Here is a 60,948-nt window from a genome sequence, read left to right as displayed (position 1 = left end):
GTCTGAAAAGTTTTGAATTTTGAAACATTTTTTACTTTGAAATTTGTGTATGAGATAAATACAATATAAAACTTTATATTCATGCAAATATTTAGTTGTATACTTTGAACATAATCAAGTATGCAATTTTCTTGGTTTTGATGTCTGTACCATTATACATTGTACTTAAACCATTGTGAAATGTCAGGTATAGGCCTATGCACATGTCACACTACACTGTTATGAAACTATATACACATAGATGTACATTGTATTACAATTACATGCCAATGTTTACACTGCAACACCAGACCATATCTCGGGTGAAATGCCATGTGGACCACTTCTATCACACAATGCACATAGTAACATATATATTCAAACAATTTGTTCTCCCAAACATGCTGAATATAATGGTATCTTACATGAAAATCATAATGGGGAGTATTATCATCATATTCAATGCCAATGACAACTTAAAGGCATTTGATGGAATGGAAATATGCATACAATAGGAATATATGACACTCTGGAAGAGCAATTACACCTGTACAAATGATACAAGCTGAGAAATATACATACAGCAGTAAACAGGATTTTAGAAAAAAAGGCAAAGACAAAACACAAACTTGCAATAACAATGCAATGTTCATACCCAACTGTTTCTATATGAAACTCTGACAAGTCTACAGCAATACTGTATTAGCACCAGCATTCTAAATGACAGGGTAACTTATCCTTCACGAAACTCGCAAGAACAAAAGGAACAAAATGTGTGTGTGTGTGTGGGGGGGGGGGGGGGGGGGGGGGGAAGGCTGCTCATGGCTGAACAATCATAAGCAAAATTCATACTTGAGAATGATTGGTGCAAACAGTGCACTCTAACTCGGATTGTAAATCTATTACTTTCTTTGTTAACTTATTCATGTCCTTATGATCATTATCTTAAATATTTCACTTTCAATTTGAAGGACATAGGAATTCTTACGGGTACTCTTGTCATCACAAATTATCAACTCTGAGTAAGCAAAATTCATATTTCGAAGGTAGATGAGTGACTTCATAATTCTCACCTTATACAATAGACAGATAAATTTGGTTGTTGATTTTACAGTATGTTTTATGCGATCAGAAAGAAGTGAAGTTGCATAAAACATGTTAAGATGCACTTCAAATTGTTGTTGATAAATTCAATTGTGTAAAAGCAGTAAAACATATTGCAGCTGGAATCATAAATCTCTTCCACATTAGTCTTCCAATATACACAATAACGATCACAAACAGACTAGTTGTAACATTTAGTACAGTGTACTCCCGTTATAACAAACATGGTCATAACAATATTCTTGTTACGATGAAATAAAAATTCAGGTCCCAAATGTATATCTCTTTGTATACCTAACTCTTCGGTTATGACGAAATTTTGATATAACGAAAGAAAAAAGTGCCGGTCTCGGGGACTTTGTTACAACAGAAAATTTGTATATAACACAAGGAAACTGCTGGTCCTGAGGACTTTGTTATAATGGGAGTACACTGTGTACCAAATCATATCATACCAAGTATTTAACAAATCAAAATTCATCGTTTCATAGTACTGGTTCTTTTTTATATACAAATAATGTATTTGAAACTTCTTCACTATAAATGCCTTCAGTGCACTTTCAGACAGTATACATGAAACAAGTAAAATAAAAGATATAAACTTAAACTCTACCCGAAACAAGCGCCGTGGTTGCAGCTATGTGTATCATCAGCAACATGTCAGTCATTTCGTTTTAAGACACCGATTGAAGGATACTGGCATCTCTGGTAAGTTTAACTCAGAGCAAATGGTTTCCTCTTCTCCCATATGAGAGTGGTATATCAAGATTTCATTATGATGAGCCACCACCTCAAAATCACTGGAACCCATTAGAAAGAGGATCCTTAAATGGGAAGACAACCTCATGCTATGATCGACACAATTTGAAAGAGATTGATTTCAAATTGGCAATAACTGAACAGATACCATCACGACAATTTACACGACTATCAAGGAAGATTAAGAGTGTAAAAAACATGATGAAAGCAGTACTAGTATAGTACAAGCACATGGAGTATTAAGACTTTAATACTCAACATTTCATTACGGCTGAATATTTTCTTGAGCCTCCACAATATGAGCTTCATGTTTTCACTATGTACAGCTAAGTATGTAATCCAGGACGTATGAACACATGAAAAGCATGCTATATCACACAGCAATCTGTCTGAATTTAAGCAAAAAAGAATTTCATGGTGAGATTTCCTACTCTACTTGAGAGTCGCAAGCAAAATATTGAAGATGAGGTGATAAAACTGAGTACAACTCCTTTACATACTCAATGACAGAGCAGTGTGCTCTAGTAGACGGCTTGCTCTTGGCACTGGCGTTCATGTGCTAGATTTAATTCCTTCAGAGACTGGTTGACCGAAATCAAAGTCGTATCTTCCTTGTCTGTGGAGCATGATAGAAAAAGAAAAAGACGGCAGTCAAAGAACTTGTTTTCAACTATACCCTTGGATGTATCAACAGCATTCAATATCGCCTTTACTATGGAATGAATATGATTACAATATCAGTGAAGATGATGGTGATGACCGTGATAATTTGGTGGTTGCAGTTTTATAATCATCCTCATTCATTCTGATGTCATATCATAGTTGCTATTGCTTTCAGGAACATATATACATGCTTTCATTGGCAGCAGGAAAAACTGGCCATAGAACACTTCTGTAATGTATTCAAATTCTATTGATGCTTTCTTCACAATTGTCCTTACAAACACAAAGCTTGCCAGAGGTTTGTCCTGCTCAACATAAACTGATAACTGCTAAGTGAATACCTGCCTAAGAAACTTAACTGGATGGAGTATTAAAGTGGACAAGGAAAAGTAGAAATTACGCATTGCGTAATATATGTCCCCGCCGGAAGTAGCATTTTGTAGCAAAATGTGCAATATAGGTAAAAAATCAAGGTCAAAGGTCAAAATTCTGTGTAAAAGTTTTGAAGCCCTCACCTAGTGCCATCACATAAAGCAAACGGAATTGAAATCGGGTTAGAAATGGCGAAGGAGTAGCATTTTATAGCCAATGTACAATACAGGTCAAAAATCAAGGTCAAAGGTCAAAGAAGGCAAAGGTCAAAATTCTGTGTAAAGTTTTGAAGCCCTCACCTAGTGCCATCACATAAAGCAAACGGAATCGAAATCGGGTTAGAAATGGCGAAGGAGTAGCATTTTGTAGCCAATGTACAATACAGGTCAAAAATCAAGGTCAAAGGTCAAAGAAGGCAAAGGTCAAAATTCTGTGTAGAAGTTTTGAAGCCCTCACCTAGTGCCATCACATAAAGCAAACGGAATCGAAATCGGGTTAGAAATGGCGAAGGAGTAGCATTTTGTAGCAAAATGTACAATATAGGTCAAAAATCAAGGTCAAAGGTCAAAGAAGGCAAAGGTCAAAATTCTGTGTACAAGTTTTGAAGCCCTCACCTAGTGCCATCACATAAAGCAAACGGAATCGAAATCGGGTTAGAAATGGCGAAGGAGTAGCATTTTGTAGCAAAATGTACAATATAGGTCAAAAATCAAGGTCAAAGGTCAAAGAAGGCAAAGGTCAAAATTCTGTGTACAAGTTTTGAAGCCCTCACCTAGTGCCATCACATAAAGCAACTGGAATCGAAATCGGGTTAGAAATGGCGAAGGAGTAGCATTTTGTAGCAAAATGTACAATATAGGTCAAAAATCAAGGTCAAAGGTCAAAGAAGTCAAAGGTCAAAATTCTGTGTAAAAGTTTTGAAGCCCTCACCTAGTGCCATCATATAAAGCAAACGGAATCGAAATCGGGTTAGAAATGGCGAAGGAGTAGCATTTTGTAGCAAAATGTACAATATAGGTCAAAGGTCAAGGTCAAAGGTCACGACTGAAATTCTGTGTAGAAGTTTCAAAGCTCCCATGTAGTGCTATCATATAAAGCAAACAGAATCAAAATTGGCTCATAAATGACAGAGAAGTAGCAAATTGAAGATTTTGATCACACACGGACGCACACACGGACACACGGACACACACACGTACGGAGCCCGTTTCATAGTCCCCTGCTCGAACTCGTTCGGCGGGGACAATAACATGGTTTATTACTAGGCTATATGTTAAAAAAAAAATCCACGAACTTGAATGCATCACAGAAATGGTTTATTCCTCAAGCAATCACAATACACTGCTTTAATGCATATAAAGTTACATAGAATGAAGACATGTTATAAAACAGCCAAGGCTTGGATACAAAACTAAAAAGCAGGCATTAAATCCTTACCCTGCAGCTGCCAGCTCAGAGATTTGTCCAGGACAGCCACGGCACTGTGATGCTCCATAGACACTAGGACTGCTCTCAGCTCTTCCACAGTCCCGTCAATCGCCTGCCATAAGTAAACATCAAAGTAATATTGACCAGATGATGACGGAAATGGGAGGGACCATATAAGATGATACATTCAAAGGATTTGAAATGCTATTGTGGGACAAGCAAAAAGGGAACTGAAAGCTGAACATACGAATGGAAATTGTAGCAGGCATTTTGTTTGCATACTTGGTGATTGTTTGCACAGGCCTCCTGATCTGTGAAATCTTTCCAGTTGAAGGCAACTATGTTTTAAAATATTTTCTTGAAACAGCACATATCTACTCATTTAAGAGCTTGCTGACAATTTGAAAACAAAACTCATAGGCCCGAATTCACGAAGGTGGTACAAATGAAACCATGGTTTAAACCATGGACAAAAACCATGGAGCGCCAAGTGTCGCACGGAATTTTTCGTTACAAAATTGGTCATTTCATCAACAAAATTACCGTTTCGTTACCGAAATTATCATTTCGTGGACGAAATGTTTATTTAGTTACAAAATGTTGTCATTTTGTTACAAAATAATCATTCATAGACAAAATGACTAATTTCGTAACAAAATATTCCATGCGACACTTGGCGCTCCATGGTTTTTGTATTTCATTTGTACCACCTTGTGAATTCGGGCCATAATGTTCTATTGTCGTAATAGTATATGAAGGGACTAAAATACTATGTTATTCATTGGAATCACAGAATTCCACAACATAACATAATTGCAAGACCCCTTCTTGAACTGTCTCCCACCTTAAAGGGTGTGTACAGTTCTGGTCGAGGTGAGGATTTAGCTTTTAACATTTTGCAAGATATTCAGAAACCACTCTATGAGATGTCAAAGAGCATGCAGTTCTAAGGGGGTATCAAAAGTTTATTCGTTGAAAATCGGTTTTGAAATGGCTGAGATATCCAAAAACAAGGTGAAACAAAGAGATCCTAATAAAGTTGTGGCATGTCGCCTTTTATTACTAGCACTTTTTGTGATATCTCAGCCATTTGAAAACCAATTTTCATCAAATAAACGTTGAATCCTTCTTAAAATTACATGCTCTTTCATATTTCATAAGAGGCTTTTCATTATCTCACTTAGGAATGTTCAAAACATGAATCCCCACCTCAACCAGTACTGTACAGTCCCTTTAAAAGGCAAAATCAGCATCTATATTTCAGGTTAAATCATTCAATGGTTGAAATTGACACTTTTAAAAAAAAATTTCATCGCATACCTTATATTGGAGATACAAAGTTGTAGGTGGAACTATTTAGATTAATCAAATCTGCAAAAATCAGAAAATCTTACAAAGATTAGGCAGTTTGAAACAGAATTATAAGCTGTAATCTTCTAAGATGATTTGCCAATTGAAGGATCAGTAATAAATTTTAGCAAGAAAAAGGTTTTGATCACTACAGTGGACTCACATTATAACAAAGTCCTTGGGACTGGCAGTTTTCTTTCATTACGTCGAAATATCATAATAACCGAACAAATGAACAATAAAAATACATAGAGTGGATAGTATTGCGGCCTGAATTTTTACTTCGTTGTGACCGGAATTTCGTTATAACCGTGTTCGTTATAACGGGAGTGCACTGTATCTAGAGCAACACAAGCAGCAGCTAAGCAGATCAGTACTGCTAATCAAGAGAAAGATCACTCAAACAAACACACAGCAGTACCTGATATTGGCTGAGAATAACTCGGGTGGGGTTGGGAACATGCTTGAGGAATCGCAGCATGTTGTCGAGCCCCAGTCGGTTGGCCAGGGTGAACCAGCTGAGAGTGACAGGGTATTCCTTGTCTAGCAGGGCAGACAGCTCATCGACGGTGGACTCTGGGAGCTGATCAATATTACCTGAAAAAATACAATGGTCACATCGATTACCAAGACTTCACTACAATCATTCTGTTTACATTTAACATAATCTAGATTTTACAGCAATGACCACGTTTGGCAACATGTTTCTATGAGTTACAATCTCTACATGCTGATCAGCAGTGTAAAGCATGTGAAGAAAATCCAGTTTGCCTGTGCCATCATTAAGCACAGACAAATATACATGAGCCAGTATGCAGTCATACTGAATAGAGTGAGTGCATATGAAGAACAGAAATATGTACACTTCTTTAATTTCATTTTTTTTTTGTCACACTATCTTTTTTGTTTGGAGTCACAAAACATTTCTTATGTTGTCTTCCTTTCAGAAAGCATTTGGGATAGGTTGCTTAGAATGATACACTTCCTGGAAAAAAGAAACATCACTACTTCTCAAAAAACAAACAAACAAACAGACAGGGACCCCAGAAAATATGAGCTAGCTTGCTATGCCAAAGCAGTATGATAACAGAGTAGGCATTACAGCCAGTGACATGAACTGGACACAAACTACGCTCATCCGCAGTGTGTGGAAGACAGATAAAGCACACGTGTTAATCTGAACCATGCAAAGTAGAGAATTTACAGCAGGTTTAGGTTTTTGCTCTAAAAACCCTTTTTTTTTGGGGGGGGGGGGGGCGGGGGAGGGTGTTGTTACCTTTTGCTGTGACCAGAGAGGATCCCAGTGCGCTGTAACCCTTGGGATGGACGGCAAGGACACCTTTCCTTGCACTCTTAGTGGATGGAAAGTATTTCTGGTCCTTGCCAACGTCTTCGTCACTGCACAACCTGATGGAGCTTGCTGTGCTCTCCATCTCAAAACTCTCTATCTCTCGGGATCTGAGGCTCTGTGACAATACCGTAGACCTTCCCCTTAGAATCTCCTTCATCTGCGATTGAAAACACAAAAGGAAAGAGCGAGAGAGTAGTCACTTGCAATTGTTACAAAGTAATGGGTGGCTATCTCTTAATTTCGAACAATATCAATATTGATCATCTGAAAATGTCACTGATGCACTTGTCTCTATACATTTCAGGATGTGTTTAGAGGGGTTATGCTCTCACAAATGGAACATTAGTATAATGTGAACAAGCCTATAAACAGGGCTCGACACTAACGGTGGCCCGGTGGCCCGGGACCACCAAAACACACGTCGGGCCACCAAAATTTCAGAAATGATGAATTTGGTGGCCTAATCGGGCCACCAAAAAAGGTAGGATGTTTGCCTTTGGGCCACCAAAAATAAGTTAGTGTGGAGCCCTGCTATAAAGCATGTGCATTACCAAAGATCAGCATGCACACACAAGTACTGTCAACACCTAATAGACAAACTTTCCACATTTCATTAAGAATCAACTCACAAAGTTTTTACTTTTCTCGACCGTGGCAGGAAGTGCAAGGACAGTAATCTCTACCTACAGATGATGGTAAAACACAGCATGCTTAGTTTTGTCTTACCTTGTCACTCCTGGCCAGTTGGTATGGTGTCTTTCCACGTCTCTCTATTTCAGAAGATTCCTTGGTTTCCTCCTCCTCCTCCTCTTCCCTGATACCATCATCTTCGCTGTCACTCTCCGCATCGGAGGCAGACTCCACATCACCATTCTCCTGCTTGGGGTCGGCACCGGCAGCGATGAGCAGGGCTGCGATGGCCCTCAAGTCTAGGCTGCTCGCAATGTGGAGAGGTGTGTTGCCTTCAAACGTTGCCGCCTGGACGTCAGCCTCTGCCTCAATCAGAAGGTAGCCAAGTATCGGATAGTCCTCCATCTCAATGGCATAGTGGAGAGGCGATCGCCCTATCTTACCGTCCTGTCAGGGACAAGCAAAACATCATGGGAAGGCAACATCAGACTAAGTGTTTGTACATGAATCTGTGCGCACACACACAGAGGTTGATGCAACATACATTGGTATGAACTACACAAAGCTTGCAATTTCAGAGTAAATGATCAAGACAAAAGTTTGACAAATTTCTTTTTTTAAATAGTCTTGCAGTCAATAGCAAATGGATTGCAACACAGGAGAAATTGGAAGTGTCTTTAAAAGATAGAATCTCTCGAAAAGACAGGGAATAACTGACAAAAAGGTAAAGGAAACTTACAGGAAGACTGGCATCAGCTCCAGCAGAAACAAGAGTCCGAAGGATGTGGAGGTTCCTGGACAAGACAGCCAAATGGACAGGAGCCAGTCCTGAGGATATCAAGCATGAGATAAGAGAAGCTGCAATACACTCTGTCACATGACTTTATTTCATTTCATTAATTCCTCTTCTTTTTCTTCTTCTCCTTTGTAGGGCTTGCAATGGCAAAGGATTCATCACATTTTGATGAAATTATTTAACAATCTTACCTATCAAAAAAATAAACAATAAATGCAAATATACTTCCAATCACTACATAGAGATCTCCCAAAATGACCCAATAAAGGGTTCAACTCTTTAAAAAACAAAAACAAAATATACATAATAAACAGTCATTCACTTATACAATGAGCTACAAGCAAACAAAGAAAATAAAGATCAAAACCTGAATGTTTAAAGTACAACACAGAATTTTAAACTTTTAGCAGCTGCAGACAGTTGGTTTCATGACCTTTGCTCTTGCGACAATTGCTCCCATGAAATATCTGCACGCTAAGCCAAACATAAATTCTACCGCAGACTGTTGGCTTCATGACCTTTGCTCTTGCGACAATTGCTCCCTCGAAATATCGGCATGCTAAGCCAAACATAAATTCTACCACACAACACAAAGTGTTACCCTAACCCTAGTCCTAATACTCACATAAAACTTAACCTATAACCCTATCACAACCCTACAAACCCTAACCCTATAAATCCTTGGAGAAAATAAGACCGAAGCAATTGTTGCAGGAACAAATGTCGCGTCACTGCAGCAGACAGTCAGTGTGCACACTCACCAGCATAGTTTCTTAGGTTCAGGTCAGCTTTGGGTGGGATGATGGCAGCTTTGGCCTTGGGACCACAAACCAGGAATGTCATGCCATCATCCACACCATGCTTGGCTGCCAGATGGACCGGTGTGTTTCCCTCCTGGTCACTGACATTGGGCGTGGCACCACAGCGCAGCAGCACCTCAACCATCCTGGACTGTTTGGTGAGGACAGCCAGGTGCAGCGGGGTCTGGTGGTGCCAAACAATATCATAGAAATTTATCGATGACAAAATTTGACATCAAACTTGCTGTCAAACAATTTGTCTTTGATGACTACATACAGGTACATGTAGACTCTGTGCTTGTAAGTGCTGTTCGAGTGTGTTCATGCTACTGTGTGATGTAAAGGCCTTGCAGATGTCTCTGACTTAATGTACGGTAAACGGATGACTAATTTTTTGACTTCTTCTAACATGAGGGATTGATGACAGGTATAACTCTGCCAAGTAGTCCATATTAAGTGGAGGCAACTGTACTTTTTTTTTTTCAACTTTTGGCTCTCTTTGGATAACAAATGTAATTATCCAATCTCCTTTTGGCTCTGTTTGGATGACAAATGTAATCATCCAATCTTGCTGTAACCTTTCTCCCTTCACTTTGCTACCCTTCCCCCAAATGACCAACCACATTTGGCAGTAGCAGGTATCGTCTACACTGCTGTGAGAAACGTAAGTTGGGGTTTATCGAGGAATTCAGGCAACAGTAAGCATTAGCACACATGCAAGAACTTCCTTCATTTTTTCTTTGGTGACCATTCAAATCTATACATTTGAAATTTTAGTGGCTCAAAATGAATGGAAACTAAGGAATCCATTTTGCACCAAAAGACATGACCTTACTGAAAATAATTTGGGGGCCTGATATCAATTTTTAATGATCCTGGACCACCCATTAATTTATGTCAAGATCTGTGATATCAAAATTCTAAACATTTAAATCTCTCAATTATCTGTACCTGCTTCAGATGGTTGACTTGGTTGACGATGCCTTGGTTTGGGATCTTGATGACAGCTGACAGAAGGGCGTGGAGCACATCATACTTCTTGTGAATAACAGCAGCATGGAGTGGCCTAGAGTCAGACGCAATGTGCAACGCAGTGTTCAAGCATTTGCTTAACTTGCATACTTTCATAATACTGCTCTTTGGAGCTTAACATTAGAATGTGACATTACAAACACAGCATATCAATCATTCTTAAAGAAGTATCTGAACTTAAAGATAAGCATCACCACTGTACAAGTTTAAGGTCTACTTTGATACTTATAAATGTTCTTCAAAGCTATCAACCATGTGGAACAGATTAAGATATCTCCCATACAATACATAGCGCATCCAACTATGATTCAGTTAACAATACTTTTCTTTTTATTTGTTCATGGACAGAAGGCTGCATTGGGAATCAAAAGTCACACTGAAATGAAAAGAAATAGAATCAAAAATTTAAAACACCATAGGGAAGTTTGAAGTCAGTTTTCAATTCATTGCACATTATGACATTCACAAAGGAATTGATAGGAAACATGATGCGGCCCTTACGTGTCTCCGTTATCATCTTCAACTGCGATGAGATGCCTCTGTACAGTGAGAATGTTTTTGACATCACCCGTTGCTGCATAGTCATGAAGAGCATTGGCAGTCACTTCTGCTACACGCCACGCCATGGAATTGATGTCTATGGGAATGTCATCTGTAGGACATGATCATTCAATCACACCATGATTAAGCGAGTCAAGGGAATGCTAATCAGAATGTGTTAAATAATAAAAGGTCACATTACCACCTTCACAACGTGGATACAGTATAATAGTCTTGTACATCCCATCAATAATATTGCCATAATGTCATCCATTTTACCAACAATGCTAAGAATGCAGTGCCTACACATCATCAAATGATCTGACTAGAACAACTATGCACATGTTTTCAGCATCTTTCCATCAAAGTCGACTTATTTCAAGAATAAATATATGCTGCAGTTCTCTGAGAATACACGAAGCAGATAGGAAATCAAAATTAATCTCATCAGAACTCAATTCAAGGAGCAGCCCAAGAGGGGCATAAGGAAACACTTCCATTGCTTTGTTTTGTTTCATTTTCAGGTTTTGTTTTCTGCTCCATCCTCTACTTCTAGAAGTAAAACATCATGCCAGTGGCTGTGCAGAAAAGAGTGCTGTGACCTTTGGAGATATAAATTCTCTTCACACGTCAAAAGGGTCCCTACCAGTGTCATATGCAAATACTACAGTACATGTCACAGACATCGGATGCTCACATACTTTCAGGTATGGAACATGCTGTATGTGATGGCTGAGAACCATACTTAAGTCTCGTATCTGGTGTCATCATTTGCATTATTCATAGACAGATTTGTTGCTTGAAGAACTACACTTCATATGGCAGACACAATCGTCATAATTCTGGATATCAAACAAAGTTACTGGAAATTATAATAAAGAAGTGACACATATGTATGATGATGCTACATCTGCAAGAAAACAAAATAAAACAAATGTGGACTTTAGGCTTATGCAACCTTCTATCTCCCATATCACACTAATTTGGTCAAGGCAACATAATTACCACAACATAGTATAAATGCATGACAAAGGATCATTCAATACACACTGGTATTACACCTTTTATCTTTACAGAGAGCATTGAACTGTAAGTAAAAGAGCAAGACGGAAAAGGGAGCAGACAGTATCAACTCCTTACCAGTCTGAATTGTCTTTTCCTCAGTGTCTTTCGACCTTTGCACTCCGACCCCTTTTGGAATGAGGTCGGATATGTTGATGGGTTCAGATCCACAGTCTCGCTGTACATCAGTGCTCAGCTGGAAAGGAACTGGGTGGCGAAAAGTATGGAGCAAAGCTTGGTCAATTCTGAAAAGCTTTACTTACGAATTCTCCCGCCAATGTAATTTACCTATCACCTATCAAACTTAACAAATTAATCAAATGTATCACACTTGACTGTTATTATGTTTCTCAATGCTGAGATCCAAATCGATGACAACTGCACTCACCTAACACAGCAGAATTTACATACAGTAATTAAATAAAGCAGCTGAGTTGATACTTGAAGTGCTAATACTGTTAATGCAGGTCTCTTTTATGAGTGTTGTTTTTGAAGATTTCAAACATGATGATAACTGCCTTTCATCATTCAAAGGGCAGGGGGTCTTGACTCTGTGTATCTCCTACCACTCCTTCTCTCTTGGTTCTAAATTCCACAAGGCTGGAGTGGAGCTCCGACACTTGGGAATTTTACAGAGATTGCAGCAGCATGTGTTGCAATGTAAATAGAGATAGCCTAGTCAAATTGTCAGTTCCTAGTTCACTCTTCCAAATACTGATAAGAAATAATAAAAGATGCACAAGTTTTAAAGTCCTCCTCACACTCAGTTCAAAGACACTCAACCTACCTGTTTCTAAGTTGCAGTACTGGGTGTTGTTGTTTTCCCCTTCGACTTTGATCTGGCTCTCGGGCATCCTAATCGACGCACCGGATTGAAATGTCGGTATCTGGAAGGACATGTCAACCTGCATCTGTGGCGGTTGCTGTTGCTGGTGTTGCTGCAACTGCTGCTGGTTCTGTTGCAACTGGAACTGCTGCTGTTGGGCCCTCTGTTTTGTGGTCAGTGTTGAGATACTGGGAAGAGGCTGACTGTTGGATGTTGTCTTCGTGAAAACCGTTTGTAGACCGGTATTGCTTCTGGCAACTGCATTTGGCTGGGTATGCATTTGCTGTGGTGCTGCAAAACAACACAGAAACAAACTCTTGATAAAATCTATAATTTTTTCTCCCATTGATCATACTGAACAAATACATTATTAGCAAATGAATGAGAATGTTTTGATTGACATAAGCTCTTATATAGATATATTTTACCTTGCTGAGTGATGGCCTGGTTTCTTACTGCTGTGGACATTTGATTGTTGAAACCTTGAGAGAATCCCATATTTGAGGTGAAGTTATATCCTCCTCCTGAATGTGTGAGAACAAGAAAAGAAATTAACTGATAACATTAAAGCACATTACTGAGCAATGACAACATGAAAACAAGATTGTATCTAAAATGTTAACACCTGCAAAATTTCTTACTCTTGCATTGCACAGCATACATAGCACACAGCATTTTTCTGCACCTTCTTTTCTTTTGAAAAGAGTTTAACAAAAGAATTGCATAACAATACGTACTAGTAGTAACATTATCTGCTGAAGGGAGAAATTCAGCCCCACATGTGCATAACTGACAACCTCTATTAGTCACTAGGCAAATCCTCATGAAGTTTACCATTGGCATTTTTGTTAATTCAATACTTTCCACACCATGAGCTGCATTAAAGTGACAGGCACAAGACTACAATATTTGTTTTCTGAATTGCTAAAGGTCACTCTCCCAGCATTCCCTATAAAAGCTGACCAAAAAACAAAAAAATGAAGAGGAGTTACAGAGTGTATGCAAGTCTTTTCACATTCCATCATGACTTGCTATTGAGTCCAACGTCAAGGTGGTTAAAATGCATTCTAATTCAGACAGATTAGTTGGTACTCATTATTTCTCTGTCTCAAGGAATATTACATTTACAGTGCATGCTCAAATTGACTTTGAGAATGCAAAATCAGGTGAACAGAACAATGTTTCCACAAAATGAGACACAAATGATAATGCGATAGAATTCTCAAGTTTCACATGCTTTCACCGTATCAGGGCAATTATCCCCCGAGGACTATTACTCCCTGGCTAATTACTGGTTAGTGATAAGGTTACAGTAAAGATTAGGGTTATGGTTAGATTTAGGGTTGGAGTTTGGGTTAGGGTTAGGATTAGGTTTAGGATTAGGATTAGGGTTAAGGCCAGGGGAAGGGTCTGGGGCAATCGTCCAGGGGGTAATTGCCCTAGACCCGCTTTCCCTGCATACCAGTAGTAGAAGACGATGATGGTCTGTTACACCCACCTGATCCACCACCACCTCCAATACTTCCACTTCCTCCCCCCATCGATCCCTGGTATGAGCTGCTGTATTCGTTGAAGTGAGCGAGGTGCTTCTTCCTCTTCCGCAAGATGCCTTCCCGATCTGCAGCAGGTTTGATGTGCAGAGAAAGGATTGAGCATGACACAGTTGACAATCCATATCACAAGTGTAGCTGTAATATCACATACTGCATTTCAGTTTGGCTTCATTTTCCTTCAAATTTTCCAGTACTTTTCTACGACCACCTGGAGGTAATTTCTTTCTAGAGTGTTTTTGTTCACTAATTTATTTGGGTGCACTTCCATCATATATATTCATCTTCGATGCAAGAATGACCTCAAGATAATTAATCATAACACTCCTTGTAACACTATTGCTATCAAAAGATTACCATCTCTATACAATCTTAAAAACAACAGTACACACAACACATTAATCTTCAAATCAAACTTGACAGATCTGATCAGCATTTCTCTCAGCATAAACAATGTATATTCGTGAAATCCGTATGAGTAACTCTGTTCAGACATTAACCGAATTCATTGATAGATCATACAGGGAGATATATTTCTTTCTTTTTTTTTTCAAAAAAAAATCATGTATTCACCTGGCACTTGCGGATGGTAGGTGAAAGGCTTGGGGTCACTAGTTTCGTTATCTGACTTTCGCTTCAGCTGCACATGTACGTAGACGGGACGGTCAATGTTTGTGTCCCTGTAGGCAGGGGTCTTGAAGACGATGGCATACTGCAGTATTGGATGCATCAACGTGAAAAATTTATGATTATTTCATCTCACCAATCACAAGTTTGACAATTTAGCCATGATTAATCTTTATCCCACCACACTGATTACTAATATTCTTTCCTGCCATGTGCTCTTTTCAAAAGGATTTGTGCTCTGCTTTTTCTTACTTTCTTTCATTATTTTCAAGCAGCCTAAACACTTATAAATGAATAGAAAGTCAAAAAGATATATATTTTCAAATTCACAACTGCTCAACCATCTCCCAAATGAAAACGCTTAAGTATAAATCTGAAGTGCATGTTTACAGAAAAATTCTTGGGGTTTAATCACAAATGAGTAGAGCTTTGCACAGATTTGTACATTACGTTTACATTCATGCAAACAATTATGATGGAAAACAAAGGATCAAAATTTATGCTGAACACAAACAAAGCATCATTTCTGCCCAAGAAGTGGGTGCCTTGTGGAACAATGATCCTGAACATCAACTCACTTATGTGTAGTTCTTGCATATCAAATTCTGTTGAAATGCTCTTCTGAGTTTTTTCTCAAGTTATATGACTAAGATAATCATGTAACCATCCAGCGCATACTGTGCCAAAAACATGATATATTCGCGGATTGGAATTTTTGTGAATTGGAGTCGACAGCCTTTTTTTGTGGCATGAAAGTTTCACGAGTTGCCTCTAACATTCAGTGCATATAGTGTAGACAAGAATTTTTGTGTGCATTTTAATTTTGCAAATTTTTGCTCTCGCAAAATTTGCAAAATTAAAATGCATGCGAACATTCCTTGTTTTACAGTATCACCCTCACAAAAAAAAAAAAGGACGAAATGACCAAAATGAAATACATCCTCCACTCGCTTGTGATCACAGTCACCCTTACCTGTCTATGGACATCAGTTGGTCCAAACTCAGCAAATTCCTGCCAGGTGATTTGCCCATCCGTAGAAAGCTCAAAGAAACGCACCTGAATGTCTTCTTTCTGGACCTTATCACACAGGAGGTAGACCTCCTCCCCACCGGTGCAGCAACCAGCACTCTTGTCCATCCGGCATATCTTCAGCGTGGTGGCATTGGGCGCCTCTGTGGGTGGTCAGAAAACGAAGGGTGTGCAACTTTGATCTATCTACGTGGCACAGAGATGAAAACGCTAGATATGGAATATCCAACCAAGTTGATAGCCCAATCATGCTATCTTCTGACAGTTTCGAGCATATGTAGTAAATGATAATAATTCACTATCACAGTCACTTTGCATGTAGTATGATGATAAAGTGGGAGCTAGTTTGGACAAGCCTCAGGTAATTATATGGCAAGGGTTAACATGGTCATAAATGAATTACACAGGGAATGTTTCTGTTAGATTAGAATTCATCAGACAACATATTACTTGACAAGGACACTCCAAATATTGAAAATAGCCTGGTGGTAACTTGGGAATACGGTCCACACAATTGACGAAATACATTGTATTTCCACTTCTCTTATTATACTGTATATTGGGAAGTAATTTGAGTAAGGTCACATGACATGATACTATTCAAAAAATACTACAACAAGGAAAACTAGAAATGTCGCTATGGCGACTGGTATGCCTCCGCCATGATGCATGATTCTCCTTATAGGTCTAGATAGTACATGTGGACAATGTGTGATTACATTTTCACAAAATTGGCTAAATATCAAAATGACAAGTTTGTCACAAATGTGTTGAATGTTCACCTTCCTTGACCTAGGTTGAATTGGATGAATAGGAGAGCATGTATGATTTTGGATTTAAGGACTTTAACTGACTTTGACCAATTCATACATTTATGCATTGAGTAATTTCCAAGGTATGGAGAAAAAGTGCAATTTCTGTATTGAATAGTAAATTGTTACCATTTTCATCTGGCCTTTGACCCTAAATAAAATTCATAAGATTATCACTGTCAGGCAGAACATGCATAATATGTAGAAAGTTTAAAGATAACTTGAGCCACTTCCGAGATATGAAGGAAAAAACTTAGTTCAGTACTTTCACTTGATCTTTGACCTTTTGACCTTCGAGGTAAAAAAAAAAAAAAAAATTTCCAGAGAATCTCTATTAGGTTATACATGCATATACCAAGTGTAAAAAAAAATAATCCTGCTGGCATTGCATAAACATGAGGGAAATTGTAAAATTTTGAAGTGTTGCCCTTGACCTTTGACCCCTGACCTTTGACCCCATGAACCCTAAATTGTCTAGATAATCACTGCCAGTCAGTACATGTATGTTCCATGAAGATACCTCGAACAATTTCCAAGGTACAGAGAAAAAAGTGAAGTTTTAATATTTTCACTTGACCTTTTGACTTTTGACCTTTGACCTCATGACCCCAAACTTTCACCAGAGAATCTTAATTGGGTAATACATGAATACACTAAGTTTCAAGAAAATATCTTCAGGCATTGCAGAGATATGGTGGAAATAGTTAATTTTATGTATATGACCTTGACCTTTTGACCTTTGACCTTGAGCATGTGCACCCAAAAGTTGATAGGCACAACTTCACCCCCTAATACACATACATGCCAAGTTTCATTAGGATACCTCAAAAGGTTATTTAGTTACGCTTGCCACAAAATTCATTACGGACGGATGGAAGGACGGACGGACGGAAGGACAGACGGACGGATAACCCGAAAACATAATGCCTCTGGCACCACTTTGTGGCGGAGGCATAAAAATTGCTGTTGCAGTGTTGGGATCAGTAGAGGAAAGATATCATCAGGGAGGAGAATGGCAAATAGAGGACTTTAGGGTGACTTACTGCTGTCGAAGACAGGTACTGAAATGACCGGGTCCAAGGGCTGCGTGAAGTGACCGTTGCTGTCCGGTAGGTAGGTCTGAAAGCAGAGTCTGACCACACTAAGGTCCATGTCTTTTGCCATCTCGCGTGCCTTCTTCTCAACCTCTGCATCTGAGGGATCCACTACAGATGCTGGCATACCCTGCCCGTCCCTCATCAGAGAGTTGTAGAGTCGGTGCTGGTCCAGAATACGTCGCTTCAGCGTCGGCACCACATCTTTCCGTGTCACGTGCAAGATACCAAGGTTCGGGAAACTGCAAAAATTGCAGATACATAACATTTTAGTTGTATGTTATCACTTTGGGTGAACTTACCAATTGTACTCTGACAATCAGAAAAATTATTTATGTGTACTTCTTTATTCTACTCCCGGTAAACCCTGTTCTCAAAGAGAACAAAAGAATGCAATCTAACAGGACTGTGAAACCATACAACAGGGAAACATGGCTGCAAATGAAGGGAATAGACTATAAAGAGTGTACCAATTTCATTTGAGCTCTGTGGCAGTTCTTGATTACAGTTGAGGACTCCCAAAACACTAGCACATCATAATATGCATTATATACCTCATTTCTAGAATCCTCTCATCTGATTGGTTAAAAGGGGAGTCATGAAAATAGCTGTGCCCTATTTTTTAGTTACTGAGACCGGGGCCCGGGCACAGTTAGTAAATAGGTTTTAGAGACAGTAGCGACACCGTACACATAGATCGCTCATATGTACGCACGAATGATACGCCCGCCGCGCATTCGATCAGCGTGCTGTAAAAGAGATTAGCGGACTGGTTTGGAGACAGTCGCAACTCGCAACGTCACTACATACACTGTGTAGACATAGATGATCACATTGTCATGTATGCACCAATGATACATGTACGTACGACCGCCGCGCTGTCGATCAGCATTGATTACAACTTACAAGTGCTGTAAAAGAGACTAGAATCTATATTTTCGGTATCTATATTTCGGAATCTATATTTTCGGTATATAAAACAAATAATGACTGTTTGATATTCGGGGCACAGATAAAATTATGTAGGCCCTCGGTGATGTGAAAACCATAACCATGCCCTCAGCTTCGCTTCGGGCATGGTTACGGTTTTCACATCACCTCGGGCCCATAATTTTAACTCTGCCCCTCATAGCAGTCATTATTTGTATACTATTGAACAGATGCATGCTGACACCAGTTAAATGTTACTGCCTCCTTCCCTGTCTGTTACATGTAAGTGTGAGTTGTAAGTTCATGTTGTAAAAGCTACATGTATGCATACGTAAAATGTTAGTATTATACAGTATAAACAAAATCACAGAGGTAGTGACACAGTATGTAGGTATATATGACAGATAGCTCACCTGGCAGTCATGTCTTTTGGGCCAACTTGTACTGTGCACAGCCCATCCCTACAGTGTTTACCAACCAGAGAGTGTGCATGGGGCCGAGGGGTGTCCTCATTAGTAACCAGAGAGACGACAATTCGAGCGGACCCCTTGTAGTTACATATCTGTCAAGGAAAACAAATTTATGAGAAAACGAAAGAAATTTATGCATTTATACTCAGCTGATTACAGGTGTATCCAACTGTATACATGTATCTTTATGTATTATATTTCTCAGGTTTGACTTACCTGTTTTGATGGACATGGGATCAGTCATTACAATCCTACAGTCACATCCCAACTTATGTCTGACTGCAACTCATATTTCCACAATCTTAATTTCAATTCAGTATGACAAATTCAGAGAGGCCACTGTATTTATTATCAATTCACAGTATTTTTCTTTGTTGCAGTATTGTATGTAAATGTTGTGTGTTGGAAATTAAATGAAATTCAATGAAATGAACTGGTAATACAGCATTTTCAATTACTTTTGCAATGTTCTAGGACACTATTACCCACAATGACATATCCAACTGGTAGAGGCAGGTAAAGGCTAGTAAAAGCAAAGTTACTTATTTTCATGTGAATGGAAAAGATAGCTAGATTCACACTTCTGCACCCAGTTGATTGGGATGCTTCCACTTCTCATACAATCACTATAAGTACAATGTACATTTGCTGTAAGCATGTACATGACTCTTGACTTTTATTTTGATGTAGCTTATCAATATTAACCACTGACTAACAATTAACCTTTGAATATCCAGTCTGCATAATGAAAAAAAAAAATCTTAATTCATTTTATCCATCACACCAAACTTGATAATACTACTATTAGACATTGCAAGCTGAAGTTACGGCTTAAAAAAAAAGAAGAAATTTCTAAATAAAGAATAGTGATCTTCAACCAAAAGCTTTTTCCATTGGTTGTGATTTTCATGCAAATGATTGTCAATTCATTTCAACCCTGTTCACAAACTTACTTGTAAATCACCAATGGATCTTATTCCTCAGTGAAAGAATGGCTGGTATGTATCATTCAGATATAGCTTTTTTTGCCAACCTCAACCTTTTACCTTTTAACAATATCGTTTAATAGTTCTAAATAATTGTGTGTGTACATGCTTGTCTATTTCTACCCTACCATCACATTATACAGCTGTATTACCTCCTGACATTCCTAGAAGTTACAGTACAGCAGAAAATGCAATATCAAGCCAAACTTACAATGTAAGTGAACTTTGACCTCAATGGATCTTGCCCCTAATCTAATCAGTGCATCTACCCCTCATGAGGCCAATGGCCAGGCAACAAGCGAACCCATGGAACCTTATTTTCTTAAAATGTAAAACAAATTGTGGGACGGATGTAGAGACGGATGGATAAACTGATAGACAGACAGACAGACTTGTAAGCAACCCAAACAAAGTGTACAATGTATGTATGCCAGTGTATTCCAGATACTTCCGGCACCCTTCCGCGCGGGGGCACGAAGACGTTGTTATCACATGATAAGTTTTGATTCAGTACAATCAAACCCCCAAAATAGAAATCCACCTCATTTGGTTGTGATTTCTGTACTTGCATGTAACACATCTATGGTATACGTAAGAGGACGCTGACACACATCTGCGGCTCTACTATTACACACTGTAAATTGATAGCAGGGCATGCAAAGGTTCTTTGTCTTTTCTTTAATCTTCCTCTAAAATCCTACACTTCCTCTTCACCTTCTACTGCTTTGTTTTTCTTTTTGATCACTTTGAACACAAGCAGCAAGATATGCATTTTACTAATGAATGTATTATCCTCATTACCCCAGTGTATAGTTGATCTAAAAACATTCAGGAATCTGTGGTACAAAGTAGTTATATATTCACATTTTATACTGAAAAGTAAGCATGACTGCACAACAGTCAAGAACAAAGTTACATTGTGAGCAGACCATGGCATTTGCAGGAAAAGGCATTTTCAAGATTCCTCTCTCTTATCAACATTCTGGTCTTTTGCAATAATCTTCAACATCACAGTTCAAGTGTTTATACAGCGAGGCAGTTTCTCCAGTGTTCTCTCAATGAATTATCATCTAAAAGTGGAAGTACTGTACTTGACCATGACTCTAAGTAACTTTAATTTGAGTTTTAGCAATAGTGTGAAATGTGTGATCTTAGAGTACTACAGTGTACATATTTAGCATCCCCCACAAGAACATCACGAGAACATTTGCTGTACAAGCAGAATGTGTACATGTGCGTCATTTTGACAGCGAGCTGGATTGCACGCAATAGCGATTAAACACATGTTCATTCATAAACCCGAAAAGTTTCAGTTTCATTATTTTCCATCACGCTAACAAAAACTACAGTTTATAACTTCCTTGTGCATAAATCATTTACATACTGAGTGTACATGTAAGACAATGTATTAATTAGAAAATACAACTTGTAGATGCAATTGTACAAGAAAAAAGAAGGAGCAAACGAATCACTTAACATCTTTCATGGCACACATGCATCTGAGATGCAATGATACTACATCATATGTATTGTTCATGTTTTAATAAGGCAATTGTAAATTTGTAACATTTCCTATTAATGGATACTACGGAGTGGTGCAAACTACAAGTACTTGTACATGTAACAGCATTGATGAAGGCAAAAAGCAAAGGAAGATCTTTCTACACTTTGTAAGGCCTTTAAACCAAGTCTGCTCCACAGAATTTTTAAAAAACAAACGTTACAGACTGTTTTGAGTGTTACATGTACATGTATGTACAAAATAAGGTGTTTCTCCTCCTCCTCCTCCTTCTTTTTTTTTTTTTTTTTTTTTGCTTAATAATAATGTTCAAGATACAGGCTGTACGTGTACAGTGTATCTACATGAAAAAGCATTTATGCGTATTACTGAGAAGTTATTTTGAAAGTACATCTATTGTGAATCTAAATAAACCCTGCTCTACTGTCCCAATGGGAACTGTGTGTATGTACAATGTACCTTCAAAATACTGCTGAAATGATAATGCTAAAATAATTCCCTATTATTGAAAAGCCACCATGACAGTTAGGTATGCCAACTGGAGGAAAACACAAACAAAGCACTCTTTCAGAGGTAAGGGAAAATCAATGTGACATTTCAAGGGTTGATGCAGGGTTCTCCCCGGGAATTTCCTACCGCTCAATAGGGATGAATATAGAAAGTAAATATCTCCGTGTTTGCACGCTGGGGGTGGGTACGGAAACGTGGAAGACTTTGTAATGCTCAATACCTCACAGATAAATCTTCGCTAAAATGCTACTAAAAGAGATGATTCACTGAGGTGTAATGAGCCATGTGAGAGGCATATTCTCACAAATACCACGCAGAAACTCCAAACTTTAGAATCTTTACCCAGCAGTTTGTAAATAATAATGGTCATATTGCATAGGAGTACTGTATTCTCATTGTTAGAGGGTAGGGATAGCACCCATTTGTATGAGTAGATAGCCAGTACCTTGAGAAGTAGGATGATAGATTACTGTTAAAGTGGATATTTTCGCATGCCTAATTTTTCACGCTCAGCTGGGCAAGAAGAGTTTCACATGTTTTTAATTCCACGGAATCAAAACATCAACTACTGGAACATGTAGCAGGCAAAAATATTTGCGTGCTTTTATTTTTGAGCTAGTTTCTGGATGCACGAAATGCACGAAAATTTCAACACTGTGAAAATGTCCACTTTTACAGTATTATGTGGTTTTTGGAATTACTAGGAATTGCTTTCAAGATGAATGTGGAATGGTGTTGGAGTTTGGGTGAGTTGCTTTGAAAGTATGGTGGGTCAGCAGCACTCAGTGAAAAACAGACTTTTCAGATTGTCGTACTCGTAACAGTATTATCGCAGAGGTCCAAATGCTGTAGTTTCAACATCTTTGCAGGCATACATTGTCAATCTTGAGCACAATGACGTAATGATAGAGAGAAGCAAAGGAGATCACAACCTGTCACACTTATGGCTGGTTAAGACGTCCTCTTTAATCTTGAAACTGATCCAGCATGAGGAAGACTCTTTCAGTCTGACGCATACAATGCAGACAATCTTGCTACGACCTATGGTATGATGAGAAATTGCGGGCGAGTTACTTACCTCTACTGATGGGAAGGACTTCTTTCCTCTCTGGCTGTTACTACCGGGTAATCCTCCATGAGATGGACCTTCACATCCATACCTGAATCGGAATCCTCGCTATGAAGTCAAATTAAGATAAATGATAACCGCATCAAACACAAATAGCAATCAATTTAAAGATTTGAAGGACAAGCTCACCTTCATAATGAGAATTGAGAAAATGCAGCAATATCAATAGAGCACATCCGTGAAAGTTTGAGGAAAATTGGGCAATCCGTTCAAAAGCTACTGTATGAATTTTCAAAGTTTCAGTGCTACTATCGCACGATGAGAAGACTTCTATGACAGCTTGAGACGTCACATATGTGTAGAATGATAAAAATAAGAAAATTAAGCGTATTTTCACTCTCCTTGCATAGTAAAAGAACACGTGACTTGCCTCTTTCAGAAGGCAGGGGAAATGATACTAAAAAGCCACCTGCTGCATGTGGCTAAAAAAAAATGCCCCCCCCCCCCACCAGAGAAAAGCAATGTTTAAGACCCTGTGCAGAGGATCTACAAGTGTACCTGTCTAAACCAGTCAGCAGCTACCATATTTCATACCTTGTGGTAGATTTTCAACTGTATACAGCAACCACAGACCAATGCGGAGCCGCAGCCAGCCAATAATGCAGATTTATCTTTTTTTTTTAATTTTTTATTTTTTTACTGATTGCAGTCATGCTGGTCATGCATGGCGAACAGTTCTTGATCAGCATCACTGCATTCACCCACCATTCAGGCATAATAATGCATTTGTGAAAAGATTGCCTCTTGTAAGCATGTTAATATGCAATGAAACAATCAATAAGGGCATTGTTCATTCCTACAAAACATTGCTATTATAAACTCAGTCCTATCATAAGTACACATCATTACTTATGTCATACAATTTTGTTGGAGAACCTGGCCACTCTTTTCATTTCCCATGGGTGACCGAGCTTATAAAGACAGGTTTGACTGTACTTGCCAACCATGGTAGAACTACAAGCTGTACATCGTACATGTAGAACAGCATGGGTGAGGCTTTGAACTGACATAGGTTTAGTGTGACCAAATAATAATTAATGTTGTAAACTTTCAACTGCTTGCAACTAACTGAATCACAATATCATAGATCCTCTTTGCAGTCTTACAGACAGTTGGGCTGCTGGTCAAATTTTAATAAGTTCAATCTAAATATAATTTTCTGACTGAGTATCATATCTCTTCCAAGGTCAAACTTTCTCCATACAGAAAACAAGCACTTAATGATTTGTGCAAGATATACTTGGTGTAACATGTTGTATAGTACCCATGTGCTTTCATTGCAATATAATATGAAGAATTAAAGTACACACATCAGTAATTAGATCATAAGCCTAATCACTAGAACTTTTTGTGTGCGACAGTTATGGGTAAACAGTTTGTATTTTAGCAGAAGGTTAACACATACATGTGTACCAATCAGTATAATGTAGAATGATAGTTTTGGCATATTTCATGAAATGAATTTTGCATTTTATACAATTGTTAGAAGCCAGAGAACTGATAATTTGTAATGCATACAGAATATTTTCTACACTGTAAGGTACAAAAATTGGAGCCACATAAAATGTATGAATGAAATCCCAATGCTATAGCTATTTGTTTTTTGGTTTTTTTTATTCCTGCAGAGTAACTAGAGTTTACATGAAAAGCTGAAGGTAGCTGCACTAAAATTACTTTGATGAACCCACACAATATTACAAATGCTACAAATATTACACATGCTGTATTGACAAAGGATATCAGTTCCCACACACACTTGTGTAGATATGTATGCAAGGCACATTTCAATGACAGGGTAGTGAAACTAAAAGATCATCTTAGGAATCTAAAGTACTGTGTGATATCACTCCACATCTATCAATGAATTTGGAGGTGGCTTTATTATTTTTCTTCCAAGAAAAGGTACCTGCCACATCTCATATCTCATCTGTCTCGTGTTGTCTACCACGTACATGTACAAAAGCCTTCTATCACAATGTGCTGGACAGAAATCCTTCTTTTTTTCTCCTTATGTATCACTGATTGATTTGCAAGGTAAACTCTGCAGCATGTTATAAACTGGAATGACAAAATTCTGTCCAAATATAAAGGGTGATGTTCATATTCTAGCAGTTTAAAGCACGGCAGATTCACTTTCAGTTATGATTTGTGATTGAAAAGAAAAAAATAATGCATTGTTGTAACTACGAGAAGACCTCTGCAATTTCCCCATGTTGCTAAAAAGGATGTTATGCGATGGAGAGTTTATGAATGATGTGAAAGTAGAAATCTTCCGGTCACATTTTCGTACACTGTACAATGCTCAAACAAACTTTTCTGGAAACTTTCCTGCTGTAAGAATTGTCGTCAAAACTTCCCCTACAGGATGTTTAGAGAGTGAACACATAGTTTTGTTACATTGGATTGCTGATTTCTGTTTGTTTGTGTGTTTGTCATTGTTATTTGTTGTTACTGTTGTTGGTTTTTTTTTTAGGGGGCAGGGGAGATGAAGTGTCTCTCCTTCAAAGCACATGTGCCAGTATGAAAAAAACAAAAACAAAAAAAAACTGCAGAAGCAAACTTGGGAGTGGGGTATTGCCCATACCAAGACATTCTAGTAATTGCTTTATTTTACTTTGGTGTTTTGTTTTGTTTTTTGTTGTTGTTGATATCTCTGCCATTTCAAAACTGATTTTCACCAAATAAACTTTGAGTTCCTCTAGAATTGTATGCTCTATAACGTTATTATAAAGTGGTTTGTAAGTACAGCGTATGTATCTTGCGAAAGGTTTTAAGCTGAATCCTCACCTCAACCAATACTATACCATCCCTCTGAGAATCACAGTCTCAAATTGCATCTAAGATAGGTAATTTTGTGACAACACTCGGCTGTAGTGAGCAAAAATATTTGCCCACAAAACAAAGAGCATGGCAATGCTCTATCAGTATGATAAGCAAAATATCTTTCTGTGCAAACATTTCAAGGAACACTGCAGTGCTCCCATTGTTCTACACACAAGGAATACTGTAGTTGCACCTTGCATTCTTTGCTTCTCTGTTCAAGCTACTGCATTGTGTTGAGAGAGTTCTGTGCTCTGGTAGAATCACATACTAGAATACAAATACACAGTTCTTCTATGACACCACTTTCTTCTCTCTCTAATTCTAAAGACATAATGTGCATGTCAGAATGTTGCTTATCTTATGCTATACAGCAGCTTGCTAAACCTTTTTAAACCTTTTTAAAGCACACAGCATTGTGGTTCGGTACATGTTATGATGGAGAGAGAAGGCATCAAGAAGTGCCTCTTTTATCACTAAAAATATGGCTATATGATATGAATCAAAACAGAAACACAGGCTATAACACATCCCCAGCTATTGTATGGGAAGTACAGCAGAGTGATGCAGCAATAACACATGATTTATGTATTATATTATACAGTGCATATCAAAAAAAGGTAATCCAACTTTGGAGGGCTACTAACTCATAATTGTCAGCTATGGAGAGTGCAATGTTAGTTGTGAGGAAAGGGGAACTCTTCCTCTTTCCACAGGTACCTAATGATGTTGACAAATGTCATGCTTGAGTGAACTCCTGAACTTTAAAAACATCAATGACAAATTGCACTTTTTCCAAGTTTGCATGTTATTGTGAAGGAACAATGCATTCTCACTGCATGGATGAGATCTGTCAATGAAAGTTTCAAAATAGGCCAGCCTGTACGAATGCAAGTTTGTGTTTAGGGTTTGTGTTTAACCCGTTGATGACAGTTTGATTTTGCTACAACACGCATTTCCCATAGACGCTTGCCTGAGTATACTCGGGACTCGTCCTCAACGGGTTAAGATTTCCCCTAACATTTTATGGTCCCCTTTCCTCACAATTAACATGGCCACCTGTCCGATAATTCGGTCACTCCCACAGAGGACAACCCACACACTCCATTTTCCTCTGTTCATGTTCAACACATAGCTCGCGACAAACCATGTCGTAAACATGAAGAGAGAAAATGGATAATGGTTTAGCCTTTGCGGGAAGGACCAAGTTATCGATGACGTGGCAATGTTGAAGGTTACATGTATGAACCTTAAATGGTTACAAGAAACCCTAAACACTAACCTGCAGTCATGCACGCTGGCTGATGATTCAACCAACTTCATTGACAGATCTCATCCATGCAGTGAGACATGCACTGTTCCTTCACAATAACACGCAATCTTGGAAAATGTGCAATTTGTCATTGTTGTCTCTAAAGTTCATGTGCTCAGTCATGCATAACGTTTGTCAACATAATTAGGTATCAATGGAAAGAGGAAGAGTTCCCCTTTCCTCACAACTAACATTTCGCTCCCCATAGCCGACAATTACAAAATAGTAGCCCTCCAAAGTTGGATTACCTTTTTTTGGATACGCACTGTACAGATGATGTAGTGTATGTAATCCCATATGTGCATTGTACTTGGATATTAGTTGTAGTGAGGAAAATCTTCTCATCACAACCACTCTCTTTATAGCAAGTTCCATCTACACTGTACAACGCAACATCTACAATTACTGTATAAGAGCCTCTGTTATTTTCGCGAACGACGAGGTCACAAACATTTTCGCGAAATGTTGTTTTCACGAATTGACACCGACGATATCATAAACATGCACTATTAACCTAGTGCATGGCTACATTTTCGCGTGTTGATAAATTCACGATCCAACTGCAATTTGCGAAATTCGCAAAAATTAAACCCTCGCGAAAATAACAGCTTATACAGTATTGATTTCATCCCAACTGCTTTGTCTCCTTCCCGAAAGTATTTACCTGCCGTGGTTGTTCGAGAATCTTGAGATGCTGTTTTGTTTCTTGATCCTGGAGACCTTGCGATACAGTGAGCTGCATAAGTTCCGGGCTATCATATTCTTCAGGCATGGATATCCCACCATTCTGCAGCAAATTGTACATGTCACTGGGAATTTCCACTGACTGGACCGAGTCTGATGACTTCTCTTCCATCTTGCAATGCTTCCAAGGTCCAAATATGATTCAGTACACCTGCTGCCCAGGTTACACAGCACTTGATGTTTGACTCTAGAAAGAGTCGATGCTGTCTATAAGGAGAAAAAGAGAGACCATTGGTTTGACATGTTGATTGTGATTACTTTGAACATAGTATTGTAACCTTCACTGATTTTGGGCACAACTTTCAAGGGTCAGTTCTAAGCACAATACACAGCCTCCATCTATTATACAAACATTAAAGGAGGATATGCATTCTGAGTACATCACATCTAAAGCTTTAAAATTGTTTGGAATATAAAAACCTAGAGCACAGTGAAATTGAGTCAATACTTACAAAGAAACATATCAGTATCATACCTCACAATCGAACTAATTCCACAATGACATCACCTTTATCTAATTTAGTGACTGTGACCAATCGCACCGATTGCAGAAAACATGTAATGAGCCATATCCACTTATTTCCTTTTCTATTGTGATTTTGGAATGAAACTTTCACAGCCTTTTGACATGTCTCTTTCCATGAAATTATCTCAACACAACATAGTGGAGTTCCCCTTTAATTTCCTCAGTTGATAATGACTAATGTTAAGTGTAGTCCAGCCAGATAACCCACCTACATGTACATTGTAACTAATTTCATAAGGAAAGTTTGACATTAATAAAGTGTCATGTCCAAAACTGAGAACCCGCTGACACGAAGAAACTTGTAAATGAGTCTAAAAGTATCCACAACCCTCCAAAACTTTCCAGTTAAAGATTTTTGTCTTTGGAATTTAGCTCATTAAATGTGATCAAGTTTTGAAAAACAAGGCGAAGCTGGCATCCGAGAACATCAAGAGAACCCTTTTAAGCTCAGGCCCTTTATTGACAGGTTCTTCTAGACCTTGTAGTACGTACAATGTGCATGTTCATGAAATACATGTATGTTCAGGCACTTATTATAGAAATTTTATGTATTTCTACAATATAGGGATATTTTTCCCCACAGGACATTGCAACATGCCTACAGTAAGTTAAAGTTGGTCTCACGTTTCAGACCAACCTGTGAGTGTGAAGCAAGGTCAAGGTACACAAAATCTGACAAACGTCCTTCCCTAGATTAATGTATTGCAATGCCTGGAGGGTTGTGAAATCTGGCATCACAAACCCCTCTGTATTTTGTAGTCAAAGAACAAGACTTGTTGGCATATTCAAATCCCTTGAAGAAACATACTGAAGCTTTTGGACTATTTAAGCTAAGGACCCTTGTGCTCTATGATAGGCATCATAGATCTAAATTTGGCACTTGCACTTTAATAAGTATAAGTGCAAAAAATATCCACCCTGGTATTACCTTGTCAGTCCTTGTTCCACATGCAATACCTCTCTGACTCAATAATGCTTGCCCATAAACTGCAACTTCAGGTCTGACTGAGGATTGGAGCATATTTAAATAACGGTAACACTACTACTACCCTGGTACCGTAAAAGTGGAAATTTTGGCAGTGTTGCTGTTGATGTTGCAATTTTCGCGCATTTCGCCCAACGAGAAACTAATGTGTAACAGTTGTTAGCACGAAAATAAAAGCACGCAAATATTTTTGCTTGCCATATATGTTCCAGTAGTTGATGTCTTGATTATGCGGAAATAAAAACACGCTAAATTCCATGGCCGAGCACGAAAAATTAATCGCACAAAAATATCCACTTTTACAGTAACTAGTTAGAAACCCATACGCCATAGTAAGAATAAGAATAAGATAGTGTGACTCTTATCTCGAGCAATACAATTAATAATAGTCTAGATCATCTGATCTGGTCAGGTGTCTGAAGGTTAGAATGTCCTCGTTTTTGTGGCTAGACGCTCGTTTAGAATGCAACAGTAAATAAATGCTTGTTGTTGAAGGCATGCTTTTTTAGCATCGAACCACTGTCTGTCCATGACCATTCATGTGGTCCACATGCCCAGGTAACACTGTGTAAATTTTAGTCTGTACTGTACTCAGCTCTCACACGTTGCGTTGCACGCTCTCTGTCAACTATTGCAAAGTTCAATTGATATAAACACGTAGAATACGGAAAACCACTGCCGCAACAGATACATCTACACTACAGAATCTAATTATAATAACTGGTTGGAATTTTCGACGGAAAGCTCCAGATAGAGCTAAACGCTGCTGGCTGGAACAGCAACGAATGGCAATACAACAGGAAATATCTCACCTCACCAACACCACACGAGCAAGTCCTCTGCGATTGGGCCGAACGAAAATCTAAAAAATTGTCGTACACTTTGTGTATCACACACGAAGATTGCTTGGGTAGAAAAGATCAACGACCAGCCAGTTATCAATTTATCTATCAAGTTCCAAGCACGATGCATGTAGCGATGTCTAAAACTGATGATTGTGACGCCTGTGGCTATATTATGTCGGGGAAAATTCCCTTCTTTGAAGCTCAGTTTGAGGATCTAGTTAGCAAGAATCTATATATAGCCCTGAAAATTACGACATGCGACGCGTACTCACTCATCCAGTAATTTCGGGACTTTTTACATGTGCTGAAATTAACATACAAATATTGATAGGGTAGCGCTCAATACCAAAAGACGAAAGGAAAATCAGGCGGGGGAAAAAAACACTGAAAGAAGAAAAGGCGTGTTAAATACAAAAAATGTCGACATCGCAATCGTACAATCGATCTACGTGAAGATGGAGGTGTGTCATTTTTAAGTGAATTCAAGGTATAGATTCAAGGCAAGGTAATTATAGCTGTCAATCGCATGAGGCACGGAACGTATGTGTATGTTTTTACTAGTACACTCCATGTATCAACGAAAATGAGAAAATCCTCCTCCTGGTATAGATAGACGGGTAAAACAATCTTATTTTCCAATGTTTATGGGAGACACAAAGTTTATGTGTATTTTTTAATTTTTTAAATGCTAGAAATTTTAGGGAAAATAGTTGAATAGCTATGTGCATGTGCCCGGCGTGAACAACATAGTAATGTATGCAAATGATAGCTATTCATATAATCTCTCCCTCCCCCCCCCCCCCCCATTTTCTCTATTTCTCTCTCCGTGTACACACAGCATATGTTAAGTTTATAAACTCCTTCATTTGCCTACAAAAAGTGTCGTGTTATGCCGTGGTTGGGAAAGCGCGCGGAGACCAGCCAGGAGTTTCGCTCCATCCCTTACAATATTGTGCGATTTATTCAGTCCAAAAGACTACTAGACTTATTTGAGTATTTGATAGCATTCCTCCCAAAATACATGCACGTAAGAGCTACACAGACGTATTTTACTACCAAAAAAATATCAAATGACTCTTTTTTCTAATGTAAATTTATAAATAGTGGTAAAATGTGGGAATATTGGGTTATTTATTCACATAATTGTATACAATGACTGGAAAAGTAAGGCTAACTCATTATGTACTTCCCCTATTTCACGGGAGGGGCTATTGTGGGGAAATCCCTTCTCACAAATTTTTGTTCGCGGTCTGAGTCGTGTCAGTCAACTGATTCTCATTTACGTTGTGGTATAAGGGCCTTCACTCGTCACAACTACTCCAACAAGACTTAGGAGTAATTTTATATTACTCCTTGCACTATACACTGCTATATGCTTTCAGTCACGGCCCTCCAGAGCAAAATTAAAATATTACACTGATACCCTCCACGTTACCACAAAAGGAATGTCTCCATGTAAGGAGAGAGTGCAGTATGGGTTGTACAGTCTTGTGTACTATAAATCTATTTTGAATCTTTTATTCAGTTCCATGCTATGATCCCAAAATATACAAATAACTGGCTCTATTGAGTGTGATTACGTTGAAAATGGAGACTAAACGTGATACTATCGGGTTGCTATGTGGAGAGTTCGGAGGGTTAGGTAGGAATCCTATCCTCCTCCTCCCCCCCCCCCCCCCCCCAAAAAAAAGGATCAACTGGAGAACACGGAATATTACTAAAAGAGCACGCCACGGGGGTCCGACAGTAGCGTGCGAACTCGTTGTTGTTGTTGTTGTTCTTCTTCTTCTTCTTCTTCTTCTTCTTCTTCTTCTTCTTCTTCTTCTTCTTCTTCTTCTTCTTCTTCTTCTTCTTCTTGGGGTCGATATGATTTACCAGCTGCAATGCGCGCTTCTTCCTGAAAGTCATCTAGGTTTATTATCAAAACACATAAATTTGATGTGTAGCCCGGAACTTCCCTTCCTTCCCCTGGGGGAGGAGAGCCAAACGTGGGGGGGGGGGGATGGAAAGGAAATTTAAAGGGGGAGAAGCCAATGAGAAAAAAAAAACTGGAGAGAGGAGAGGGAAGAGGAGACGAGACTAGAGGGGAGGAGAAGTGTGAAGAGGGGAGGGGAGGCAGGAGGGCAGAGGAGAGGGGAGAGGAAGAAAGAGAGAGAGCTGGGGGTAGAGTTTCGGGAAATACGACCTGGCGCGTCTCACTCCTGCTGAATCTGGTCTAAAACACACAAGGCCACACACATTCAATATTGTTCACGGTTCAGATTCAAAATTGATTTGTCTTGATATAACTATAATTTTGAGGAACAAACAGTGGCGAATGAGGGGGGGGGGGAGGGCGCGCGCTAGCACCCCCTTTATTTTCTGTTAAAATAAAAGAAATAAACAGAAAAATGAAAGAGGCGTGGCGCCCTCTCCCCTTATCTTTTTTATTTTGAGCCCCAACCCCCTTTCCGGAATTTCTGGATCCGCCCCTGACAAAGTTCAGTCTTCGATAGACTGAAAAGTCAGAGACGGCCTCTTGTGGGCATTTACCTTTCTTCTTCTTCTTCTTCTTCTTCTTTTTCTTCTTCTTCTTCTTCTTCTTCTTCTTCTTCTTCTTCTTCTTCTTCCATTTAAGTACAGGCTTCATGCTTAAAGACAAACGCACTGTTTTTGTGTGCGTGTATAGTGACCACTTCACCGGGTTAGCACCCTGCTCTTTGCGATGAATGAACGATCTTTTACCCACATGACGCAAGGAACTCCATATTTTGTATATCGACGGACACAGTGATTTTGCCTCTTACAAGAAGGGGACGGTATGATTCACACACAATGACATGCACTATTATTGCACTCATGATACCACCTGGCAAGTCTATGGATGTACACTATATGCATAATATTATAAGTGAGATAGGTGTGGTCTAGGTCAATTACTCCATGGGCAATTATCCCTTCCCCTGACCCTAACCCTAATCCTGAACCTAATCCTAACCCTAACAAAAACTCAATACCCTATAACCTAACCCTAACCCTAATCTTTATACTCTAACCTTATCATACTAGCCAGTATTTAGCGGGGCGGGGGGGAGGGGGGGGGGGGATTGTCCTGATATGGATGGGCGAGATGCCAATACAAAACGAATCGGAATGCGAACAAAATAAACATTGATCGAATTAGATGCCAATGGGAATAAAATTATTGCCATTGATGATTGGAGGTTGGAGTGATAAAAACGAAAATGTGGAAAGGCGCACTGCAGCCAGTCTGAACAACCTGGAATATTATAGTCTGATCTAACTCCCTTTCCATAGGCAATTTCTAGTTTTTACTGTCGTTCCTAATAGATCCCCGACAAACATAGCATAAAAAACACAAAACCGGTTAGTCCCTTTGTAGGGCCAAGTTGGTCACAGAAGTATAGTGCTTTGGCAGGGACACAACGGCCACTCATGTATAGGCCTACATACAGTTATAATCATGATCAAGACAAGACTCGGGAAATGCCTGTGAAATGTTGATCTCTGGACCGCACGTTCACAATGTAATATTGTATACACTGTACCAAGTGCCAGAGTCATGTGACCCCCCCCCCCCTTTAAAGAATGTCGTAGAGGGCGCTATCTTTTAGACCCTTTCTGGCCCATTGTTACTGAATGCTATTACTAGTAGTTTTTACACTGTACTCGTGAGTGATTAGATGCGAATGATGATTATACTTTCTTTTGGGATAAAAAGGGCTAGGCGTAGGCCAAATGGATGAGTTGATAACTTGGTGATCAAATGAAAAAAAAAAACATTGCTCTGAACGACCATGCAAGTAAGTGTTAGGCAGTTGTTTGTGATGAAGAATGTCATTACATATTAAGAGTAACAATAGGATTGGATTTAAAAAACGGGGGTAACATTTTAAGAGCTAAACACTGGAGATACAAATTACGGGTTTTCTTTTTTAAGGTGTTTTATTTCCTTCCTATTTACATATTCAAAATACACAAAATGATAATGCATTGACGAAAAAGAAAATACGGCCTACATTATACAACACAGGATCACCGATGCGGAGTACATAACACCAATTTATCGAAAACAGTCCCTCATTTTTTAACTCAATTCAATATTTTCCCTAAATCTTCAAAAACAAAGCTTCACAATATGCCGACATAAATCGAATCACTCTGTACATTTGTCCATATCAAAATGCTGTGAAATCATTTTCGTATTCCTGCTGTTTGAATGTACGCCATCTACGTCAAAGTTTGACATTTTATTATATATCGTCTCATCATTTTATACCTTCTTTATACATTCTATACGGATAATACAAATTATTTCCTTTTAAAGGGATCGTATAGTTTTGATTGAGACTTAATTTCAGGTTTCTAACATATTTTGGTGAGATAATGAGAAACCTCTTGTGATATATGAAAGAGCATGTAATTCTATGAGGAATTCAACGTTTATTTGATGAAAATTGGTTTTTGGTAATGGCTGAGATATCCAAAAATGAGCAATTCTAATAAAGTGTTGGACCTACACTTTATTACGATCGCTTTGTTTTACTTTGTTTTTAGATGTTTCAGTCATTCCAAACCCGATTTTCATCAAAAAATAAACTTTGAATTCCTCTTAAAATGGTATGCTCTGTACTATAGTGTTTTCTTGGTATCTCGCAAAAATTTAAAAGCCCAATTTTCATCTCCGCCAATATTGTATCATCCCTTTAAGAATCATGTCCGGCGATACTTTGTGCTATGCACGCTGTTACGGATACGCACAAAATAAATACAAATTGAATACAAAAATCATTTGTTGAATAGTTCCAATTATATAGCTTCAGTATATGTTTGTTTGCATAAATCAGCTGATAAGACAACTTTGTTTCGAAGTTTGCCATAAAGATATATATTTCAGCTGATTGACAAATTGCCCTACATCGACGTAAATAAGCTCTGCATTGATCATAGTAGCCATGATAACAACTCATGGGCGTACATACTCAAGCAGAATTCGAACCTACGACCTCCTGATCTCCGGACAGGCATGATCTCCACTACGGACCACCGAACTTCTGCCCGACAGCAAGCGTTGGTTCTAATCCTTATAGCATGCAACGGGTACTGCGTAATCATTCAAATTTATGAAATTTATAAATTTGAACATGTTGAAGATATAGCATTTATTTGCATCTCTGTTAGCAATTACCTGTGCCTTTATTACGTGTTACTAGTATTATGTTCATTACATTGTTATACCGATCTCGTGACATTATTTGTATACCCAAATATATCATTATATCCTCAATTTGTTGGAGATGAAATAAAACGATTCGAACTTTAAACTGATAAGGCTACATACGGTTATTTTCTTGTCACGACAGGTGGTCAACAGGCCACTACTTCTAATATCAATTGACCGGTTTACTTATTCGAATTTATGGATGTTCCTTCCATCCTTATGCCCCAGTCACATATAAACACGGATGGTCAAGGATCTACACGGTGATCCGGGGAGATCCGGGGACGTCCGGGGAGATCCGGGGACATCCGGGATTTTGGTATGATTGTACACACGGTATCAACACGGCAGCTACACGGATAAGGCCGGAAGAGCGCGGCGTCTACACGGACAAACACGGCATCTACACGGATCAACACGGCAGCTACACGGCAGCCACACGGACCACCCCGGATTGCTCTGCCAACACGGCAATCCCCGGATGACGCCGGATGTTTTTGACCGCCAAAAGTTGCCGTGTTGGCCTCCCGGCGTCAACACGGATTTCTCCCCGGATCAGATCCGGGGTGGTCCGGGATGATCCGGGATGTCTATGTGACTGGGGCATAAAGTAGTAACGAGCTATTCTAATAACCCGTAGGGCCTACTTTCAAAAGTCAAAACACTATTTAATGCTAGAATCCACTTTGCATAATAGTTGTTGTTACGTCGTGCAAACCTCGGGCAAGCTTTCAGATTGTCTTGAAGAACCATCGTCAGAAAGGCATGCAAAATATTTGAATATGTTAGTCAACCTGTTTATCATAAATTTTCAACCATTTTTAATCGATTGTGGTCTACATCCCTGCTAAGCAGTTGTGATGAAATTCCTGTTTGACACATTTCTCATCAATAGGCGTTTTCACATCAGCCCGATAACAATCCAAGCTCGAGATATTTTTTTATTTCCCAAGTCAGAAAATAGCGCGCATTTTCGAAATCTCGGGCTGATGTGAAAACGTAGGCCTAATGACTTCTCATTAGTAGTCTCCAAGGAAAATTCGGATAGATTGTTATGATCGCAAAGTTCACTGTCCTGCTTTATCAAAAGCTCTGTGTTATAAACATTATAGCACTTTTACCTCACGAAGTACAGTGCCGGAGATTCAGTGGTTTTCTTGTTTGTTTCATTTGCAAAGTGACAAAATTACGGGCATGGACAGTTCATGCACGATTGCATTCACGGTCTGGTGGTCGCATTCCCTGGAAATATATACGGCATCGCAAGCTTTATTAGAGCATGTACTATCTAGATATTCCCCGAAATTCAAGATAGGCTGGTAATGCAGTAGTCATTGTGTTGTATTACGCGTATGTATGCATGCATGATAGTGAAACGGGTGAGAATGGTTTTGCTCATTTTTAGGGGACTGTACTGCCAGACTGTTAACGATATTTCCATGAAATTTCATACAATGACAAACACAACACATCCATATGTTGTAAAATATTCAAAACTAAAAGAAAAAAAAACTAAAATACATCTCATCGAGGAGAAGAAATGATAGATTAGATGACTTCATGTCTACCTCCAGCATAAATTCAAGCACAATTCATGTTGAAGTGAAATATTATCATTACACCTGTTCACAAATCGTCACATTACTAAGTAAAAAAAGAAAATATCTTGCAGGTTTCTCAGGTTTACTTTTCGAAAACTCAAAGGGAGGGAAAATGGAGGAGGAAATTGTGTATGGAGTTTAGTTTAGCGAAACTTAGAATACTGAGATTTAAGGTAGATCGACTTCTTGAGTCGCTTATTTCTTGATTCATTTTATTCTGTTTAGTTTTCATTTTTATTCATTTATTTATCTATCTGAGTGTGTGCGTGTGTGTGTGTGTGTGTGTGTGCAAGCAAGTGCGCTCAGAAACTTCCAATCATTTGGTTTCATCAATATTACGATAATCAAATAAAGTTGTCACAAGAAACTGAAAGCTTTCTATCTAAATAACCTTATGTCATCCATGTTCATTAATTATTTGAATGATCGATACTGCATGCGTTTCAAAGTTTTAACAGCATTATCGAGAGTATTACTTTATATCAATCTTCAACAATAATTATGCAATTTCATTTCTTAATGAACCCGTGATGTGCGGTTGTTGAGCAGTTGAATTAGCTTAAAGGGATAATATAGAGTGTTGGTAGAGATGAGGATTGGGCTTTTAACTTTTTGCTATATACCAAGAAACCACTTATGAAATAGCACAGAGCGTACCAGTCTAAGAGGAATTCAGAGTTTATTTGATGAAAATTGGTTTTTGGAATGGGCGAGACATCCAAAAACAAAGTAAAACAGAGCGATCGTATACTAAAAGGCGGGTCCCATAAAACTCTTTTAGGATTGTTCTGTTTTGGATATCTCAGCCATTTCAAAACCAATTTTCATCAAAGGAACGTTGAATTCTTTTTGGAATTACATGCACTTTCATATTTCATAAGAGGTTTGTCATTTAAAAAAAAAAAATCTCACCAAAAATGTTAGAAATCTGAAGTTTGGTCTGAACCAAAATTATACGATCCCTTTAAGACAGAAGTAATTCACCAGCGATCTTTCTTATTTTATTGTAACTTTGTGTGCGCACTTGTGCTCTGACCGCTTGATACAGGTAATGAACATTGCAGAATCGATATTCTGTTCGCTTTACTTCAATTATTCTTTTATATGATATTGGTTAATCCCCATTGTATAGAGGTACATGATTATGTATTTTTTCAGTGCTGAAATTCTTTTAAAGCTGTTTTATCAGTTTGATTTGTCTTTTACATGCGTGTTAAGTAAGTGTCGAGCTATTCTATTTCAATCTTGTTTTAGGCTCTCGATTTCTTTTCTCCTCAGCAGTATCTTTATTTTTCGTATCGTCTTATCATAATCTAGTATCTGTGATAGGAATAGATTTAGAAATCATTTTAAGGCGTTTGAGTCAATTCATGCGGTTTTTTTATTCCACACTTATGTACAAGTGTGTAGGGAATATATTTTCTGTCTTCCTTGCGAATTGCATGTGTCTTTGTTTTGAATATGAAACTGAATTGAAAGCTTTTAAATCGTCTTTGACTCCTTTAGAAATGGTCTCTTCTTATGATAAATTTATAAACGCTTCCAACATTAAATGTTGAAATAAAATGATATAAAGAATTATAGTTAGAAAAAATTACTTTCTTGTGTGCGAGATGGAATATACAAAAAACAGCTGTCACTGTCTTCAAACAGCAGGTTGATTGGAGCGCTTCCCCGAAGGATTTCACTATTTGTGATGATGCCAGCAAAAATAACTTCACAGTAAAAATTTTCATGAAATGAGAGCGAAAATGGTTTTAACATAGCCGTGCTACTAGATACATGATATTGGTACCAGTTAGTTTTCTAAAAGTGCATCGAATGGATTAAGGACAATGCCTTCGTGACCCTCAGCACTTGTTCCACCAAAGAAACTGAAAAACACAAGAGTTATGTACACTCACGATGATGATGATAAATGGTATTCCCTCACTATATAGTTTCATGTTATACAATGTGAAAATAATACCTCTATTTTTTTTTTCAAGCAAGTCATGGTCTCTACGACTTTCTGCGTCGTGGGGTTGTGTTTGACATGACTTTATAATATCATTATAACCAATCTGCTGTCGTAAAGCAGAAACAAGAGCAACAATAACAACAACAACAGCATTACTATGAGGACTGAAATGGCATTTTGTGAAGATACATGGAGTCCGCTTTAGAATACACTGAGACTTCTCTGGGTTCTTCCTCATTGGATCGTTCTTCACTTTCAATGTGACATAACAAAATTAGCGCAACCGCCATGTTATCTTACAAGTCCTATGAAACTCATGAGTGATTAACTCCAGAGACGATGAGCTTAACTACTAAGTAATCAATGTTATCAAAGGAAAGAGATTTTTAAATTGCTTTATGCCAGATATCATTAAGAAAATAAGGTGAATGAACATGCCACAGTTCAACTGAATGAACAATGCAGAGTAAGAAGAAAATGCCAGTTCCGTCTTTCATTGAATCCATACACCGTCCCATATAATCTTGACCCGTGTGTTAGTGACACAAAGTGACGGTGTAGTGCACTTTTCATCTCATACGTTATATCTGGTGCCCACTCCTTCTGACCACACCCTAAGGCCACGATCATAAATGCATATATACGTATGAATGCGGGTGTTTACATGTACAATGTACATGCAATAATTTTCGGATTACGAGAAATTAAATTATTCTAACCGCTTAATAAAAAGTTTACCGCGAAATGGTTCTTGACTTGAGTGTGTGGTTGTTATTTTGTTGAGACCTAAAACTGTCATATGTCTTTTTAAACGTGACACCGGTTTTCCTCTTTGTCTTCTGTTAATATGCTTTATGGAAAGGTACGGATAAACATGTATATCATCCAGGGTCGGTTGATTATGGTAGTATCATGTCACGACATAATGCTTATTTGTTTCCAGAGAACGCCACACAATGCTTCTTATGGCGCATGTCTCTTGCATTTTTTTTCTTCACTTGATACTTCAAGTCTTGTTTTTGCGTGTCGTGTTCTATGTCGTGTTCTTTCGCCCCCTTTTTTCCATGGTAGAGATATCTCTATGAAAGTATATGCAATTCAAATGAATGGTGGTTTATGCTGTTATGAGTATGTTTATACTGGATTATACATTTTATTCCAGGTCTATTTAAACATGCATGCTTTTAATGCAGTAATAGATTCGAGTCAAATCTCTAGTTGATCGATATCAATTTGCTGATATTATAAACTTATTCAAACTGATGGATTACACATTTTATTCAAATTATGCATTTATACTTATATATCTTAATGCGGCTATATGAAACGAGTCAAATCTTCAAATTGATAGAGATAGCACACAGATAAGATAAAAAAGAAAGCGAAAAATTCATTTGCTTAAAATGTTAGGTTGACATGCACCAAAAAGTGATGAGTTCTTTATTTAACCCTCTATGTATTTACACCACGTTCATTTCTTGTCTATAGATCTGTGTGTGGCGCCGTTTGTGCACATTATTTTGACTCATTGACACATGAAGTGTTAAGACCAATTACAGACCCTTTCGTAATATCTAAGAAAAGCTCTCGATAACAAAAAGGTGTCCAGTGCGCAGGTGAAAATACGACTGACTCTTGAAATTACATGTAATATTGTCAACTTCTTATACGTATTATTTGCCTTTGATGTCATTCCACATGCCCCATTGTTGTTTCCTTACTGTTTTAAACATGTCAAAAAAGCTTTATAAATAATTCTCCTTTTGCCTCTTCGGCACTCTCTCGGCAAGATTAGTGAGACGCATCTTGAACTATAGGCCTACGTTAGACCAAAAAGTTTCTAGACTGACAGTAATTTGATGAAAGCTTCAGATAAGTGAAAATGTGAGTGGACAAATTTGAAACGAAATACGGAAACTTAGATTTTGGCATGCTGTCAAAGATGGTACCCGCACTAGCTATTAATGTACAAGATGTCCTTTACGAATTGTAGTTCTCGTTTCAAAGTTCATTCCATAGCATGACCTAAATCAGTTTAATTGTTTTACATGACGGGAACTTAAATCTATTTATGCATGATAGCACATTATGAGTAAAATGAAATGTTGCCTCCTTTTCTTTTAAACTCTTATTACTCTGTTTTTTTTTTGTTGCCTTGATTTTGATACAAAGTCCATTCTATGATGTTCTTTTCTTCGAATAACTTCATAATGTATATCATTCTACTTGAAACTCATCTCTATAGTTGTAATGAAGACCACACAAAGAAAGTCATATTGATAGGGCCATTAAAAGAAACCTCCGGAAGATTTTCAGACTTTTACATTTGAACAAGTATAAATTAGTTATACTGAGTACAGAGTTTCAGAATTATAGTGATTGGGATGGATGAGGAATAAGAATGTTTTCAAAAATTATGATAAATTGCAATGAGCAAGGAGGATGACATGGCAGCCTCGCCATAAAAATGCATAAGTTGGGGCTCAATTTAAGGAAGCAGCACAAAAGAAGAAGGCATGCATATAGATTCTACACAGGTGAATTTGTTAAGCAAGCGGTATTGTACTGGAATTATTATTACACTGCTACATTTCTGAAATATGTACGCCTCCTATGTCATCAACACTGTTCAGTGTAATTTGCTAGGATTTTTCAGAGTATTGGTTTCTCTGCCCAAGGACCACAATGAATTCGACAAATCTACACATGAACCTGTCGATTTATGTACTACGTACATGATGTGAAATTATGAAAATCGTCTGGAATGCCCCTTTAAAAGAGCATAATACATAAGATATGAACAGGGGCTTTTCGTGATAATGCCATTGATAATGGTGATGATAATTGCACAGGTTTCTCTAGAACGAGGAAGAGGCAATAACAACGTCAAGAACAACATTGATACAAATAGCAACACTACCAATACATGTATGATTAAACATTCGCCTCCTAGACATAAACAGATTTTGCAATCACCAAATGTTTTCTGTAGCAAGGAACAAAAGTTGATATGCACGAACACACAGTCTTAAAAACAATGCACAAACACACAGTCCTATAAAGTGAATGAGGCCATAAATACTCATATTAACATTAGCATTTTAGTCATCGCAAGGATTAAGCCAAATATCTCTCCTTGACTTTTTCTTCGTCGTATTTGATTTCTGTAATTCGAGCCAAACCTTTATTTCAGTATCAGTAATAAAGCGTATCCTGTGATTAAAAAGCGCATCTTTGCCAGGTTAATGAGCGGAAACATATTGGGACTGAATTTTATATTCCTCACGAGATGTATTGTAACGACCGATATTCTACTGACCTCAAGTCTGATGCTTCGGATTAAGAAAGAAATACGCACATAAAAATGATTATACATACTTCAATTTTAGAATATGACTGTCCTCACATGATACAATACCGATTCCTGAAGAAAGTGGTTTGAATGTATGTTGTCTCTGCGTGATCAGAAATAGCACATATTGGTGCAGATGACAGGGCGGTTTGATGAAAAGGAAAAACCCGTCTTGATGTTATGTGCCTTGTATGAAAACAAACAAATCGAAAAAGCAGATCAGCGAAAATCTTGGGGAAATATCGGGCACACACCAACAAAACAAAGTTATGAACTCATTAAATATGCAGAGGAAGACAACGTGGGGACTCTGTCTGACCTAGGTGTGAGCACCTCTCCATTTGCTTATATTCATGTACAAATAAAAATCACAGAGTTTCATTTTTCTCAATATTTTGGGCACAGACAGAACTTATCAGTTGAGGAGGACATCCAAAATAGAAACGTATTATTCATTACCACATTAAATACCAACAATAACGGAGCTGAAGAAAATTTTCTTTCTTGAGAAAAATGGAAATTTGCGACTTTTTTTTATGTTGAGCTGCTCACCATCTGCCACACAGAGTTGCCATTTTGTCTTGATCTTTAAGCTTTAAAAGTTCATATTTTTTGTATGTATGTTTTTCCCAAAATTTGGATCTTCTTTTCTGATTTTGTGGTTTTCATACCAAGCAACATGATTATTAGGATGGAATCCCCTTTTAAGGGGGAGGTCAATGTCAATAGGCCAGTAGGCTCCACACTACTTTCCCCCAAATCTCAATGCATATATAAACGGGAGGGGGGGGGGGGGGGGTAAGATGCGAAAATGGCCCAACTTTTCCACCTCCCAGACATAAACAAGCAACAGTAGGTCCCCCCCCCTCATAGCGTACATTTCTGCACCTGTTTGAGTCTTCTTCTTCGAAACGAAATGCCCCCATCAAATACCCATATTCTTGTCTATGATGTGCCGCTTGTCGAAAATATGGCAGGGGAGGAAGAGAAGTTGCCAATGATAATTTCTGAGCTCTAACATAGCCCTTGTCGTCTTTTGAGCACAAAGTTTTACAGCAAGGTGTAATGAAAACCACATTACAATTATTTTCACAGGTTTTTTTTTTTTAACCGATTTAAAAGTACTGAAGAAAAATCAATGTTTGCGAGCGGGTGTTTACAGGGCTAGGTAAATAAAATCGCTTTGGCGAGGACAAAAATGGTCTTGTCAGTTCTTTATTTTGAGGAAGATATAGGGAGTTGTTCAAGACAACGATCAGAAATCCCAAAACTTCAAATTATTCGCTGAACAAGATGAATCTTAAATGTCATCCCATCCCATCATGTTCATACAGATGCAGACAAAAACATAACAGAAATGTGGACTGATACAGTACCCCTAGAATTGCAATTATTCATACAGAATGTAAAATAGATAACTGGAATCATTTAATGATTAACAGCGGAATTTTTAGATATTAGTTAAGATTTGTTTCATACAATTTCAATTTCCATATAATATGCTCTTATGCGTTGCACGCGAAGTTTTTTTTTATTATATACTTGTCTTTTATCTCTGGCACAATCCTTTCGACAGTCTCGGAGTTTCGTGTTACATTGTTTGATACTGATGCTATAAAAAAAGGAAAATGATGCATAATATAGGTACATTAATGTATATGGGGCGACATGACATTGTGACGTGGCTTTGTAGTTGTCAGTCTGGATAGGTTATGTCTAGTTCGACATAGCTCAGTATCATGCACCAGGCAAGTGCAAATATACATAATAGAAAATATAGAGAGAAAAGTGAGGGGGGGGGGAGGGGAGTAAGATCCTGCCAATATGACAAACAAAAAATTTCTCGATATTTCTCTTTTTGTTTGTTTTGTGGTGTTGTTTGACATTTCTGTACTTAACTTGATTTGTCTCTATATAGCTTCTGCTGTTACTGAACTTTATGCGTACAATGTTGTATGAATTATTGACTGAAAACGCAGAAATATAGTCCTTTCTAAAAATAATGTTGAAACAAACCAATCAGTCAAAGACATACTCTTTCTACCAAACTCATTTCTTTTTACCCCCCCCCCCCTAACCCTCTCCCTCTCTGCCAATCTATCCACCATTATATCTCTCTATGCCATTTCTAACAAAGTTTCTTTTATACAGTAAAGTCACAAGACATGATCCCATTTCCCTTCAATATAGTTTCCCTCACACACTGCCTTATATTATAAAACATGAGCTTCATTTAATTTCGTATAATAAGTAATTCTTAACGTGTATTTTATGTTATGCTGTAATTAAACCTTAACGTAATATTGTAGTCAATATCAAGCGTTATTATGAAAGAGACAAAGAACAAGAAAAGGGACCGGACTGAAAATGACAACAAAAATGATAGCCGTGAACATCTTGAACCTTAATGATACCAGTTTGGCAGAGATTATACCATTAACCTGTCCCATATCACACTCTAAACACGGTAAACATACAAACAAAGAATGCAAAGATAGGAAATAACATGGAGAAAAAATATTTAAAATGATATCCATATGCTTTCATTCTATGGTTCATATTAATACTATAATGTTGATAATTCAATGGCCTAAAAGGAATTATGGAATGTGCACAAATCATAATATGAATAAAACATTTCAGCGTAAAGTATGTAATTATATTTCATGCGTCATAGTATCCACTCAATTATCTGTTAGGTCCCTCTCTTGTTTCAGTCTCGATGTCGTTTTAGTGTATGTTTCCGTGTGTATATGATAATGTTTATGCATATAATATCTATATGCAGAGCTCGACATAAAAACGGAAATCTTGAGTGCTCGGGTCCACTTAGAGTTTCCATCAAGGTTACTTTTTGGTGGCCCTATCTGGTAGCTAAGATTCAAAATAAATGTTTGTGCTTCTTTTTATTTCCGGCCTGTACATCATATTCTTTTCAGTGGCCCGAACAGGCCTCTATGAGAGAGAGAGAAAAAAAAATGTATACAACATAATTATGCATATAATTTGCCTTTGTGTCTATTTTGCATTTGGTAATGTCCAATTCATACCTTATTGAAATTTGGTAATTTTTTTTTTCACTAAACATTAATACAGAATTAGGAAACCTCTAAATACAATTTAGAACAATAGGTCTTATCATTCTGAATTGTGTTTAGAATTGTTCCATTTCTAGAATTGCTACACGCGCTAATCGTATTGTGTTGTATTGTTCTGTATTGTTCTCTGTGACACTCCCTGCTCATAAAACGTTAAACATGCTTTTGCTCACAAAGACGTTTACGAGTGCATAAAACTCGATGTCCCTATTCTCGACTACAAATCCCGAGAACCCATGATCTCGTGATCAAAACCGCTCACGAGTCTTGCAACACTGGTATAAACAATATCAACTTTTGTGAGAGGGTAAAATTGATGTATATGTAAATATATACATCATCACACATACACACACACACACACACACTACACATTTTGTGTTTGTCTTTCTAGTAATTAATGCCGAAAAGATGCAGTCTCGTAGGCCGGTCCCAGAGCAAGCTGAAAAAGTGTTTGTGTGTGTGCGTTTGGGGGGAGGGGGAGGGGGGGGGGGGGGGGGAGCGAACTACACATAAAATAGATTTACTGTTAGCTCCTGGACTAGTGTAGGATATTATTGTACATATATGGACAAAGGTAAAAATGGTATGTTTTTGATTTTCTTTTCTTTTTGCTCCTGTGTCATGGTTTTGTATTGTTTTATATTTTGCCCGCATGTTTCATTGGAGGGGCGTGTAAAGTTACCATGGCGATTATCCGTCGGTTTGTTCTTCTTCGTCTTCTTCTTGAAAGTTAAAGAAAAGTGCGGATTATTTTCAGAGTTTGTGAACGCAATCTTTCTTGATTCGTACACATCATATTTATGCGGGTTATTGGATGGTTGTTATTGCATAGAATATGTAAGGGATACTCCGTATGTCTGTTTATCCAATATATCTGTTTATCCAATGTGTCTGATGTCGTATCACTCAGCACCTAGGCCTACATGTGTATACACACATCACACTTAGAATATTGCGCGGTGCTCATGCAACGGTTATATTACTTCCACCTATCGAATGTACGCGATGAAAATGAATATAAAGTACAGGTATAGCATAACATGTCCGAACTGTTTTTTCTTTCTTCATTCTTGTTGATGAATTTTCCCGTTTTCAAGCATTATCAATGAATGCACAACGCCCTATACTCTCCGTGGCATTTGCAGTAAGGGATTAACGACTAACTCATTTCATTTCTTGAAAGGGGTGCCTTTGACAAGATTCGTGCGACTTGAAAATAAGAACGAAGGAACTCTTCCTGCATTAGGTATTTATTAGTAAATATTAGGAAAAATCAGGTTGTCATTAAAAAAAAAAAATGGCGAACCCTCTGAAGGATGACGGGAAATCGATATACTTTGCCCCTCTCACAGAGCATTTCCAATCACAGGGTTGTATACACTGACTTCTTCCATACATGCAAACAGTATATACGCTATTACCGGTAACGTTCAAGATTCGTTCATCCGAAAATGAAATAAGGTTCGTTATTCCGAAACACATTAATTTCCTATACCTATATATGTTTGTAAATCCGAAAACGAAATAGGGTTTATTAATTCGAACATTTTGTGGCATATTCCGCAGGTTCATTATTCCGAAGGCCAATTTTCGTTATTCCGAAAATTAAATAAGTTTGTTTATCAGAAAATGAAAACAAGGTCTTTACTAACGAACCTTTGGAATATTCCACACCTTATTTCGTTTATGGATTAACCATGCCTTTAGAACAACAAACCTTATTTCATTTTCGGATTAACGAATCTCCGGAATAATAAACCACAATTTCTTTTCTGATCGACGAAGTGTAACTTATACCATCCGGTCAACATTAAAAAAAAAAAAAAATGTGAAACCTCCGAATGTTAGCGGTATCTCTGATTCCCATGTATCAGAAAGCTCAAACAGAAAGGTATGTAACCAACGACCTTGACAACCGATATATTTTGCTGTTGATCTAGTTCGTATCATTCATAATTCATAATTGTGATGGCAAATATAACGATGACATCTCAAAATAATAGTGCGGTATTTCTCAGGGGAACAGGAATGATATGATGTATGCAAGTTAAATTAGAGACTGATTTCATCATACTTTCATCATTTTCTCAAAAGTTTGAGAACAAATTGACCAATATTTTTGTTCATCTCCAAAATGTGATTACCGTCTTCCTATTTTGTTTCAGTAAAATACGCATATAATACAATTATTACATTTACACAGCGCTGTTACAAACTATGGGTTGTTTCACAACCCTTTACTTCATTATCATTATCAATAGTGCAGCTGCTATAATAATACTCTACTACCATGCAATAAAATAAAACTCCTGCCTGCTTAATCTCTCTCAAAGTATTTATATATACCCAAATCAACTGTTTGATAGATGATTATAAAAACATATTTAGACTGTCCAAGAGATAATGAAAGAAACAGGAATCCCCTACCAGCACCCGCATACGCACGGGATACTAGTCAAAATCGTACCCTCTATCTTTCACAGGAAAACCGACATAAGCACGAAGACACCTGATAGATGTTTTCGTTGGCTCCTTCACGGCTTTGAACATCGTTAGTCATAAAGCACTACCCAACAAATCAAAATGAAAGAAGATACTCCCTGAAATAAGCGATGGGAGAGCCCCTCCTGAAAGTAGAGAGAAGCCAAAAGCAGAAATCAATATCTTTCCTTTGATTGATTCATAGTTTTATCGTATTTTTCTCACAAATTTTCTCATTTGCTATACCCCTCATCTTCTTTGCAAAGATCTTCAGTTTCCTTTCTCACTTTACCTTAGGCCCTCAAAATTCTGTCCTCGAATAATTAAAACCACGACAGGGTGATATTGTTGTTGTTGAATCAAAACATCTAGTTAATATTCCTGAGAAAAATCTTTAAAAAAAAACCGAAAAGCACAATCAATTTTATGATATTCAGAAATTCTATACAGTTCTTTTATAAATGAGCGTATGATATTCCCTGAGCACTTCTTGAACTATATTCAGGGGGAAAACGTTGAAGTTTTGAAAACCAACGTATAGCAAACGGTATATATAAGTTGTTTACAAAGTAAAGTGTGCAGAAAACACTAGTATTTTATAGAACTGTAAAGCATTTGTAATGTAATGAAATATTTTGTAAATTTAGGTTTGGATTTCATGAAAAACTATAACATCTCCATAGTTTTAAAAAAATGCATACTTCCCCCTTTAAAACTTTTCTCTCACAGTGTTGGCATCTTCCTGGGCTCCTCAAGTTCAAGTTCAGGTTCAAGTTCAACTCCAAGGCCTTCTCGACACTATTAACCATGAAATATACTGCTTTACAAACTATGGGATACGTGGGAAAGCCTTAGAGTGTCTCAGGTGTGATAGTCAACACAGTGTATAATTATGATTTCGACGAATACATCCAATTTGCAGGATGTCTTGCGGAATTCTTATTCCCACTTATATCATATTCTATGCTCGACTGTGAAGAAAAGATAGATATACGTTCCTTTGCAGTGCATGTGTAGAAAATAAACTGCCTTGGGAACTCTATCTATAATGATATAGATAACATGACGCATTTAACAATAACAAAGAAAAAAGAAGCGGAACAGTCACAAACATTTATTTGCCATCCAATACGCATATTCCTCATTGATTGCTAATACCATAAAATCATTTAGATTATAAGACTTATCAATCTGGATGTGGAAATTCGATCAAATTCGATCAAACTCAAAATCAATCCGATTAAGATATCATTTATACTTTAAAATTTCTCACTACACTGTAAAAAATGCGACATGCGACATGTTTATGAACTAAACACAGTGTTAAAAATCTAAACACTTTGTTTAACATCTAAACACCCGGTGTGTATAGCACGTGTAAAGTATTGAGAGTTAAAGTGTTTAGCTTGGAGTGTTTAGTTGGAGTGTTTATTCTGGTCACGTTATGTTAATCTTAATATGTCCATTATATATGGAGAAGTGTTGGAAATGGTGTGTAAATTGCAATTTCTAGTTTCCTTTTATCACGAGAAAGTGGAAACTGTTACGACATCAAGATGCACTATGAAATAATTCATGTTTTAGGCCTTTCATGGAAATGCCTAATCAATTAGGAAAAATGATAACCTAAAAATATGTAATACAACTGTAATAAATTTATATTTTGGTTTCGCATGTACAGTCCTATATTTTAACTGCTAGAAAAAAATGGGAGTTGCCTTTGTTAATGATTTCGTTCATGGTTTAGGGCATTACCCAAATAGTGGGGTGGCTTAGTGACAAATATACTGATAATCGTGACACGCCGGACAAAAGTGTCATTTTTTCCTCAGACATTTGTATATATATGAGGATCAAAATTAGGGGGTGCTCCAAGAAATCCGCAAACAGAAAAAAAGAGAAAATGCCCTTAATTTGTACATAACAATAATGTCTGAATTCAAAGACTATACACAGGGCATTCGCCAGGTTTCTGTACAATGCAATGCAATGTACATGGTTGCTAGTCTTAAAATTCAGACCCATAATACGACATATTATGTGCATGTTTACAGTAATACACCATTTTTACTGGTTTTCCTATGGTAACAGGTGGTTAGTCTGTGCTGCAGACCTGAGGGAGGTGTGTTGGAATAGTCCAGTTTTCTTAAGCACCTTTTCATTAAATAATTTGATATAATTTCTGGTAAAGGATTTTTTTAGTACTGTCCTACCTCCTGTAGAGAAATAGCAAAGAGTGACATGTGACTCTGGCTCAGATACTTTAAATCTTGGGCAATGACTGAGCCAGGTGTAGGACTATGTCACAGCTCATTTTTTCTCCCAGAACTACTAGTTTACCAGTAGAAGAGCTGCATATTCCATTGAGAACTTGGGTATTGCCCTACATATTTCCTAACAAATTTAACCCGTTTCCTCCAAGATTGTGTGAATTCCACAGGTTTAGCGCAGGGATTACCTGGTTCCCGTAAGCAATTTTTATACTCCGCACTTCCCGTCTCTATATGTTTCTTATTTCTTATGGGGGTTATTCAAATGTTTAAAAAGGTTAAAAGTTTGTTTTCATAGCTGAAGTTGAATTTAGACAATTTGAATATTTCTAAAAATATATTGATATTTGTAATTTCACTCATAAAGACTTAAAGTGGTTTGAATATTTTTGGTCTGATAGCTATGTATAGACATATTATTAAAAAGTAAAAGCAATGTTTGATTGGTTCACATTATCCAAAGAGGGTGGGATGTAGTTGGCTGGTGAACAAAGTCTATGGGAAAGTTTAAAAAGTTGATAGAAATAAAACAAAATCAGCATAGAGCAGAATCTAAATCACAATATAATATGACAAAATTCCCGACCCCAAAGACGGTTGATTCTATGATGCTTTATGTCAAAATACAGTCCACCCAAAATACATGTGATTGATAGGAGGAAAAAGTATAGTACATTAAAAACAATATAGTTCAACTAACCCCATTAGTCCAGCAGCATAATGAAATGATTGTTAAGTTTTATCGTCTTGTCAGTTGAAGATGATGTTACATAATGACAATTATCAAAGTCAGCTAGATCTACTAGTATATCAAGAAACCAAAAAGAAGGGGTGAGGTGGGGTGGGGAGAGAAGAATGAAGTAAGTTATTAGTATCTGTAGTTTTGGTTTTCAGTATATTCATTTTAATTTCCTTAATTTCCGTTAGGTCATCATGGATTGGAGCATTTGTGTACTAGTAATCTGCCAGGAACAAACACAAGAAAAACTTAAAGGTCCTATATATACACTTTTGGGAGAGTGACTTGAAAAAAATGTTCAGGATATCACATTTTATGCATAATATGTGTAGGTCTGGGGGTATTTCATGAAGCATTTTATCCGACAAGTTGTCGGACCAATTTGCTCTCTGCCAATCAGATGCAAGGATTTCTGTAGTTTGTAACAGTTTGTCAGAAAAATATTTGACCAAACTGCTTCATGAAATGCCCCCCCCTGTTGTATCACAAGACATCCTACCATATACAGTTTTTGCAATCAAAGCAAACATATAAAGAGATATCAGTATTTTTCTCATTAAAGCATAAATGCGGACGGTTTAGTCTGGAAACATGTTATCATAGAAATATTGTTCACATTTTGTGTTATTAACAATACTTAACATTGATTATACAGATTCATTTTTTTTTTTACAGAGGTTCTTTCTATCCGTAACTCACACTTAAGAATAATTTTCAAGCACTAATTTGGGGTTTCTGCCTTTAATTATCCACACAAAGGAGGACTCAATGCATAAAAGGTGTATGCTTTATTTTTGGAAAATGTTGAGGAGATCAGGAAAATTATATATATTGATGTAGATTTTGGACCTGAAGGAGCAGTTGAAGCATTGTTAAGAAACAATGCCTTGTGGCATCGTTCTTATCATCAAAAATTAATAATGACAAACTCAAATGAAAATTGGAGGGGGGAAGAAAAGATGAACATAATGACATGAGACAGCTTGGTAAAGATTAAACGCTAAAATAGACAAAGCAGCCTCTTTTCTCAGTTTATACTTATCCAGAGTGTGTGCTTTCTTTCCAGTACCGGTATTGTTATTTAGATAGGTTAGGGGAATCTCTTTGAATTGTGTGATACATCATTTTAAAGCTTACAGTCTGCTCTTTCAGAATCTGTCCTTAAAGGACAAGTCCACCTTCATGCACACGTGGATTCAGTGAATACAACAATATTAGTAGGACACATCACAGAAAGCTTGGAAAAAATCGTACAATCCGTTCAAAAGTTATGATTTTTTAAGGTATCTGCACAGTCGTGGCTGGATGAAAAGACTACCACAGTGTATGATGTCACATGCGCACATTCTAAGGAAAATAAAATGAGAATTTCACAAAACCATACTTTTTGAATAAAGTTCACATAGTTTCTTTGACTTGCTACTGACGTATGTCAAGGGTAATATTATTCCCCCTGCCTTCTGAAAGAGAAGTCGAGTATCCTTTTGTAAGCGAAAATAATTTATGTTGAATTTTCTTTATTCATTCTTTATATCGTTGTACACATGTGACATTACAAGGTATAGTAGTCTTCTCATCCAGCCTCGACTGCATGAGGAGAAACTTAAAAAATTCATAACTTTAGAACGGATTGTCCAATTTTCCTTAAACTCTCACTGATGTGTTCTACTATTGTTGCTGCATTCACTCAACCCACATGCTATAAAGGTTACAAATCTTTGTCTGGCGACTTTTTTGTTGATCAATTATACCAACCCTGATGGAAATCTCTTCAAATTCATAAGTTCTGAAGTCTCCTTTAAGTTTAACCAAAATCTATATATGTAGTTGCCATGGCAACATACTACTTAACACTAATGAAAAGTATTTCAAACCTCTATACATCCCATCGATCAGTTGTACCTATTCAAATGGAATCTCTTCCAAACTGGAAAATAGCCTCCTGTAACTAACTAACAATTAAAAACCCTAGTTTTGGGTTGCCATGGCAACGCACAAATCAACAATTATATTTGACCCCTGGTTTATACTCTTGGTACCTTCTATACAACGTTCATATCAAACTTTGTGAAAATTGAATCTTCCTACCTGGAGAAATAAACAAAAACATGATTTTTAGAAAAAAGTTCATTGACCTTTGACCTTTGACCTTTGGAAAATTCACTCCAAATTCAATCAAAATATTTTACTTGTTCTCAATATTCTTCCTGCCAAGTTTTATCCAGATTGGATATTCCTGACCTGAGAAATAGCCAAAAAACCTATTTCACAAATAAAGGTCATTGACCTTTGACCTCTGACCTCCTTCCCAGCATCAATTTTCTTGGAGCACCCTATTTTTTGAGAAGGTACATCATGAAGTACCTTTGGTGAAAAAATCATGCTTTTGTCCGCCGTGTCACGATAATTTCACTAAGCCACCCCACTAAAATGTTTGTTGGTTAGGCCTAAACACTTCTACTGTCAGGATAAACAGACGCGTTTACATTTAGAACGCCTCGTAAACACGTTCTAAACACCGCACATGTTTAACATAAACACTTATACTCGTACTCTACAAGTCAGCAGCGATGTGACATGACGGTCGCGGCCACAACGCACGCAGTGGTGCCCTGTGCGTGCGCTTCTAGCGCCCACTCGTGCTATGCATGATTATGACCATAATCAATGCACAATTGGCGGGAAAGGAGATGTGCGCGCGCGTACGTACCTGTACGGATGGATCTGTCTGATTGGCTGGCTGGTGCTGCGATTGCATGCCCCAGCAGCGTGATGTGCGTAGGCCTACAGTACGTGCGCATTCGTTCTAGGCTTGGTCGTCCACACACTGCACTTACGACTCGATCAATCGACTGCACTCACTGCTGACTATGAATGCTGCATGCACTGCATAAAGGAGCGGATCTAGCTAAGATGGCGTCGAAGGGATAAAGTTCTAGCCTGGCCGGCCTGCATGAAAGCGGTGAGTCTGCTAAGTCTGCTAAGTCGGTGAATAACAAGATTGATTGCAAAATCGCCCTCGTTTAATGTAAAACTGTTGTAGGCGTGGAAATAAGCTATGCCCTTCAAGATTTTGCTCGTTTGTTTTAGTTTTCTATTTCTAAATCTAACGACTATGAAAAGTTACGTTAGAACGGGGAACGCTCTAACTGTAACGTGTTAGTGTTGTTAACGTTACAATATCTAGGCCTACACTCTGCAAATTACCGGTACCGTAGTTATGGGTAAACTCGGCCTAGCGGGTAAACTCACTGTATCTACCTTAATTTTACGAAGTTATGAAGTATCTTTCATGTGAATGACGATGGGTTAGTGACTATATTTTGAGTGAAACTCAGTTTTATTCCCTGTAAATTCTTCACTCAACAGGTGGTGAAAATTGAATGTAAAGCCCATTAGGATGTCTTGGAAGGGGATGGCGATGGCACCAAAGTGGGTGACGATGATGTCCTGACGTGTACTGTATAAATCCTGCAAGACATTACCTCTGCTGGCAGAGAACGAGGCATGGTGTAGTCAGCAGAGTAAATCGACTGGGGATAGTACATCACTGTATACTGCCCATGTGGAAATTGGAAATCAAGTAAGTACTCAAAATTGCAGAGCCAAATCAATGAATATTATGTACTTAAAGGGCATGTAAATGAGTTTCTATAAAATGCAGATTTTAGATGCTTTAAGTTCTTCTGTTTGTGTGTGTGTGTGTGTGTGTGTGTGTGTTTTGGGGGGATTACCTACTCCCGACTCCCGAATTCAATCCATTAGCTAAAATAAACATGGAAAATTTATTTATTGCAAATATTGTTGAAAGTGTAAGTTACAGATGTGAAAATCTTCACCCAAGAGACAAAGGATACAGTATGGTCGTAACTCTGCTTGATAATAATGATGAATAAGAAAGAAGAAACAACAACAACAAAAAATACTTGAATTATTTCCAGAAAATTCAGCAAAGTAAGTAAAAACTGACGCAAGACACTATGTGCTAATGTGATGAAGGGATTCTGTCATTCCTTTTAATTTGAACTTGCTTATGGATTCAGTCAACTTCTTTGCTATCCATTCATTTTCAGAATCTATGGGAGCAGTTAAGTCCATTGTATTGCAAAGCCAACTGACTTGTTTTCCTTGTGTAATCATTTCTTTTTACCAGCACCAGTACGTCATGGAAGAATTGATCGGGGATCACGCCAAACCTGTCTGGATTAGAATGAAAGATGCATGCGCTTACTTCTATACAACCCGTCTAAAAGTGCAAACATCTGAGGATTACAAGGACATCGCAAGATATACTGATGTACAGTATATCTATAGGCCTACATGCCATATGAAGGAAATGAACCATGGATAATGATTTTGAATGTTAATAATCTTTTTCCCGCTAGCCATGTGATGTCTCACATCGTCATGATGCACTACAGACCTATTAGGAAGCATCCCACCTGTTAGAGCAACCTTTCTATTGTTTTTTTTTTTCTTCACTGACAGTGTGCATCTAAACCTGTATACTAGAATAAAGCAAATCATATGGGGGTTGATAGGGTTTTGAATGCGCTGGGGCTTCAGTTCTCCGTGTGCGTGTATGCGTGTATTACATAATTATGAACCTCTAAAGAAATATGAAGGTAGGGGGCCTATATAATTCGAAGAGAAATTCAATGCTTATTTGATGAAAATTGGTTTTGAAATGGCAGGGATATCCAAAACAAAGCGATTCTATTGTCCTCTGTGCTTACGATAATGGTCACCTGTATTCTTATTGCTCATAGATATGTGTAATTGTCTTATTTTAACAGCTGGTGCGTCAAATTGTAATGTTATCTATTATGTAAAGACACTTGCTCGAAATCGTTTTGCACTACTAAGAAAAACAGTTTTATTCACTTCATTTTATTCATCAACCAATATCCTTGTAATTCACTGTTAAGATATTACTCAAGAACTTTGTTCGATTGGCTTTCTATTATATTCTTGTGCAAAAAGGAATATAGAAATCAAAACAAATCAAATCAAAATATCAGCCATTTCATTTTTTTTTTCCCTCAGGTGCTTCGAATACAATCAGCAGATATTGGACGCAAATAAGAGGCCAGTAGTTGCATTTGTTTGGAATTCTGTGCAATTTTCTTGTAGACCTGATAGGAAATGCAGCATTCGGTAGTTAATATTTTCTTTCTGAGATATTCTTGAAATCGGTCACATGGAGAGAGGTATCAGAAATGTAGTACAACATGCATGGAGAATAGGGAGGAGTCTTGCAACTGACTGACAAATTGACAAGGGAGGAGTCTTGCTGATCACATCGCGTGTTCATGACAGCCTTGCATACCCTCCCGCCTCCAGTTGCAATGCATTATTTTTTCTTTGTTCATTTATTATCCTCTTGTCTTTACCAAAAATTCTGCTGTGTCGAGATTGAAAGTAGCCCTCCATACCATGATTATGTGGAGTATGATGAGACTGATTAGACTCTAATAGACTATTCATGTATACCCATAGAGTTTGACTTCTTTCTCCAAGGTTCTAGCAAGGTAGAAGTTTTTTCTCACTCACCTTTTGAAAACAACTAACATTCTAAGATTTTTCTCGAAATAGCAAAAGTGAAAAATCAATACAGTACTGTTAGCCTACATGTACTTTCAGTGAACGTCGCAGTGAAAAGAACAATATCATGTATGTATTTAAGTTCCATTATTGGTACTGATCAGGGAGTGCAGATGTTCACCACAGGCTAAATACAGTGAAAACATTTTTTTTTTAATTTATTTATTTATTTATTTATTATTTTTTTTTTATTTATTTATTTTTTATTTTATTTTATTTTTATTTTATTTTTTTTTTTTTTTTTGGGGGGGGTCTCTTTATGATGAGTGCATCATCTACACTCCCTGATCAGTACCAATACGACCATAGTGTTGTGCATGGTATAATTTGCCGTGAGCCTAATTTGGTTCGGGTACACCCCAAAGCACTTTGTCAATAATTGATGCAATCTTCGAGGTCGGCATCGATTTGTTCACAGACTGCAGTTATGTTCCTGGAGGTGTTACATACATGTCAAGCTTCCGAAGCGTTGAGTTGCAATTCACAATCAACAAGTTTATTCGTTTGTTTTACAATACTAAGAATTAGTTCTGAATACAGTAGAAAGACGGCAAGTCTTGAAAGTAGGCTAAGAATTACATGTGACTGAAAAGTAATTGTTAAATGCAATATCTTTTTTTCTCCAAAATGAGTTATGTGTCATTTCCTGCAAATACAAACTTTACTGTGTGTATAGGAGAGAATTCCATTTACGTCTTCGTGTACAGGCCAGTGACTCCCAGGTATCTTGCATTTAACTCGGTATTGTGTCGTATAGCAATAACATGGCAATATTTAAAGGGGAAAATCCAGTCCAAATACAAGTTAGTCTGATAAGAAAGAATAAAATATTAAGAGTTCATTGGTAGAATTTTGATCGAAATCGGATGTAAAATAAGGAAGTTATGACATTTTGAAGTTTCGCTAATTTTTGAGGAAACAGTTCTTGAATGGTTGATATGAATATGCAAATGGCAACGTGGGCATGTCATTCCCTCACAACTTACTTAATTTCAAGTTTTTCATTCAAACGCAATTATTCCCGAGGCTCAAGTCCTGATATATCTAATTGATCACTTTTCTGAAGTTATTCAACCAGCAATACCATAATGTTTCACATTTCATTAACATAAACATTGAATTTCATCATTTTTGGGGGGTACGCGATCAACGGAAAATTGTGAGGTTATGGCATGGTCAACTCACTCATTTGCATATTCATATCCACTTTTAACTGCTTTGCAGAAATTAGCAAATCTTCACAATTTGATAACTTCCTTATTTTTCATCCGGTTTCATTCAAATTTTTACTGTTAAACTGGTAAGGTTTTACTCTTTTTTATCAGACTTGTTTATTGGACTCGATTTCCCCTTTAAAGGATTTTAACTTATTGTTCATCAGATATTGCCCAAGCTTTGACTGATGTTTTGATAACTTGCATTCAGAGAATTGCCTTTAACTCTTGTAGCCGAAATGTTTGTGAAAGCTAGCCCAGGTCTTCCCTGGTATTATGCGATGTAAGTGTGCTGATGATTTGGTACATACTGGGTAAATTCTATATAATGTTATGCGTTTATCTTATTCCATGCAAAAAAAGTGGAAACAATCCACTTTACATTAATAAATACATGGAAATTAACATGCATGATGATATGTCTCATTTAAACACGTAGAAATTAGCATGTATGAATGTATGATGTGTAAACATGTCTCATATAAACACGTGGAAATTACCATGTATGATGTGTAAACATGTCTCATATAAACACTCAGCATGTATAAGGTGTAAACATGTATCATATAAACACTGAGAAATTGCGATGTTTAATATGTAAACATGTCACATGTTTAGTGTATGCAATTTTGTGATCGATCTAAAAAATCAGACATGTGTTCTGAGAATAAACACTAAAATGGCAAATAAACATGTCGCAGTGTTTTTAATCTGTCACAGCGAATAAACATGTCGCAGTGTTTACATTGTAAACAGTGCGTCATGTTTATTTTTTGGTTCAGTGTTTAGATCTTAAACATTGTGGGTGATTATGTGACTGTGCGGTGTTTAGTATTTAAACACTGTGAGTGATTACGGTGTAAACGTTTGGTGTTTAGGCTATAAACACAGCAGGTGTTTAGTTTTTAAACATCAGAACCGTTTAAAACATAAACATGTGTGTGTGATAAACACCTAGGGTGTGCTGAAAATAAACACAGCATGTGTTTAGTTCATAAACATGTTTAATATATAAACACGTCGCAGTGTTTTTAAACTGTCACAGAAAAGTGTTTAGTTAGGTGTTTAGAAACTAAACAAATTTTTTACAGTGTACGTGTAATATCTATTTAGTAATTTATTTTCATAAACAAACCCATAGTTTTTTTTTTCTCATGGGGGATGAAATACACTATACGTAAAGGTCCAGTTTACCTTTCGCAGCAGTGATTCTAAAAATGTTCAAAATATCGCATTTGATGCATATGTGTAGGTCTGTTGTATCACAAAACATCCTACCATATAAAATTTTTGCAATAAAGCCTAAAGTATAAGGAGATATCAGTATTTTTCTCAATAAACCATAACTGTAGACGGTTTAGTCTGGAAGCATTCTTATTTTAACTATTGCTCAAGTTTTGTGTATTTAGCAATACTTAATATTGATTATAAGGATTCAAATTTTTACAGTGGTTGTTTCTATTCGTAACTTACATTTTAAAACTATTTTGAAGCACTAATGCTGGGTTTTTGTTTTATCTGCAAATGGTAAACTATGCCTTTAAGATCAAGGATAGGTATGTACACATCTAAAATTAACTCAGTCATTATAATGCGAGTGTATTAAGAAATGCATTTTATTGATGGAGATGAAATATATTCATTGCATTTCAATCCGATATACCGTATAGTGACAGTGTGAATATTCATCGAGTCACTGAATAGACACATTATTACCCTGAAAGTTTTCTGATCATTCTTCTTTTTAATCCTGTGATGCGTTGTCCATCGTATATATGCATCAGGGGCACCTTCCCTATAGATATAGATTGTGACAACCTTTGTTGAAAAAGACTGCGATCCCATACAGACAATTCTTGAGATAAATATTGATCAAATACAATCATGTCAGTTTATTCGAATGTCCGTGCATGGGGATGTATGGAGATCGAGGCCCAGTATAATATATAGAGCTATGGAACGACTTCTTACGTAATGCAACTTCTACGGATGATACATCCTTGGTGAATATTCTTGATACATACATTTTGCTTCAACAAATATGCACTATTGTAAGGTATGAATTCTCAGAACTCCATGAGCTTTCGTGTAAGAAGAAAAAATAAGCCTCGAGAAAAGTACAGTGGTATCAAGATAACAAGACAACACGTAATAAAAGAAGCTGAAACCAAATATGCCATGTCCGACAGAGGTCGTGTGCCAAACATGTGCGTGGCTCAAGGTGTCTAAAGGTTTTTACCATGTCTGCTGGTATAGCGGGGCAGTTTAATGTTGTTTACTGCATCCTAACCATTCATTAAAAAAAATGATACACACCTTCACGCTGTCTAATGTAGGTCACACTTTCGTGTTATTCAGAGCGGCCAATCAGCAATGACGCTAAAAAAACAGGGACAAAATCTCTCCTTTCTAAATAGATTATTATTAGACATAGAGGTTAGCATAAGGAGCTCAAGTACATTCCCGAAATTCGTCTTCATGATATAATGCAAATCAAATTTGATTTTTATGAAATCTAGAATATGATTGCGTTAAGATATATATACACTGACCCATAATTTACGGTTTTTTCAGGAATTTTCAGGAATATTCGACACTGACCCATGAACTAGAGAGGTCGAAGTCGGTAAATCGCTCCCTCCGCTTTGCGTCAACATAGCATGCTACATCAAGAAAATAATGTTACCGGTTTCCTTTGAAACAAACCGCAGCGCATATTATGATACAATGTACTACGTATTGCACTGTTGCACGCAACCTTGCGGTTGAGATAGACGACAAAGAAAAGCGCTCAAATTGATAAATAACTTTTATATTTCTTGCA

At 37.5% G+C, this 60,948-nt stretch overlaps 1 protein-coding gene across 1 annotated transcript; it reads right to left on the bottom strand.

Annotated features, from left to right (window-relative positions):
• Nucleotides 1–1,294: 1,294 nt before the first annotated feature.
• Nucleotides 1,295–30,787, bottom strand: LOC139717592 (nuclear factor NF-kappa-B p105 subunit-like). The gene is made up of 20 exons (XM_071629102.1): nt 30,549–30,787; nt 28,146–28,432; nt 23,299–23,397; nt 19,149–19,297; nt 17,755–18,047; nt 15,843–16,042; nt 14,816–14,954; nt 14,191–14,310; nt 13,121–13,216; nt 12,654–12,983; nt 11,945–12,073; nt 10,766–10,916; nt 10,184–10,298; nt 9,194–9,416; nt 8,376–8,464; nt 7,733–8,083; nt 6,932–7,163; nt 6,077–6,252; nt 4,315–4,417; nt 1,295–2,458 (listed from the first exon to the last, which is right to left on the bottom strand). Exons 2-20 carry the CDS (start codon nt 28,335–28,337, stop codon nt 2,364–2,366), a joined length of 3,282 nt encoding a protein of 1,093 aa, XP_071485203.1. The 5' UTR covers nt 28,338–28,432; nt 30,549–30,787; the 3' UTR covers nt 1,295–2,363.
• Between the last annotated feature and the right edge of the window lie 30,161 nt (nt 30,788–60,948).

Source organism: Diadema antillarum, unplaced genomic scaffold (assembly GCF_040938485.1).
Source record: "Diadema antillarum isolate AM-2024a unplaced genomic scaffold, OU_Dant_1.0 scf00000077, whole genome shotgun sequence".
Lineage (NCBI taxonomy): Eukaryota > Metazoa > Echinodermata > Echinoidea > Diadematoida > Diadematidae > Diadema > Diadema antillarum.
Note: the sequence above shows the minus strand (reverse complement) of the source record. Positions and strands in the feature narration are given on the sequence as shown.

Coding starts and splice junctions, on each gene's coding strand:
- LOC139717592 (XM_071629102.1), bottom strand. CDS start 28,337: ATGGAAGAGAAGTCATCAGACTCGGTCCAGTCAGTGGAAATTCCCAGT. Junction 10,917..11,944: donor GGAAAAGACAATTCAGACTG/GTAAGGAGTTGA, acceptor CATGTCCTACAG/ATGACATTCCCATAGACATC. Junction 10,299..10,765: donor GAAGATGATAACGGAGACAC/GTAAGGGCCGCA, acceptor GTCTGACTCTAG/GCCACTCCATGCTGCTGTTA.